Source organism: Taurulus bubalis, assembly GCF_910589615.1.
Source record: "Taurulus bubalis genome assembly, chromosome: 7".
In the NCBI taxonomy this organism is placed as follows: Eukaryota; Metazoa; Chordata; class Actinopteri; order Perciformes; family Cottidae; genus Taurulus; species Taurulus bubalis.
Genome location: NC_136595.1, coordinates 23,121,097 through 23,193,185, shown reverse-complemented (window position 1 = coordinate 23,193,185; position 72,089 = coordinate 23,121,097). Strand labels below are relative to the sequence as shown.

Genomic DNA, 72,089 nt, shown 5'->3' with positions numbered 1-72,089 from the left:
ATACTACATATAATTACACAAGATAAAAGTGTTAGAGAAGCAAAACCACAAAAATAACTACAATTGTGTGTTGTATTCTCACCTTTTGTTCAGTGAGGCAGAAGTGTGGTGACTGTAGGGGCAAAGCGGTGCACGGCAGCTCTACTTGCTGCTCCTCATGGTCTTCAAACAGACTTGGCTTCATGTTTGGGCTCATCGTCCTGCTGGGAGACGAATCCTCTTCCACACAAGTCAAAGCCGGAGGGGATGGCGGGCCTTTGCTGAGTAGAAGTATAGCTTCTCCTCGGTCAGTGGGGAGCTCACGCAGTACAAGTCCCTACATGTGTGGAAGGAGCAGAGCATCCTCGCGCGTGGGCTTTTCCTAAAAAAAAAATCATGCTAGCCTGCGTAAGCAATATCAATTTTGATATAATTTGGCAAAAGATGAATGCTAAGATGTGCTTTGTAGTTGAAGAAATGGTTTGAAAGCTGCACGTTTGCAACCAGCGTGAGACTTGTTCCAATAACTGAAGCATGCGCTTGTTGCTGGGCTGGTTTTGTTTCTTGGATGCAGATATTCTGTTCTTGTCAGCTTCATATATTGGTCTCCAGTTCAATCTGTAGTGCGTATTCCTTTTTTTTTGTGTTAGAATACATCGTTATAAATGTTCAGCTAAACTGCAGGCTGCTGCTGCGGATTTTCACCCCTTTGGAAAAATCATTTGGTGATTTAACACCCATGTCTATAATGCATTCTAAACATATATATAATTAACTGCAGAACTGTATAATTATGTTTATAAGAAGTCATACATGTTCATAATGCTCAATAATAATAACAACATATAAAGCATTATATAAAGACGTATAAGATCAAGTAATACTTCATAATTGCTGGACAATCTTTTTTTTGCAAGGTTCATATAGTGTACTAAAATTCCTATAGTTTTAATACATTATGGTCTTTAAGTAATGCATCATTATCACTGTTATAATGTGTTGTAATGTGTGTATAACTCTAAGTTGTCATTGTTTGCTTTCAGTAAAGTAAAAAATAATTACATCTATTCAAGAACATGCAAATCATACATTATATCCCACATCACTTAAAGCTTTTGATCACATTATAATGCACTATAAACTTGATTATGATGCATTATAAAACGACGATAGTATATTTAAACTACACTACGATTCCTGCAAAAGAAAACAAAAATGTGTGACCAGCAATTATGAAGTATTATGACTGTATGTCATTCTAAAATGCTGAATAATGTGTGATGATTATTGTTTTAAAGTATTATGGATATTTATGAGGGCATATAACTACAATTATACAGTGCTATATGAGCAAAACATAAACATAAAACATGTGTTTATAATGCATTATATGCATGGTGTCAGTGTCAGAATGAGACCTCAGATGCTTTAATTTCTGGATTAATTGAATCTCTTCTTGCAGGGTTATGATTGTGTTGTAATAAAACACAATGAAGTATCAACGGCTGCATAAATAATTTAGTCAGTGTCTGGTTCATAAATTGTTAGATGATCAAAACAGTTCACACTAATTATGTGAGGAATATACATGCAAGAAGACTAAGTGATGTATGGAAAAACAAAGTTAAGCTTTTCTCAAAAGTTGGATGTCTATCAGCCACAATGCTTGAATGGGAATATGAACCCAGTGAACTGATGAATATATTTTCTAATAAATCCATCACATCAATCAGCCTGTACACGTTTCCTCCTGGAAATGCTGGACGTTATTTTGGGTTAGTGCCACTCAAAGACGCATTTTTATATTAAAAGTGTTATGTCATCATATTTAGAGCATCTTTGTATGAAAAGATAAATAATTAAACTTTACGCGGTGCCTCGCTACTATAATGCTCCGTCCTGTGCGTCCTTGATCATCTGACCTACTGAGACTGAACTCAGTAGGTCAATTAAACGACATCCTCCTCCTCCTCATCATCATCATCATCATCACCGTCGTCATGACTACCCTTAATCCCACAATAAATCAGCGATGTACGATGATGTACATACTGTACATACAAGCATGGATTAAACATTTGATGTGGCATACTGGCATGTGTGTGATAAATATAGCTGCGGCGTTGATGTGAAATATGAATATGATGGATGGGCCTGTGTGCAGGTTAGACATCTGTAGTAAACAGATTGGACTGCAATGGCTGATCAATGGGCTCTGTTCCACTGTAATTAGACACACAGCGCCACTGCTTGGCTCCAGCCACTTCAGCATAATCACAACCTCCCCTCCACACACACACACACACACACACACACACACACGCTGCAAAAAGAGGGAGGGTGGAAAAAAAGAATACAAAATTCTGTCCTTAAATGCATCAGGACACACACACACACACACACACACACACACACACACACTCGCGCACACACGCAGCGTGAGAGTGAGACATTATTGAAGGCGAGTATGGAAGTATCAGACAATACCAACAGGCAGCGGGTGGAGACCCCACAGGGATGGTTACTTTCTCTCCCTTTCTCTCTCCAATTTGCTCTCGTTTTATTGAGACAGTAGGGAAGCTGAGAGGAACACACAGTCCATTCTGGCAGGATTCGATCCTCGGCCAGCAGGGGAACATGTGTCTGCAGAGGTGGTGCCTTAACCTTCCACACACACTTTCCACACACAACTTCCACACACACACACAACTCCTCCTACATCATATCTGGATGCCGTTTTTTTTTATACCGTGCACCTGTCTGCTGCTTTCCACCGGTCTCCTACGAATACTTTGGGTTACAACACACTTACCCACAATACAGCACTCTATTAACTATTAATTTCTGTGTTCGCTACAACCTCCCCCCCACCCCCACCCCCAAACGTAGAAGAGTACACTCGGCGTGTTTTCTTTTGAAAATTGCTCCGTGTATGGGAAGGGGCTCATAGCAGCACCTCTCGAGTGTTTGTGTTTGGGGAAGGTAGGGGGGTGGGTTATAAATACCCTCTCAGAGCTCAATAGAGTGGGCTCCAGTGGGCTCCGTTTGAAGTAGCAGACTGTAGACCTGCTGGGGGGAGATTCTGACCTCAGTCCCTACAGAGAACCCCCCAATTCCTACAGCAAAGTCGGTCAATATCTCTCTTTCTCCTTCACTCGCCGCCCCTCCCTCCTCTTCTCAGCTCCTCTCTTTCGCCTCTTGCACACACACACACACACACACACACACACACACACACACACACACACACACACACACACACACACACACACACACACAGAAAAGCACATTTTGTCTTACTCCTCCACCTTTTCTGTTCTTTTCTCTCCAAACCTTTTCTTTCCCTCAGTCTGCCCCTCCTCTATCTCTCATTTCCACACACTCACACTTACACTTACACTTACACTCACACACACACACACACACACACTCACACAAAATGCTTACTTTTGTGCAACAGTCGCTCAGTCCCCCATTGCGACTCAAACTGCATTAATATTGAATCAAACAGCAGTGTCTCCAGCTAGCAGGCAACAGCCAGTCTCCCCCCACCCTCCTCCTCCTCACCCCATCTTTCTCTCACCGCAGGCTGGCTCCCTGTCTGCACTCTGCAGGATGGAAGGAATATTCCCACTGGGCAGGAGGCATGGATTAGCTTTAAATCAACTTTAATATGGCAATAGAGATGGAGCTGTAGAATCTCTGCTGGTGTATAAAGGAGTTTTTATGTGTTTAAGTATTGGCTAATGATACATTTAGTTACTTTACTTCCCTCCACCTTCTGTCTTTGCCATCTAATCAGGAAAATAATCACTTTTGTATATTTACCTTGCTTTGTGTTCTCTTTCCCCTCTTTGCCTCCCACTCTCATCCCCATCCCTCCCACCGCTGCCATCCACACCAAGCCTGCAAGCGCAAAGAACAGGAGCAACACAAGGACCGCAACACGGCGCCCAAGAAACAGCGTCTGGTCTTCACCGACCTGCAGCGCCGCACTCTCATCGCCATCTTCAAGGAGAACAAGCGTCCATCCAAGGAAATGCAGATCACCATCTCCCAGCAGCTCGGCCTGGAGCTCAGCACCGTCAGCAACTTCTTTATGAACGCGCGCCGCCGCTGCGTGGACCGCTGGCACGACGACCACAGCGGCAGCCCCGGGCAGCCGGGCACATCCGCCACCACTTTCTCCAAGGCCTGAGAGGAGGAGAGGAGCCTTCAGAGGGCCGGGGGAACCAGGTTGGGAAGACCAGGCGACATGGAAAATTGGCTGTTAAACCTTGTCTAGAACAACCCCACCTGGCCTGGACTGTCTGACTGCGTCCTCTGCCCCCCAAAAAAATCCTTTGTGCCATGCAATCATCTTTTTTGTCGGTCGGAATTTCGAGCTTTCACCTGAAACAAGCATATTCGAGAAAAAAAGGTGAATTGTGAAGTCAGGTCCACTCTGCATTACTCACAAAAGGACAATCATTGATTCTGTCTTTTTTTTTGAAAGAAAATCATTTTTATGGCATCTGACAAAAGTATAGAGACACCAAAGATTTGATGTTTTTTCGTTGGGCGGCGTCAAGACACATTTGCCGGCCTCCTTCACCAAACCAAAGTAGCCACAGGTTCTGCTTCTCCTTCCGACTCACCTCCTTTGTGTCTGCTGCCTCTCTAGTCCCTCTCTCATCCCCTCCAATGCCGGCACACGGAAGCAACAAGGGCGAAAGAACGGCAATAAATCTGACAACAGAACAGCACATAGCCTTATTATCCATGCCCCATCCTGCACACACAAGGCCATCATAAAGAAAACAACGCCGCCGATGAAAAAAACAACACGGCTTTTCAATTCTCCGCCTCTACCCTCCCCTCCTCCTCCCTCCCCTTCCTCCCGTAGTCTCCTTCATTCCTCGGCCAAAGGTATTCCCTGATGGCCAGCCATTTCAGAGAGCAGCTCAGCCCGATCATACGGCAAACTAATGAATTGAAAAATGAATCGATGCAGACGGAGAGAACGGGGCCTCGACCCCTCCTGAAGGTGAAACTCAAGACGCTCGGCAGGAGATACTCAGGTCTTCCAGGCCCAGGTCTATATTTTTTTGCACAGATGTTGGCGGCCTGTAGGGAGACATGTCAGTGTTACTCGCTGCCTGAGCCTAGAGTCTGTGTTTCTCTGACCAACAGGAGAGGCGGGCGAGATGTCTGGGCATGCTCTTTGTTCTGCTGGGAGCTTTTCCTCTGATCAATAACTGAGAACCAAGCGACAACAACACGTTCGGGCATCCAGCCAACTACATTACAGCTGCATATGAAAAGCAGAATGTAAGAGGAGCACATGGAACCCACTGGAGATGGGGACACAAAGGCCTCATAACAGCAGCAGCAGCAGCACAGCTCTCCCTCCAAAGTCCTGCCTGCGCTGGCAGAGCACCAGTGCCCCCTGCTGTCGATAGCAGAGACCTGGATCCAGCAGAGCAATGGGGGCTCAGAGCGGAGGAGAGGGAGGAAAGAGCCACTAGATGCTGAGGAGAAGTCACGGCACAACACATTCAGGCCCTCGCAGCTCTTTGAAGGCAGATCAATAGCTAACCATTATCCTATTGTTGTTCCTCATCCAACCAGCACTGGTGAAGCCGGAGGAGGGGGGATGGTTAAACTGAATGCTGAAAACGCGAGGATTTAGCAAAGGCAGGGATTTGTTTAGCCGATCCAAATCTTCAAGAATCCACAAAATGGAGTGCAGAAATCACACAAAGATGGGATAGAGAAGTACAACAGAGTAAAAAGTGAGACAGACACATTGGAGGTGTACTGAAGGTTTAATTTATATTATTTTGGGAGGCTCCATATTTTGTCAAATCATTGTTCCATCCCATCTGTTTGCAAAAAAAAAAGAAAAAGAAGAAGCTTTTAACAGATGTGATTCAAACCAAATCTCCTGGTTATTCCCACACAAGGGTTATCAGTAGCTAACCCAAAGCTAACCACCACACTCAGCTGTCAAAATGCTACAATAATTAGTGCCAATGCTTACTGCCTTAATGCGAATCAGAGAATATGGTACTAGGGTTCACACACAGCTACAGTGCGCCCCACTGATGACGGGCGGTGTGTGCCATAGCAACCAACAATCAGCTTTTATCTGAATTAAAATATACTTTTTTAGTAAAAAAATGGAAAAAAAAGAATCAGATTTTAAGGCATACAATAACCAAACCTCAAATGACAAAGACACACACACACACACACACACACACACACACACACACACACACACACACACACACACACACACATACACACACAAACACACACACAGTATGTGTTACAAGAAAATGTCTCCAACACATAACTGGACACATTTTGAAGCAGAAGAAAGATCTCTCATTCTATCTTTGGTTCTCTACCTCCTCCGTCCCTCTAACCCCATTGCCCCCCCCTCCCCCCCTCTCTTTCTCTCTTCCTCTCTATATTGATGCGGGTATTTAATTAGTACCATAGACACAAAGTTTCTATTTCTTGTTACTATTGTGCTCTGTTGTGCATAAGTAAGGCACCTTGTTGATGAAACAAAAACAAAAAAAGGAAGGACTTTTTAAAAGAAAAGAAAAAAGAGGGATGCAAGGACCGAGGCCAATGAAGGATTTTTTTTTTGGTTTTGTTTTTGCATTCTATGTGAATAAAGACTCGGAGGAGACATTTACCGTGGGAAAGAAGAGGAAAAGAAAAACAGGGAGCTGCTGAAGAGACAAATAAACGACGGACGCTCTCTCTCTTTTGGCATTTCATGTCAGAACTGTGGTACCCTCAGCCCCCTTTACGCTGAGCCCCCAAGAACAGGGGCAAACATGGAGAGGGACAAAACATGACCTCCAAATGTCCTGGCTGATTCGGTGCATTTTTAACGCTCGGGACTCAATTGTTATCTGTGTGTTCTTAAGATGCAACTGTAGCATTTCCAACAATGTAGTCAGATTAGCGGTGCAGATTAGATAAGAGATGGTCATTGTGGAGGAGTTGATTGAGAGGTACTGACAAACTTCACGTTGCTGTAAGCAGTGAGTTAGCGTCGCCAAAGGATGATGAGCGAAAATCGATTTGTGGTATACAGTTCAGTGAGCATAGGTAAATAGCTAGATTCAGCTCTAGGTATTGGACTGACAAAATGACATTTGTTTGTAGTGAGAACCAATGTGGCTACCTCACTAAGCTGAGTGGTTTGTGAAACCGCCACTGATACCAAAGATACTGCAGCCTACCGGTCCCAAACTGCCTAGGGGGACACAAACCCAAAAAGAAAAAAAAAGAAAAAAAAAAAAAGCCCCCCTTCCCCACTCTTTGCTCAAAACTGTTATAGACAGACTGATATCACACACACACACACGCACACATACACACAGGAACACACACACACACTCATACAAACAGCGCAGTCGGACTGCATCGTGCCACACAGGAGGAGGTGGCTGCCTTGCAGACAGAGTTGAGTGCCTTTTCCCTTCAACCACGGGTGGGACTGCACTGGACACACACACACACACAGACACACACAGAAATGCGGGTGCATGCACATAGCTGCACACCCATTTACAAACATGCACTCACATTCAGACAACGCACCCATAATTGGATGGACGGAAGGCGAAGGGAGGAGGGGGGGCGAAGAGAGGGACACAGAGTGGGGGCTGTGTCAGCATTTTCTCCCATATTGACTTTCCATCTTGATACACTAGAATACAAGCACTTTATCACGTAGAAAGTCTATAAAACATTTTCTATACACTATTTATTTTAAACAAAATGATATGTTACTCTTTAATCTGTCAGAGTCTTTGTTACTATATCGTTGATCTTCTAGTAGCTCAGAGCCTTTACGGTTTTTTTTCCCTCCTGTTTTTTATTTCCCCTCTCCGCCCGGTGTGCTCAGACTCTCGGCCACTTTACCTCTCTCGCATCAGAGATATTTTTGTGTAACAGAGAAAGAGGGGGGTAGAAAGGCCGAGGCTCTAGGCGCTCGCAGGGCGTTAGTTTTACACCTTAACACTTCATGTCTCTCTCTCTCTCCACTACGTGTAAGCACAGAGGCTTCACTAGAACAGTGAGGACGAATCACTGACAGTTTATAGACACACATCCTCTCCTCCCTCCACCGCGTCCAGTTATTACCCTCTCCCCCTGGCTAGTGCTAAGACCCGGTAGGCATGTGTTGACAATTAATTCTGAAATACCTCAAAAACATTTCATGTAAACTTTATGTAATTTAAACTGAAAATAATACTGCTAATGATAACAATGATTATGAAACTATGATACTATGATAGTTAGTTTTGGAACTTGTGACTTGAAGCTTTATACTGTTAAATTCCTTTTATTTGTTTGCTCATTTTTCTCGTACGTTCTCTTGTTTGTTTTTGCTACGGCATGTACTTACTGTTTTCATAAAGGAAAAGACATTGTGAATGTTTCTGTGAAGGGTTACGTGAGAAAAGAAGAGACAGAAGAGAAGGCTAGAATCGAGAGAGAGAGAGAGAGAAAGAGAGAAGGGGGCAAGAGCTGTCTCACTTCAGATGTTTAGTTCAAAGCTCTATCCAAGTCGGGTACAGTAAAAGGAAAATAACACCAAAAAAAAGAGAAAAGAAATGACAAAAATATGATTTGGGCTGAATGCTTTACCAAAAATGTGATGTTAAACCAAAGAAGGAATAACCTTTTACTTATTGTTAGCTTTCTTCTGCCTTTAATTTTGTCTTTTCTCTGAAAAAAAAAAAGATTTCACAGTTACGTTTGAAGGTTCCTGGGTGTGTTCAAGTGCTCCTGATGTTCTTAGAATATTAAAGACCAGCACCTCCTATTGAAAAGAAGGTGCGCTTTTTTCTTTTGTGCATGGATATTGTATAACTGTATAGAAACCAACAGGAATGACCTGTGTTTTTGTGGGGAGAGGAGGCGGATGGAAAGACTTGGGAGTGGGTGGAGAAGGGGTGGGGGATATTTTGGTTATCAAAACAAACAAAAAAAAAAGGGTGGGAGGATTTGGGTTTTAGGCATTGGAGGGGTCCTTGTTTTTAGAATTTCTGTCACTGTTGGATTCACTGGTTGTGTGCATGTGTTGTTGCAACCCTTCCCCTATCCCCCTGTTTCTTTGATGTATATAAATCCAGACAGTAGGGGGCAGTGTGTGCTGGGGGAGGTCAAACTCCTCTCCTCCCAATCAATAGCATTCAATCTTCATTCCTCAGCTTGTGGTCCTCACTCGGGTCCTGAAATGTGTGTCTTGCTTTTCCAAAGACGGGCTGTTTACTTGGAGTTAATCAGAGGGACACACACAGGCCCGAGCGGCCTTGAATATACCTGTATGTCTGTCTACATGCTTTTCTTCAATCTGTGTATGTGTGTTCATTTGTACCTACGTGGAAGACAAAGTGTTTCTTTTTTTTTTAATGTTCCTTTGCCATGGGTTGCAATATTTGTCATGCGAAAAATTTGAAAACCATTTCTTACTGACTGACCGACCAACCAACCGCAGTACCATTTGGCAACTGATGATCCGGCCCGAAATGTCGCCAGCATTGACTGTCAAACAGCGTATGTGCGTGTCATTTCACCGTGGGATCGAATGTCGCCAATGGGACTGGTGTAGACACCCCCAGTCACACTGTGCTCTCCCTCTTCTGTTACCTGTTAATCAATCAGAACCAAGTGTCTTTGTGATGGTAGAAGACAATCAGTTTCAAAACAAGAAAAAAAGGTAGAGAGAGGGCAGGCCAGTGGGGAGGAGGAAGGGGAGGACGGAAGAACAAAACCAAGGGAAAAGAGGCTCTCTGAATTGTGGCGAGCTGTTGTGCCCGACTGCCAAACGACTGCCCCATCGCCCCTCCGCTCTACCAAAGCGCCCCATCCCATCGAGCTTGACTCGGTTACGCGACGCTCCAAACCGAAACATTTCAAATTCACTCCCTCCTCATCCGCTGTCACGTTTCACCCTCCTGCGTCCCCCTACTGCCAAAATGTAGTGCACTGCAGGAGTAGAGAACAAGAGCTGTGGTGCAAAGACCATACTTCCCCATCACCCACCACGACTTCCTGCTAATCTAATGATGATGTAACCAGCCGCGAGGAATAAAAAATGGCTCCGGTTGGTGGCTTTTGCACAGAGAACTATGCAAACACCTGACCCCCCCAATCTTAATCGTTGCTGCTGGGTCAGAGTGTACAACCCTCTACCCCATCCCCTCCCCTCGACATTACTCCCGCTCACACTTTGACCTCCATGACCTTTTCCCCGCCCCCCTGAGCCCCGAGTGGCCGGAGAAACCCCAGTCACTCAGGGTACAGTAGCGAGTGTCTGGGGGAGAGGAGAGCACTACAGCGCCCCATGTTTCACCACACTGATGTCATACAGCTTTACATGAATGCCCCAAACTGCCATTGACATCAAAATGGAGTCCATGTTGATGTTCGCAAGCTGTTCCTCCCCCGCTTACGGCTCCATTGTTCTACAATGTTCGACTGTCTTTGTCCCCAGCGCCAAGGAAGGGCCACAATCAATGCAAAGACGCTTACATTGTACTTACCTAAGTTTACAAAGTCGTCTGGAGACGGTGGCTTATATTGCACTCGGACCGACAGACACACACACACACACACACACACAGAGACAGACACACACACAGGCACATGCCGGAGAGGGTGAGTCTGCCTTTTGAGAGTGTTCGCTGAAACCAAAGATGAAATCAGAGGTACGACAATCTGGCTACCAAACCTAGGAGATAAGGTTGAGCTCTCTGGGCTGCTCTACGGGTCCTGTGATTTACCGGCTATGTGGACATTCCACCTCTTGCACTTAAAACACACATACACATACATACCCTGGTGTAGTCTCCTCCCCCCCCACACACACACACACACACACACACACAAACACACACCTCCAACTACACAGAAACAAGGGATAAACCCACTCACTCCGTCTGGTCAGAAAGCCTCTTTTCCCTCTTCCCACTGCAGAAGCCGGAGAGCCTGTGGAGGACTTTTAGTTTCACTCTAGTTGAGACTTTTGTGAAGGAAAAAAATCTGAGTAATAACTGTTACAGAAAAATAAAAACTTAAAAGGATAATATGGGTAAAATTGCGTGTTTTGAAATAAATTAACAAATAAAAACAATTGTAAAACAAAGATGTGCTGTCGGTTTATTGTGTTTGGTTTGATCTTCAAAAGGAAATTCCCCCATGACCCCAGCAGATGGAAATTAGATTTGTACCTCAAACAATAAAGATCAGAGATGTTCATGTAGAGGTACACCATCAATGTAAAGACAATAAACAAGATTTATAGTACACACTGTATATTGTATATTATATAATTGACTTTATTGTAAAAAGTAGCAATACAAAAGATGCAGGCTCAGATAGGTATTAAACATGTTTTCAATTCTATGTTGCAGCAACAATCTATATTATCAAATATCGTCCCCTTAATTAATCACAAGTCACGTGCCATTGGTCACATGATTATTGGTCTTTATGTGAATTTGGCCACGTGAGTCAGTGGGGTAATTACTTGAAGCCACCTTCTCATCCAGCGTCGGCACGGTGCTGTGGATGCAGGTCCCTGAAGTGATGAGGCGTCCGGGCCCGGCGCCCTGAGAGAGGGCGTACGAGGAACGGCGAAGAGACGTCCCCCTTTTCAACTTTGACCTCAGTTCCACCGGCTGACGGGACACACTGTGGACCTACATCACAGACGGGTGAGAGGGACCATTTACCATTACAGCTGCATGTTCTTGTTTTAAATTAAACCACAACAACTCAGATGAAGTACGCAGCGCCGCCCTCTTACAACTCCAAAATTACATGAAATGGCAACTAAATTCAGTATCATATTGGGGTGGTCCTCAAGTCAAACAGTTATGTGTTTAGACTCATCGACTAAGTATAGGATGCACACAACTGGACAATAATTACGGAGAAATATACTGACAATATTCCATTACTGTGTTCAATAGTTTGAGAAAAAGGCAGAGATTGATGTACAGGAGCTTTCTGCTGTTTGCTTAATCATCCCACCAATTTGGATGGATATCTGTTTTTACATCCAGGTGACTGCTAAATGTTTTCATTTCCAGTTTTAGTTTTAAAATATACATGTTTGTCCATACTGTCTTAAGGGGAAACACTACATGTGAATAGGTAACACGTGATAATAGATATCACTATGAAACCTAGTTGATTACTTACACTAAGACAATTATTTTTTTTGTATCACAAGTTTTCTGAAATTTTAACTACATTTTCCCAAACCAAAATCTGAACATTGTATAAAGGCAGGTTCACCATTCTTGTTTATTTTTGTTGAAATATTAGAGTCAAAGGTTCCAGATGGAATTTTAAATATTTCTTTTCATCACTCTTTTTTCAGCCTCTATAAAAAAAAACATTTTTAACCATGTTTTTAGGACTAAAATGTTCTATGAATGATATATGAACAAACCCTTCAGAATATAGATAGGAATGAAACTGGAAAGTTTGCTGTATGTACTGTATGCTACTGAAGTGGAGATTTCTGACTCACAGTCTGGGGAAAAAACTCTTTTTGAGAAAACGGCCTTTAAAGATATCTTCTGAAAAAATTACATGCATTTTGAAAGACACTCAAGTGAATATCGTAATACATATCCCAAAATGTCAGAAATGATCAGTGCATGAAAAAGCGTCTCGCCGTCTTGCAGATCACTCACCTTGTGTTTGTCATGCACGGTGAGGATGACATTGAGAGCCAGAGCGGTCACTGAGGGCAGGACAGCCGTCCAAGTCGCGAGCAGAGCTGCGAGCCATACAAGCGGATCGATGAAGGCCTTATCAGACACACCTGATGAAAAGCACACACAGAGCAATCAAACACGTTCACAGGGACGATGGAAGATCAACGGATCAACACTAAAAAAATCATTAAAATTGACATTTCTTCTTGCGTGTTTAGATTTTTTTTCTTTTTCTTTTTTCAACAATTGTTTTGATATGAATGAATGAATATATACTTTTTTAATCCCCAAGGGGAAATTTGGTGTTGAGTAGCAGCAATTTACAGACAAAAAATAAGATTTAAAAACAGCAGGGATGAAAGATATATACAATAATAATACTAAGAAAAAATGAAATTAAAATAGCTGGGATGAAAGAAAAAAGAACAGTATTAATGTAGGAATTAAATTAAACTTAAACAGTAGAAGTGCAAAAGTGCAAGTATGTATGTGTATATTAAGTGTGTGAGGTGTAAATAAACAAACAATAACAAACAATAGGAGAGATAAACATAATTTGCTTCCAAGGGAAATCATGTCCAGCAGTTCCTGCAGTAATGGATGTTAAAATGACCACAGACGGGAGCAACGCCCCTCAAATGGCAGAAGTGAATAGAGTCGGCGTGCGCCGAGAGGAGCAGAAATGTACCGATAAAGAAATAGTCTACGGGTGATTTCTGAAACAGGAAGGTGCTTTGGCTGATCCTGGTACTGATGAAGAAAAGCACCACAGAGACACACACAGCTGCCACATTAAACTTCGTCCAGTATCTGGTCAGCAGCGCAATCTGAAAGACAAACAGAAACACTGTAAAAGGAGGAAATCTGGATAAACAGCCTTCCTCCTCACCCTCTGTTCCCAACCTGATTATATCTGGTCACATTAGCAAGTATCACCACTCGCTCCTGTGGGCTCTTATCCAATACCTCTTCAACACAGACTCATTTTCAATTCATTTTAATTGTCATCATAATTTGCCTTTTGCTTGGCTTCTCCAGCTGCAGTTAGTGAAATTAGAATCCATAACTTCAAAATGAACACATTATTGAATAAAAGATCTTTTTACTGTAATAACATTCCATTATTATATCAATAGTTAAATTAATTGAGGGTGTATCGCAGGTTAATTATGTACTAATATTAATAATATCTAATCTCGCAATAGATTTTGATAGAATTTGAGTTTCCGTGGTTTGCTTGCATCTATGAAAAGTGGGATCCTGACCTCAACGGTGGCAGTGAACGTGGCTGCCATGGCGACAGTGACTGCCATGGTCTGGTAGTCGTAGGCTGTGTCGTAATAGACTCCTAGCGGGATGAAGAAGAGTACGAGTGATGTGTAGACGGCGTACAGGAGTGATGAGCACAGCACGAGAGGGCTGGAGAGCTCCTGCCTCTGTCCAGACTTGTATAGCTCCGGCCACCTCAGGCTGCTGTCTGCATTCACGTCCTAAAAAAACACAAAGACACAGGACGAAGCATTAATAACATCAATAATGAAATATCAAAATAGGATTATTGAGTTCGTAAAAACGGCCTCACCTGTTCAAAGAAGGCCACACACATAATCGGGGCAGCTGTGTAGAAGACGGTGTAGAAAGCGATGAACCAGTTCTCATACAGAGACTGCAGGAGAGAAATACACAACGGAGTGAATGCAGAATATTTCCTCCATGTTTAACTTCAGTTTATTATGTGACTCTAAAAGGATGGGTCACATTTTTGGAAGCGGGGTTGACTGAGGCGTATCACCGACAGCAGATGGCGGTCGTCACGCCCCGAGTCGGGAGAGGCAGGAGAGAAGCAATGTGCGGCCATGGGCAGCGACAGCAGCAAAACCTCACTGCTTTACCTGAACTGAAGATCCATTTAAACGACAACAGTCCTTTGACAAAAGCAGTAATTTTATGTCGCAGGACCCGGGAGTTGCTGGTCTACTGCTGCCTCGATCATTGTGTGACTTTGGTGTGTTAACGGGTTAGTTTAGATTCACCAAAGACGCACAATGGCACAAACAAACTGACCGATTGGGCGACTGTGGCGTAGTGGTGAATATTTTACTTTATTTTAATTTTATTTGTATATATCTTTCATCCCTGTTGCTTCTTTATATATTTTATCTTTTATCTTGTGCGTTTATTTGTATCTTCAATCAGAGGATCGGTGGTTCGATACCCGGCCCCGCTAGTCCATGTCGATGTTTCCTTGAGCAAGACACTTAACCCTAAATTGCTCCGGTAGCTGTGCCTACGGTGTATGAATGGTGGATAATCCTGATGTGGCACCTTGCATAGGTAGCTCCTCTCATCAGTGGGTGAATGGGTGAATGATGTCATGTAGCGTTAAAGCGCTTTGAGTGGTCGGAAGACTAGAAAAGCGCTATACAAGTACGGATCGAGGCTGCGGTTGACCAGCAAATCCTCTGTTCTGTGAGGTAAAAGTACTGCTTTTGTTCTTGTGGTTTTGAAGAGAACATACTGGTCGGAAAGGTGGTAGAAATTATCTAAATGTAGCAACTAAAAACACATTTTCCCACCTGAAAAGGTGTTTGTTTTGCTGCTGCCATCCAGAGCAGAACATTGCTTCGCTCACGTGCCAACACTCCTGCCTGTTTCTCCAAACTACGAATGTGTCGACCGTCATCCACTTGACTACCAGCTTAAAAAAATCCTCACTATCCCTTTAAGTCTCATCCATGTATGTCTAACCTGAGCACTGAAGCCATTGAAGAAACCGAACCATATGTGCACAAGAGCAAAGCCACAGGTCTTAAACAGGAAGTAGAGCAAGAAGAAGGAAATGCGTCGGTAGGACCAGCGTCCATGGACTAGTAGCAGCCTCTGCAGGAATCTGAACTGGGACAATGCAAAGTCGGCGTTCTGCACTGCTTGACCTCCCTCCACTCCTTCTAGTCCCACGCCAACGTGAGCCGCTGGTGTCGGGGAACAGTAGGAAAAGACACGGATGGAAAAAGAGGAAGAAAATGTAAAAACATATTAGCAGAAAGCACAATGGACACAAAGTTATTTAGTACACCGATTAGTAAGATTTGGCAAAAATACAAAAAATGAACAACTAAAAACACACATCTCTGTCGTCTTTTCATTCTACCTGACTTACTCTTGATCATATTTACATCATTGGCACCGTCCCCGATGGACATGGTGACAGCGCGGGTGTGTTTCCTGACCAACGTGATGATGTCAGCCTTCTGTCCAGGTGTGACACGACAGCACAGCACCGACTGACACTGCTCTGCCAGGCTCATGAACGAGGCCCCCCACTCTGGTCTCTGCTCAAACTCTGCCTGGAGCACAACACCGTCAAACCGCTCAGTTTTGGTTATATTATAATGTACATATATATATATATATATATATATATATAAAGGCCCTTCTGCAGGACCTTTGGAGACTCCACCGTTACTTTTGGGTTTCAGACAGACAGCTTTGACATCTCATAGGGCGGGAAAACTTATTTTACGGAGTTAATTGTTTGGTTTCCATGAAGATATGGCAGATCATTTTCTCAGAAGTTGATAGAGAAAAATAGAGCTATAAGAAGAGTGAATATTGGACAATTATTAGGTAGGCACAAATATGACTAAAATAATGCTCATGTAGCTCCTCATCTAGTATCTATCTATCTATCAAAAAAAATCAAAAATCAAGTCCAGTGGAAACCGCTCATGGTGATCAAAATGCTAAGGACATAATCACTCCGATACAACTACATTTGCTTATAGTTGTCAAGTAGTCAGCCTAAAGCGTACTTTACTCCCATGAACATTTACCTCGCTCGAACCCGCCTTCTTCCGGCTGGCTAGCTGAGGTTGGTACTGCATTTACATTGAAATCATGACGGGAGAAAAATAAAGTAATTTTCTTTCCATGAGAAGCGTAGTCTCCTCGAAGCTTATGACAAAACTGTCAAAAAACAAGTCGTGAAAGTTGTTCTTCGGCCTACCTTGTGAAGATTACTAAAACAACGAGAAACCGCCAGGCTGCTAGTGTTGAAGACGGAAAACAAATGCACACTGGGAAAAGCAACTGTAGTTGAAGCTTTGTTTGAAACAGCTGTACAGCGTAGTGAACCAGTAAATACAATTCATCAAGTGGCAAAGCTGTCCTTTTAAAATGATATATTTATGCAACAAATAAATAAATGGTAATCTGCATGAGAAATAAAGCAAAACAAAAATGAATTGGTTATAATAATCATCCGCTTATAAAGATCAATTTGACCCAAACAGACGAGGTCATTAAGTATTGCAGGATTAAGAAAAATATATTTTGTGACCAATGCCTAAAGCCTTGAATTTCCACTGTCCCTTTCCCATTGTCAGACATTAGCAACACAGTGTTTCATCATACAGTCTTTTGTAAACTATTGGACGACAGCTAATTGGCCATTTGGATGGAGTAACCCGTTGCCTGTATGCCCAGTGTTTACCAGCTCGGGTCCAGTGAGGACCACGGCGGTCTTTGCTCCAGCCGACTGCTTGTCTACAGCCCACAGCTCTGTCTGTCTGGCCTTGAAGAAAATGACCTCTGGGTCTGGGGACTGGAGTATCTGTCTGCAAGGGCAAACATACAAAGATCAATGATCTGGCGTGAGTGTGCGCATGCGTGTGTTTGTGTATTTATTTCTATTTGTATCATTGCTAACCTCAGCTCCTGCCATTCCACTAATCTGGTCTCAGCATCCAGTAGCTTGCAAGAATATCCAATATTCACTGCAGTCTCTGCAAAGATGGAGAAAGACGGAAACCACAGTGAGACGTGTCACTGCATCACAGCAGTCAAAAAGGCGCCTTTTCCATCTCCTGCCTCAGTATGTCACAATACCTTTTTTGTCCCCAGTGAGTACCCATACTTTAAGGCCAGCCTGTTGAAGCAGTGCAATAGTCTCAGGAACGCCCTCTTGAAGCCGATCCTCGATCGCCGTCACCCCTATAAGCTACGAAAAAAGGAAAGTTCAAGTGAGTTACTCTGTGCTCCACACATGCAGAACTTCATTTGGGGAAGGGCAGAAACCATGAGGCTGGATTTAAAGACGTACCCGTGTCGACTTTACCACTTTAATAGGGGTACTGAAAGTAAACATGTGAGAATCACATTGAGGCCGAGCCCACCTGCAGCTCTCTCTCCATCTGATCGTGTAGCTTTTCCAGCAGTGTGTCGCGGTCAACGGTCGCCATGGCAGCAGCCTGGGCCTGAGTTTTACTCCACAGCTCCCATGATTCCTCGGGAACCGATCGAACCGCAATGCACAAAGTCCTAAGACATGCCTGGGCAAACAACTGGCAGAAGATAAGTTAACACATTATTATAGGCAGAATTGAAGAATTGACGAAGGAAACACGAGATAAACACGAGATAAACACTGCGGTTTATGCCTCAACTAGATTGCTTGAACATTCTATTGATCAAGAAGGTTGTGTACATGCTTTGATAATCAGCCAAAAAAGTGTGAACAGCTGTGGAAAATATTGTTAGTTGAGTACAGAAGTATACATCACTGTATACGTGTATGCTATTACAAATAACATACATACTTTGCATTTTGCACTATCTATTGTTTACATTTAATTTGCTTAATTAATGAATACACTCTGCGGCTGTAAATATATTCATTCCAGTTAGTTCTATTATTTTGTGTATATATATATATATGTTTATATTTTACTTTATTTTTATTTTATTTGTATATATCTTTCATCCCTGTTGCTTCTTTATATATTTTATCTTTTATCTTGTGCGTTTATTTACATCTTCAAGTTGTACGGCGCTACTATGACAAGAAATTTCCCCTTGGGGATTAATAAAGTATATATCTATCTATCTATCTATCTAAGATCACGACGAAGAGACAATAAACTGTTTAATTTGACGAATTATTATTATTAATGGAGAAATACCTTTACTGCACAAAGGTGGTCTTTAAGTACATGTGCTTTTGGACTTGAAATAGCAATGTTGGTACTTCGGCCAGACCACCAACAACATTTGGATAAATTGCCATGAAATTGTATTCATAGATTCATTGTCCCCAGAGGATGAACTCTATAGTTTTGGGCGTTCCTCCTTCTAGCTTCACCATGTTGGGCTTTCAAGGATGATCTTCACAACTATTGGATGGATTTCATTTGGTCAAGATATTCCCAAAGCAAAGTGTTTTTTTTTTTCTTCTAAAATTACACAGTAGTGTAAAACAAGTGAAACATTTTTTTTTTTCTCACTAAAAATACTATTGTACTTTGTATTCCCTATGTACTTTGTATTGGTGGCAACAAGCCCAGTGCATTCTGGTTGTTGTAGGTGTTCTACTTTTGAGAAAAAGAGAAAACCACAAAACTATTTCTCTGTGTTCTCTGGTCATGTTGCCCCGATTAAAAAAATATTTTTGCATATCATTTGAAAGCCTAGTTTTATGAAAAGCCTATCTTTCCAGTGGTGAAATACTTCTTTCATACTGAAATGGAAACCAAAAGACACTAAGAGTGTCTTATAAAAAGTAGACTCTAACCCCACACTAATGGTTCAGTAGAAACTCCAGTTCACCTCCAGGGCTCTTTCTATCTCTTCCTGATATGGAGAGTCCTTCTGCAGTCTCTCCAGGATCACAATGTCTGCCCCTTTACAGTACAGCTTTAACCCACCCTCCGGCTCCCGCACTGAAAAAAAACGAAAAAAAACAGTATGGATCCTTTTTGCAGAAAAGAAATTGACATGGGAGAACTTATCATAAGTACAATTATAAAAGATAAGAAGAGATTGTATATTGGTTGTTTGTGTGTATTTAGATGGCTCCTCTCACCCAGTACAGACATGCGTCTTCTCTTGCTGGTAAAGTCCAGCAGCGCCAACAGCTGATATTGGCGAGTGACACCCAGCTCGGAGACAACGATAAAGTCTCTTGTCCTGGAGAGAAAGACCCAGCCCAGCTCCCTGGCTGCACCGACAAGAGCCTCCTCATCTGGGGATGCAGCCTGGTAAACCGGAGCCTCTGGAGGGATGAAGCCGAACACGTGAGGTGGATGTAAACAACTTTTCTCAGATGGAGGATGAGAGTTGACACTAACAGAAGTGGATACTCTCACACAAACACAACCTTCTTTCCACTCGGCCGTGACGGTGTGGCACAGACACAGCGCTCTGAGGAACTGCCGGCTGAGTGGACACTGCTGTCCTCGGAGCTTCTCCAGCAGGCCGGGAGCCGACATGAACAGCCCACCGCGGGAGAACGGATTCCAGCTCAAGTCCATAGGCTGCACACAGACAAGGGGGGAAAAAAGAGGGTCACTGATATTATACAGTGCTGCAACTAGGGAGGAGAGATATCTTGATTCCTATCTTCTATGATACTTAATCACTTCACAGCTTCCAAATGTCGTTTTTTTGTTTGTTTTTTATTTCAATATTCTTCCTCATTTTATTTATTTTTATTTTGTTCTGTATGTGCATGAACATCTGTGCAAAATGTTACTTTTATACTAAGTAATGTTCTATATAAGGAAAGAACAACATAAGTACAGGATGACTTGAACAGCGTTGTTCAGATTTTAGTGTCAGAGATCGTTGCAATGTTTCCGGTTCTTTCACTAAATGTTTCACCTTCATGTCGATATTTGTGATCCTCTCACTTAAAAACAAAGGTTTGAGAATACTTTTGAATTAAATTGCAAAGAAGAGGCAAAGAAAGAACAAATTACAGTTCAAAGATTGCAGATTTGAGAGTCGTTGTACCTCTGTGTCCTCTGCCCTGACTGATGGATCACCTGTGGAATTCGAGAAATTATCACATTCAATAACTTGCAAAAAGTATTTGAAATGGAGTTAAAGTACATGATTGGCATATAAACTAAAATTAAAACTTAAAAAAACGGCTCAACCGGGAAGAGGCTCAGACATCTGGTTGATGCGATTCTGACAAGGTATCAATTACAGTTAGTCTTCAGTGGGCAGAGATGGTGTTAAATATTTAGTAGATGGACTCGTGTCGGTTGGATATGAGCATGTTAAGTGTCTCCCGTTGTCTCTCTCGGGGAAGCCGGCTCCCCAGAGGGATCTTTGCCCCACTGTGAGCCAGTGGCAACACTTGGCTCTGTGGTCATTATCAAACTCTGTTATCCAAAGTATTATGTAAGAAAGTATATAAATATTAGTAAGTATCAAGTTTTTACAAAAAGGGAAGAGAATTAATTAAATTGTCTTCAATTCATAGTCAACACGAGTACATTTATTTATAAACCCCAGGTGCCCCCAAAACTGGGGGCAGAATTCTTCAGTCTGACGTCCACTGATGTGAAATAGCAAAAAAAACTGCAGAGCCTGGCCTTATAAGAGCATATACGTACATGTTTATAACACAATTCAACCATAAATATAAACATAAACCATAAATATGACTCGAAGGACTCGAAAGTGACTCGAGAGAGCTCCCCAAGTTATGAAAATATCAATTTGTATATCCCTAGCTTAATGCCACACATGATTGGCGCACCTTTCTGGAATCTACGGAATCCGCCAATTGCCCCAAATCCACTGTCAGACAAAGCCCCAAAAAAACTGAAATATGACTTACTTATGGATTAAACGATACTGCATTGGTATGTATTGGTGCATCTGCTTGAGCAGAGCCCCTCTGTTGTGGAACCAGAGGCGTCCAAGGTCCAGGAAGAAAGTTAGGGCATTTTTGCTTTCAGCGGACCTAAAACTACGGTGCACGAAATCTGCACTAAATTAATTACTAAAAATATTTAACTTCACTTAATTAAAGTCAAACTTGGCAGAGATGCTGCTAACACATAGTGCTATTTTATAGTAAAAAAGGGACGATATGCATAATTAAAAAGAGGAAATACATCATGCAAGCTTCTTTTTTAACGAGTTTAAACCAGTAAAGGAATAGTTTGGATTTTCTAAAGTAGGGTCTTATGGGCTAATTATCGGCTGCTGGTACTCCTATCGGTTTCTCCAAACTGGGGGTGTGCTGAAAGCCATCTGTAGGTAATACATTGACTTTGGATCAGTACCTCATAAAACCTCACTTCAAAAAAATCTGAAGAATCCCTTTAGGTCCAGTGAAGATGCATTGTGAAATGAAAAAGCTGATTTTAATTCCCGTACTTGTTGAAGTTGATCAAATGAGTGGTTGAAAATGTAATTTTGAACTAGCCATGGAGTTTGAGATCAGATTAAGATACTTCGTTTTCAAATAAGTAGAAGTGCTGGCATTGAGTCGTTGTTTTCTTATAAGAAGGACTATTCAAATATTAAAAGACGTAGAATAAAAATACAGGGAGATTTACGTATATATAATATAAAATGGTTTGGTTTCAGTTTATATTGTACCATAGATCTCCCCAGCTATGCAGCATTGTCTGAAGAGCAGATGGTTCTGTGTTAGGGTCCCAGTTTTGTCACTCAGCAGGTATCCCACTTGGCCGAGCTCCTCGTTCAGTGAGGTATTCCTGGCTTGGGCTGGTCTGTCTGCCGGCTGCCAATACATGTCCATGTCCCAGCCGATAAACAGGCTGTGGACCGAGTGGATCACCTCAAACCTGTGGACACACAGACATGGAAGACACATACACAGTAAGACATGTACACACACAAACACAGGTCTGTTTCCCTTTATTGAGTGCAGTGTTGTAGGTGGAACTAACGAGATGTAGAGAGCAATGGGCATGGCCGGGCTGAGCAGGATGATGTAGCTCCAGAAGATGAGGAACCCGGTGTAAGCGGGATTGTCGTCAACCACCAGAAGAGATGCATCCTCTGTGTGGCTCATGACCCAACTCGAAAACACGCCAGCGCCGATGGCAAGGAACAGAGCTGTGAGCAGCACACACAGGACGATCTACAGATCCAGACACACAGTTTAGAATAACTCCGCGAGTTGCCTCGTGCTCGTCGTCCACCTGCCCTTTACCCACTCACCCCGATCACCACTCTGTTGAAAACTCTTTCCGTTCGAGTCCTCTTCACTCTCAGTTTCCCGCAGTTCCTCATGATCTTGGTGTCCGCGCCTGGTACAGAGCAGACAACTGTTAGATGCTATTGCTCCGGCGGCCTGCCCGAGCGAGTCGTGAGGCCATCCTGCAGCCAGAGGGTGAAGGTTCAAGCCCCCGTGTCAGTGAGCCTCTTGAGCAAGATACCGCATCCCTAGCAGTTCCTGGGGGTGTTTGACCCCGTCTGCTGAGAGGTCAGAGAGAATTTCCCTTGCGGGGATTAACAAAGTATCACAGTTTGTGTTCTGGTGATGTCTCAATCTTTCATAGACATACCGAGAAAACACATTCTCACTCCCAACTCAACTCAAATGCAGACACTTGGTCAGTGGTCCAACACTTCAAACTATGAAGTCCTAAATACCCTTATAGAGTCAGTTTTGGACTTTTCAGGAACGACGTGTCAGTCTTGAAAAAATAGACCTCCATGTTCTCTTGAAATGTACAGTTTCTGCTCATTACATGCAAACTGTCCCTTTTCGAAATAAAGTGGCTAATAAAGTAGGTTTCCTTAGTTTTTAGGTTGATTTACGCAGAATAGGTTTAGAAAAATATCGTAGTTGGGGTTAAAAATAATACATCTGCGGCATTGGTTAAGTACTGAAGTTACGGAACAAAACTATGGTAAAATAACTCAACACTGACCTAGGTTTCATAAACACAACATAAACCGAGGTCTCCTGGGTGAAAGTCGTGTGTTTGTTTGACCAGTCCAGCTTTTGTCGCTCTTTACACTACGTCAGTTGCTCTGACCATCTAAGAATGATGCTGATGGATTTACATTGGAGTGAGTTGAAAGACGAGCGCCTCTACAGACGCTAACGGCAGCATTAGACGCTGAAGGCTACTGACCAAGCGTCCGTATTGGACGAGTTGGTAGTGAGAACTCAATTTGTCTGAGAATGTGTTCCATATCTTCAAACTGTTCAAGGACAGAAACTGACTCCAACTTCATCTTACTACAACAACATCAACCTTGATCATGCAAAATCTAAAGTAGGGTGTGTCAAGCGAGTGTGAGTGGGGTTAAGAGTTATAATCAGGCTGAACCGGGGGTCACACCAATAGGCAGTCCCTGATGAATGGTATAAAACCATCTCTGGAAGAATTTGATCTATTGATCTGCTTTACCAGAACTGAAAAGGGTCACAGCAGTGAGATCCATGACACCTCCGCCTGGTCCAGTAATCTCCGATCAATGATCACTTAAAAAGACAGGAAGAGCCTGTAATCTGCCAGACGTTAACAGACCCACATTTAAGACACAGCTGCAAGAGTTAAGTACTGTCCATAATTAGCAGTGTAATGTATTCCACATAATAAAATTTGTCATTGAAACAATCGGAGGCCACAGCAGAAGGTGAAATGAGGATCGGTGGCCTGGACACAAAAACATTGTTATCTCTGTTATCATACACCTCTATGGGGCATTGTGTCATGTAGCAGCGCTTTAACCCATTTTTTTTAACAAAAACTGTCCCATTTAAACCTCTCAGGCATAGAAATTCCCCAGATATCCCGTTCTCGACGCTGAATAAATCCTGCAACATGTACCGGTGTATATGGCCACGCCGTAGGCAAACTCTGTGTTGCGTAGGACGGTTCCCCTCAGGAGGACGTGCTCATTTTCCAGCAGAGAACTCTCTCCTCGCCAGTGCAGCTGGCCTCTGAAGACGTACAGCCGATTGTTGGGCTCCTCGCAAAAAACAACGCCTGTAAAGTGAGCGGTTACATTTGCTTTTACGTCGGTTTACTTTGTTTGTTTTTGCTTCGTTTTAGAAACACATCTGAATTTGCATTCTTAATAAGAAACACATAGCTTCACCATTAAAGGCAGCGAGCGTCTCCTCTGAGGGCTGAGAGGTCAGCTCGTCGTGTGTAGCGCTGAGCGCCTGCCGGAACTTCAGGTTCGTCTCTCTGTCGGAAGAAAAGACATTTTTTTTTTATGGATATCTTTATTGTTCGCTCGTATTGTCTCGGGCTTCACAAACGCTCCCTTTAAGATAGAAAAATAGAAAATCAGAATTGTTTATTAAAATGACAGAGGATGGAATAAATTAGATGTTATTCCAACTCATTACACAAAGGACGTAAAGGGTCCTGAACTTGTTGCTTTCGTCCTGGTTTGTGAAATGTGCAGCTCAACCAGCTGTCCGTTTAATCTTGCTGGCAGTGTCGACTATTTTTCTTTTAGCTTTCTTTTTGTCCATACTGGCAAGCGATGTAAGAAATGACACTTTCCTCTAGAATAATGTAAACCATCCTCAGGACTTCTTTGGCAACATCAGAGCTGTTTCATTTCCTAAAAGAAACAATCTCTGCATTGCCAGTTTAAGTTAAACTCATTCTTACATTTTTAAAACTACCCTTTGTCTTTACAGCTTGGTCCTCAATTGTAATTGGCCAACACTTCGGCTGCCCACCCCTATCGTTGACGAGCTCCTTAGTCATGTTTGCGTTTATAAGCAAAGCACCCTCTTGGCACCGTGGTAATAGATTGTTGATATGCTTAATGCAGGACACCTCCAACTCATCATTACCTTTAAACATTAAAACCACCACTGCCATATCATCTGCGTACTTAATGAGACTAAAGCTGCAGCCATAGATAAACAGTTGATCCAATCATCAGAAATATGCAGTTGGTACACACATAGAGGGGTATGTAATATTAATGTGTTTGATTGATCACATTTCCGTACTGTTTAGAGACGACATGTGGACTCGAGTCATTGTGACTCGAGTCAACTCGAGTCACTGTTTAGGGGACCGGACAGAAAACACACTACTAGAAAGTTGACTTGAACGTCTGTAATGTTCGTTTAATTATATTTTTTTCACTGAATATTAATAATTATACAAACTGTGTTCATTGTCATACTTTTTTTAACAGGTTATTTACATTTGCCAATAATATAATTATTAGGCAGGTACTGATACCATGTCTTTTCGCTTTATAATAGAGGAGGGGAGAGTTACTTGGGACTTACTCGAGACTTGGACCAAAATGACTTAAGTCACACATCTGCTGTTTAGAAGTCTGGAAGAAATTAATTTATTAAATATAGACTCATTAAAAAGTTTTTACAAAGCACTTTCACCTCTCACACTGGTTCTAGCTGGAAACAAAGAGACTCGTGTGTGTCTTTGACCTTTCACACTTCTCTGAGCCGCCATAAGCCTCTGATGTGACACACAGAGTGTAGAAATTATTTTAGACCTTTAGAAGTGACCAAGTTTCCGTTGTCCCCATGGCAACAGAACAGGAGCCTGAAGATCGTGGGCATCGAAAATCAATGTAAAGTATATATAAATTATATATTTTTACACTATACTGTATACTATACTTGTTTATGTTGCAGAACTTAATTGTTTTTACTTGTTTTAATATTATCCTACTACTGCTACTCCGACCACTATTACTAGTCATAAAGTAGATACATGATATATAAGGAACTAAATGTTGAATTTGCGGTAGATTGAGAGAACAGATTAGTTTCTTACCCGTCGATATCTGCGGTCTCCACATAGCACAGACTGTGAGGTTCTGAACTACACAGAAGGAGAAGGTCAGCCTGGGAGGAAATAGAGAAACCAGTCAAATAAAATAGAAGTTACTGGACACACAAATAGAGATGTGGAGCGTTTAGAGCGTTAGCAGCTGCAGGAAAAGACTCCGATGCTTTCAGGTTATAGAGGTTAACAAGTATTTTATACGATCATATGCAACAGTTATTACTCAGACACTTTGTTTTCTATATTGCTGGTAATTTCTGTCTTTTAGAAAAATTGAAAATCTCACAGGGATGACTTGGTCTTTGTGGATCCGCACCACATCTCCCACATGCAGATCCCTCCACTGGCCTTTGTTGAATCTGAGACAGATAGGGTGAGCAAATATTATCAACGGCTTTCATATGATAACATTTTACATAGTTTATTGGTCACAGATCTCTTAGATATGCAATGCTACCATATATATGTATATACAAACACAACAACGTTATGTTTCATAGAGCAGAAGTAATGTTTTACTAGATTTCATATTAAAAGACACAAATGTAAAGAAAATACACTATCAAATTTGAAAATACCCAAACCCAAAACGATTTACTTTAAATACATAAACTAACATGACACACCAACTATAACAGTATACGTCTACATTATTAATGTGTTTTCATCAAAAACAAGAGCAGAGCAGGTCTATGTATTAACACATTATACAGTTCAGGAACACAGAAATGTTTTCCTTCCTTCTATAAGTGAACTCTTTTTTTGGGATGCACAATGTTGGATTTTCTTTGATATAAACACTTTTGCAGAATAAAGTTTCTCCTGTAGTGGAGTTAATACATCACTGCAGACATAAAATACAATGCTTTTCAAAATGTACACATTCACTGGGCAAAATGGGAAAACGTCTTCAACTTTGGCAAATCAATTTTTTTAACAAAACTGAAAAAATGCATTTCACAAGTTGCAAACCAATGCACCTCCATACTACAGACATTTATTGTTGCACCTTTCAACTGTTTGCAGATCTAATTTTAAAGCCTTTTTCTGCCAATACCAAAAAGGTTCCGATAACATTGTGTATTCTTAATATGTGACTAAATTAGTACAGTGTCCTTAACTGAAATGATATCCGTTATAACTGCGTTATTCCAGTTCTCAAGCAGTTGTCGGTATAAGTCTGGTGAAGAAATTATCTTTTGACATTGTCTCTTAGTTCACAAGGTACAGCATATCACCGAAAGGAGAAGATGTCATCAAGAGGTTGGTCAAAGTTCATGTCCTCCAATGGGTGTGGAAAATGTTTCTGCCCTGCTCTAATGCACAAAGGGACCATCGAGGGATTCACTCATTCACACTTCATTAGAGCTTCATTACAGGGCCGTTTCAAACGGGAAGTCCTGGGAGAATAACAAACCATCTTTGTCCTCACCTCTGGGAGATGAGTACGTCACAGGGTCGGGAGTTAATCTTGGCGTCACTGCGTCTCCTTGCCTGAACCAGAGATGGAAGAGAGACAGCGAGAGACAAAAAGGAGAATGAGAAAAGAGACAGAGATAAGACGGAGGAGCGTGACGGATGGAGGAAAAAGAGTGATGGACAGAGAGCGTGTGAGAGGGAGTGAGGGTGGCCGTGAAAGGTTGAACAGGAGAAAGGAGAACCGCCATTACGGGACTCTACAGTGACACCAGCTGGGAGATTTACACCCTCCACTAAATGATTAGTCAATAGAGAGGGGTCAAGCAAGCGTTTCACCCAGAGCTGTTAACGACCGTAACTCAGTGATGCACTTAACCAGAGAATTCTCCATGCAAAACATCACGCCTGCATTTAAAAGGAAAAGCTTTAATGATGGGAGAGAAAATTAATGCTACTGGGATGACTGGTTTAGTCAATGAGGAGAGGACAAGGAGTCAATGCGGACAATGAAGGAGGGAGAAGAGTGCGCGCATTCTTAAGTGCCAGGTGCATATATGCATGCACCAGGCCGCTCGTATATTTGCGTTTAAGATCATGCATTTGTGTGTGTGTGTGTGTGTGTGTGTGTGTGTGTGAGCGGTGGATTCATCGATGAGGGGAGTAGTGTAGGGGACACTAGGGAGGAACTGGTGGTCTCACCATGTCGTTGGCAAGGTCTTTTACCCCTCTCACAGAGAGTACAATGGTCAGCGGGATGATGGTGATGTACCAAGGTATGGCTGAGATGGCAGGGACACACTGGAAACCACACGCAAGCAGGAATACACACACACACACACACACACACACACACACACACACACACACACACCCATGGAAACATGGAGTCACACATACTGTATAAACTATACACAAAAACACAAAGTCCTTGCACAAGTGATAATAAACAATTTGGAAGAAGATAGTAAGTGAACCTTGAGTTAAGAGAGTTTTGTCAAACTGAACTCTGGAACTCATGATGTCAGGATTAAGTGACTAAATAACTTTTTGGTTGAGGTGAATTTGCCCTCCCGCCCCTCATATCTATATGTGTAGTAGGTCATGGTCTTCATCCAGGAAGCGATGTAAGAAAAACAATTTCCTCTTGTTTTTGTTAGTATCCACTATTTGTTTTTTAACACTCATTGATTTCTGGGATTCTCCAATGCTTTTGTATCTTTGTGCTTCTCTTCGATAAGAAAAAAAAGTGGGTGAGCAAAGTCTTGTTTTCAAAGCAAGGAAACCTGCATTTTAAATTTGATTTTTTTTAAACACATTAATTATAAAATGTGTGGGTTAAAGACCCTTGGATGATATTTCACGCGCTCAGCTGCTCTTCCGATGCATTTTGATTTACTCGTACCACTAGTGCTGACTCTGGAAAAAAAAAAATCACATGTCTACTTTGTTTAAATTTGTTTAACAGTACCTTGTTTTTCTACTGCTGAAATTCTTCTTCTTTTTACAGATTTGTTAGGAATGTGTCAGAGTATCTGCACACGGCAACCGTATGTAGTGTTTAGGGGGCGTTGCATAAGCTTATAATAAACAATGGGCCACATGCCTCAAAATTGTCCATTCATAAGTCAGCACAAGAACATTTGGTGAAGACTTATTTTTTCTCTGAATGGAAAATATAAAAGGTAATGTTGCTGCATGAGCCTCGTCCCAAATCACTCATGACCGGCCATGATGTTGGGTACATTTCATCTAAAAGAACTGCATACGTAGATCAAAGTTCATATCAGTATCAATCCCATGACTTCAGACTGTCTGCACATAATTAAATAAAACAAACATACTGTGTCCCACAATCCTGATAATAATCTTGTAAACATGATACATTTAACACTGAAGCTGAGCCCATAAAAAGGGACTCACGTCAGATAGTCAAAGCATGAGGCTTGGTCTGACCTGCAACACCACCATGAGGAGGAAGTAGAGATTGGCCACTCGCTGAAACTGCTCAAACAGCGTCAGGGGCAGGAAGGTCAGGGGGGAGTACTTGTGGCTGCGGAGCACATTGTCCTGGCAACCGGCACGAAAAGCACCAGAGGGAGAAGCACGAGGGGAAACACACATTAGCACATTAACCTGTGCATCAGCATGCCAACAGGTGTTACGTTTACCGTGTGCAGGGGAAGAGGAGCGCGAGTGACTCACCGTGTATCTCCCCCAGCGACAGCACAGGAAGGATTTCTTCTGTTTGTGTTTGTGGTAGTGACGGCCGTTCGCCCTCACCTCCCATGTAAGGCCTGTCAGAACCCATTTACAAACCCATTTCATGCATTATTTACATCTGCAGACAACAGATGGACAGAAGTGTGTATGCGCGCTTCTGCGAGTGTGTGTAGTGGGCTGCTGTTGAGCTCAAAGGGAGTCTTGCGTTGCCCATTTAGGACCTCAAGAAGGCCTAAAACGACTCTATTAGCATCTGCTGAAGAAACATGATCCCCAATAGGAGAATATTTCCAGATTAAAGATCACATAACAGCTGCTGCCTTTATATGACACTGACAGTTTGTGTAAATGGATATGAATGTTACACAACGATTCACTTCAAAATCCTAGACGCTGAACGCCTCAGTGTCAGTAAACACAGTGAGGAAAAGAGACAGAGAGCAGCAGGTGGAGGAAAAAAAGGAAGATGGAGATCAAAAGAGACGTACCAGATTCAAGGCTTTCCTTGGCCATGATGCTGTGGAGACGTTTGGAGACGTGGGAGTGAAATGGCTGCTTGTGTCCCTCTTCAAGAAATGGTCTCGCTACTCATTACACTGCTTTACCATGAAGACGTAGCACAACAAAGAAAATCACTGATGCGGATCTAAGCAGGCACCCTCAGTGGAAGTTCTCCAAGCTGTACACACCCTCGATTGACTTCTTGACCGCATAAACAAAATGTTGAAATGTGAATTGAAGACAACTCTGGACGTGTTTGTTTTTCTTCCCCCGTATGGTGAAACACTCAGAAATGACCAACCCCTCTGACTGGATCTCTGCTGGAAGCTGGATGAGCAATGGTGGTGAGAGAGACCCGAGGCTGCTCAGCTCTCACCGTCTGAGTCAAACCTGCGAGGATTAACATGGAGAAGAATCAGCACGCTATATTGTACCGGTTGCCAAGTAATCAGAAAACATTTGTCAACAAATTAATAGACGGAGTAAAGCCTGAGGGGGGGGACAATGAAATGGTCTCTTTTATTATTAATGAATCCTGTTTGTACAAGTGTTAATAGCGGCGTTGTTGTTGTTGAAATAGAAAACAACGCACACAACTTACCTGCATCATTAGCCAGCTCTGTCTGTGGGCGTTGTGGAGCACTCGCAGCCAGGTGATGCAGGCGAGTCATCAATCACAAAGCTCTACCGACCACAGATGTAGATAAACACGGTTGCTTTCATAACCATTCTTCAGCTGCTTTTCATAACCACACAGCAGTGTCATCCCCCCTCCTCCTTTCTCTGAAGGCCCCGCCTTTCTCTCGCTCCCAGGTGAAGGATCCGGTATCACAGACTGTTCTCCCCGTGCACCTTACCTGAGGAGAGGAAGAGGAATGGAGGAGGGGCAGCAAGGCCAGAGGAGTACAAACATATGAAATCATTGTTTTGTTTATGTCATTTTCTGCAGCTATTCAAATGTGAAAACAGAAACATGTCTAGACTTTGGGAGCAAACTAACATTCGAGACGTGCTGTCTGGGTGAACTGTTCTCACTAACCTAGATAACTTCGGTGTCCCAGAACATCTTTGTATCGGCGGGGTGAGGTTGACACAGTGGGAGTATTGGTTTCCAGGAATGTGAAAGCAGTAAAACTTGGCAAACAGCAAACTCAAATTCTCTTTTACAGCTTTTTTTTTTCTCTTTCTCCTGCAATCTATCTCTACATACTATATTACAATATTTTGTGTAGAAATCTAATCAGACAAAAAAATGTGTACTATGCATAGGTAAAAAAAACTTTGCAACCAGTCGAGATAAAGGTTGATAAATGACTACAGTGGGAGGATGGGTGTGTGTGTGTGTGTGTGTGTGTGTGTGTGTGTGTGTGTGTGTGTGTGTGTGTGTGTGTGGGTGTGTGTGTGTGTGTGAGCAAATGCCTCTGACCTAATTAACAGTGTACTTAAAAATAAAGGTATTTCATACATACCGAAGGGCATATTCACAGTTTTATTTATACTGTATGTAAAAAAAGAAAACCCATAAAAATACACAGAAGAAGAAGAAACAAAGTTTGGCTTGACCTCTGGTATTAAATTAGTAAATTATATACGTTCAGATAAAAATGACCGCTTTTCATTCATATGTTCTCAGAGTTTAAGGTACTTGGAGTATATGCAGTTAGTCAGTGAGGACAACACTCATATGTACAAGTATTTTTCACGTGGCTCATTTTATTCAAACTAATCTTTGTCTGTATAGCAAAGTAAAGCCGTATATGATGTAGATTAGGGCCGGAGTTAAACTTTCTGCCTTCTTCATGAATCTAATGCCACCTGGTGGAGGTAAGCACCTACTGCAATGTACCCATCAGATAAAGGTCAAAAAGGGTGAATTTGACAACAATGGCTCCTCTGAACAAAAGGCAGCTTGCTGGATGTATACATGCGCTCTCAATGTCAGTTAAATGTACCATTTGTGGTTTCATATCTTTGTCTCATTTCTCTTTCCTATGTAAGTGAGGTCGCCCCCACAAATGCCACATATCAACACCTGAAGGTGTGCGTATTTTACGTCTTTCGTGTGTGTGCGTGTGTGTGTGTGTATGTGTGCGATTGTGCATATCTAGGGCGATCTTTCCTATCTATTTTTACAGCTGGGCTGTGCAGCAGAGTGGTTAGGGAGACGTGCCGATGGTGTGGCCGGTGCACTCCTACAGTAGGCCTCCACAAATAATGGCAGTCAATAGGCCGGGCTTTCCCACCACAGTGGAACCGTTCCCCATCACGGCTGCCAAACCTCACAAGCATTAACATGTAGGAGAATACTGGCTTTGGGCCTGAGGGTTCCTGTCTAATTTCTACTTTGCTAAGTAGATGAAAGATAGGATCAATTTAATAATAAACCAGTATTAAATCAGAATTTAAAAATATGATTGATTATATATATATATATATATATATATATATATATAAATAAATACACATATATAAATAATCCAAGTCATTATAAATCCCAAGCCAATATCAAAAACGTTATTCTATCTTTAAAATAGAGAAATAAAATATTCAATTACATCTGGAAATTGTAAGCAGAAATGAAGAGCATGAGACATTAAATATGTAATCATAAAGCAAAAATATAGAAGATGAACAAAACACTAAAAGAAGAGGTACACATTTGTTTAAGTCCGTCTTAAAGCACATGTGTCTAATCGTTCCTCCTGTCCATTCTGACCGAAAAGAGATCGAGATGATTGCAGAAATTAACATCCCATTGATGTATATATAAGTAATGTTTTGAGAAAGACTTGACAAAATGCGAATACACTTTAGATGAACATGTATGGTATGTTTGTCACTGCTTTGAGGTACAAACTAGTCAAAAACCGTCAGATAATCTTCCTCGTACCGGTTCTTAGGCTCCCAACATTAGCAGCACTTCTTTTTAATTTCTGTAACTTTTAAATTCTTAGAACAAATTGCAGACAACTTCACTTATCATATATTTATTTCCAGTTCACACCGAGCGAAGATTCACATTCTTACCGCAGCATCAGCAGCCAATGAGAAAAAAACAGAAGAGGAGGAGATGACAAGTTTAACTTCCTCATGTTTTGTTCATTAGAAAACAGCAATGTGAACAAACTGCTAAACCAGAAACAGCTTAGAAAGCCGCAATGCCCGTCAGAAATGTACAGTAATAGATTCATTGCTTGAAATCTTGAGGAAGTCACTGTGCTGTACTCTATTTTTACATATTATTGACTCATTTCTTTCACTTTTTCTTAAACTACTACACAGATAAATCATAATTACACTTTAAACAAACCTTACACACGACCATAAAAACCACAATCTGCAAAACCCAGACACACACATGCATTATCTCTCTGCATTTTGTCACACAGTTAAAAACAAAGGCAGAGTTTCCACTATACGCTTGTTCTCATCTCATATGACCTCAGCAGTGCGTGACCCTCAGACTACCTCTGACTTCACTACCGTGAGTGTGAGAAAGCTCTGGGCTGTGGGAAGCTTCTTAGTGCTGTTATTTCACAGTTGTAATGTAGGTCTACATTACAACTATAAAGATTTCTTAAGTGGCACTGTGCGAAAGTCACACTGCAGCTGACGAGGAGGAGGCGATACCCTCAACTCAACTTCCTGTAAAAAGTGGTTAACTGCTCAGTTGTGAGTTGAGGAGCAGGAATCAGGCCAGCAGACCCCAAAATATCACACACATAAACCCCTTGAAAGGGTTGTAAAAATATATAGGGTTTGAAATGACATACAAGCAGATGCGAAATAGGTTAAGATGAAGCAAAAGACAAAAGCAGCGGTATTTCTGTTGAAGTGGAGTTTCAGTGTACTGCAGTTTGTGGAAAGTAGAACATGGTGTGTGTGTGTGTGTGTGTGTGTGTGTGTGTGTGTGTGTGTGTGTGTGTGTGTGTGTGTGTGTGTGTGTGTGTGTGTGTGTGTGCGTGTGTGTGTGTGTGTGTGTGTGTGTGTGTCAGGAGTGGGGGGGTGACATAACAACGACAAAGTTTACAACAAACTGATTAGGCCTAACCCCCAGTGATGAGTAACCGAGCCATCGGTGACTTTACACCTGAGCCGAGTGTCCCGATGCGATCAGGACATCGCCGTTTATAAAAGGATAACATTTAGAAGTTCATTTGTTTACCGATTATTTTTGGGATGGAGGCAACAAAACAAAAAGGGATCTGTATCGGCTAATATGGATCATCAATGATCGCAATTATTATTGGCGGCAAAAAACGTAATCAGGGATCTCTAAAAGTTATACGTGCGCCCTTTTTTCTTTTGTGGTGATCCGATCCCTGACTTCGATCCCTGACTCCGATCTGAACTGTGAGTTATGATCCGTTGCACCACTACAAGTTACTGATGATAAAACTGTGGTCTAGAGAGCATTGGTGACACCGTGTGATCCCGAGGGCATATCTACCAGATAATGTTAAGACAGTTTCTAACCGGTACCGTCTACTGGTACCAACTCATACCTTATGCAACTCGACTGCGGTAAACCTAAAAGGGTGTCACCTTTTTGCATGACACTGCTTCTTCTACATAGCATCAGGACGCCAGCCGGAGAAGATGTCTGATTTAAAAAGGATATTTTTACCTCATCCTAGCAACAAGCATTGTTCATGTAACTAACACTTGAAATATCCTATTTTTGTGCCAGGGATCTCCATGGTAGTCCAAAACACAGCAATGAGGCGCAAACCTTGATAGGAGGAGCAGAGCAATGAACTGCTTCACCTCAAAGAAAGGTCCAACCTAACAAGTCAATATAAACGTAAGTGTATGCTATACCTCAATCGGTTAGTTAGTTAGTGTTTTCTTGTGACTTTTGTGATTTAAAGGGTTTGTTCTGATTACCAAAGTCACTAAATAAAACTAACTAACTAACCGATCATGGCAGCAGCAGACCAGCAACTCCTGTGTTCTGTCAGCTGAAGTTACTGATTTTGTCAATGGAGTCTGTGGCTTTGAAGAGACGGCTTCAGTTTTCTGTTGGAAAGGGCTGTCGGAGGGCAAATATACATACTATATATAAAAAACAAAACACAAACAAAACCGGAATAGTAAGTGCTTGCAAACTACTGCTCGAACAAACTTAGACAAGCAGGTTTAGAAATACATAAAAGTGTAAATGCTACAAATGGTCAGATCCCCTCCACTTTATCAAAAGCAGCACCAGACCTATATTAATCCAGTCGAGTGTAGTCCTGTTTAAGTTGTGTTTGCTAAAACTACAATGCCCACTGTGCAAGAAAAGTAGCTGGGAAGATATATAAACTAATTGTTAGGTTTCGGCCTTTGCTTTGTTGACAAGATAAGAAAAGCATCATAAAAAACCAGCCTTAACCTTTAACAAAGGAACACTGCATCGTTATTTTGGGGAACAAGCAAAGCTACAAGCAGCAAGGTGGTAACCGGACAATCACCCGTACGAGGGAAATGTCACGATACGGGTTTCAATGCTTTAATAAGCGGCGTGATTACCTTTCCGACACAAGTGTTGCCTAAACACTGGTCACTGTATTGTCATAAAAGCCCATCCTGCTCAAGATAAATCATCCACACAGAGAAATCATCTGCAACAGGATGCGGGTGTTGCCACACAATGAGAAAGTGGCAGTGGTAAAGCTTATGCAGGCATACCTTAATATACCACAATGCTTCCTGAGCGTGCTCATTGGAGCAGTGAGTCATCCTCAAAGGGAGCAGAGATAGTCAGTGCTGAAGCGTACAGTCAATCAAAGCTGAATAACTTAAAAACCTCAGTCCTGCATTAATTAATTAACCCGTATCATTTGACATTTGTACTGGATGGCATGACCTTCATAAATACACACCTTGCTTTTGCCACAAGGTTGTGTTCAGTCTTTGTCCCTCGTGTGTTTATGTGTGACCATGGTTGAGATCCGAATCACCTACTTTTTAATTTAACTTTTAGTACGTACTGCAGCTGCAGAGCATTGTGGGTCAGAATAGCCAGAAAAGGATGCTGGTTTGCATACTGAAAAATGCAACCAGATGCATTTTTGGCATACTGCATTTGACATACAATGTATTGGGGCATACTAGCATCTTAGTATGTTAGTATGGGTATTGGAACACATGTTTATATGTTTACTTCTCATCAAAGCCTTCAGACCAATCAACAAGAATCAATACATTCTGATATGTTACTACCTCTTTAAAAAAAAATCTGGAAACCAACTTTTACTGAGAGACTAACCTGAGTGTGAACACGGCTGACTTCGGCATTTGTGGTTGCAGTGAGTCAGAAAGAAAAATCTGCTGGAATTTTCTGAAAACGCAGAGCTGATGGCTCAGAGGACATCCCCCCTACTGTTTGGACAGCCCCCACACTCAGCAAGCCACAGAGACTTCTTCTGCACAAACTGCAGAAGAGTGATCGAGCACGAAAAGCAGTTTTCATGCCCTGTTTCTCCTCAAAATGACAGAGCTTGAAATAGGAGGAGGTCATGATGGATGACGTAGCGCGTCGTCTTCCAATGATGCTTCTTGAGTTGACTCGATCAGGCCATGGTCTATAGTGGTGGGGAGGGTTGCAGCCCATATTTCTGGTCTAACAACACGATTTGTTGTTGTTGGATGATTACTGAGGCGATGAGGACGGACTCGATTGAGGTCATACTTGTATGCGTTATAGGTTCCGGACTTTCGATTTAAGAAAATGCAGGGATTGAACACACAAGAAGATCCCAGCATCTGACCACCACAGGAGTGGATGGTACCTGGACCAGTGATGATGGACATTGCAAGAGCTAGATGTAAAAAATAATATACATTTGTGACTTTTTGTGTGTATCGTCGACCATACAGCTAGGGCCAATACGCATTTTAACAACACTACTTTCCTGTAGCACCACTGACTCTAATGTTTATTAAACAGCAGATCAAGTTGAGAAAATGGTGAGTTTAAGATGTTAACCATATTATCTTCTTATATTGCAATGCAAACTTTACATATTAGTAACAAACAAACTGCCAACATGTGTGTGACAGGCGTATGGTGCCATTCATCCATAATACATGCATCCATGTGGTCAGTGCACCGCCAAACAAATGTAAAACATCTCTCAATACTTAAACCGAGACTATAGTTCAAGACTATAGTGGATAAGATCCGAATATATTGTGATATCTATAAATTAGGGCGCATTATTTTTTAGTAGGTATTGCTAAGAATGCTGCAGAGACCAGGCTGCTCCACTATATCTTGGCAGAGCAAATAGTTGTTTGCTGCTATATCAATGATCATGTGGGGTTAGAGATGAAAAGTTTAGTTGAGCATTTAAATTCAGCAAAAATAATTTGATAAGTCCCTCTGAACAGAAACAGGAGCCACAAGTTATTATGCTGCAACAGAGTGGATTGAGAGCAACTTTGGAGGATGTTAATAATGTGTTACGGTGCAAACAGGTTAATTCATCAGTAAACTATACCTTATTGATTAAACAAACATTTATTTCAGATCTTATTTTCAATTCAGTTTAAAAATGCATGGTTTCTGATGAATCACATTTATATAAGCTATATCATTTACGGTTGTAATCACTCAGTCACCAATAAATTGTGTTTGTGTTAATGCAACTCCCCGTGCAATGTCTGCTCTCTGTGCAGCAACAGGAACGATGAGTAAGTAGGGCAAATGATCCAAAGTGACTCATTTCGCTCTCACCTGTTGGTTTGATCGCGACCACAAGTGTTGTCTTGGACTTCCGCTCTCCAGAGTGAACTTGCCGATCAGTTTCCACACATATTACAACAAACAGCACGAGGACACAACGTGATTGGCTGCACGCATTCAGTATACTGTGCGCGCGGGGCCAGCAGCTCCGCTCTCTCTTCAGCACCGCTGATGGTGATTGACAGGTGACAGGTAAGCGCAGCCTCTCTCTGACCACACACGCAACATCCACACACACACACACACACACACACGTTGATTATTTTGAGTAATATACGTCAAACTCTGTACGTTACTGTGTGTGTTGCAGAATTACAAGAAGCTCTCTCAAAGTCGATTCTGTCTGCCAAATCATCCCACAAGCGTCCTCTCTGTATTCAGGTCAGTGCGGCGAGTTGAGCACAGTAAGTCTAACCCCGGTTTGGGGACTTGGTTTGTGGGAGAGAGACATTAAGTCTATTAATCAACAGATTCCGTAACTTATGGTTACCTCACCTGCCTGTAATCATGTCTTTAAATAAACCTCACGATCCGATTCATTTCATTTTGTTGTTGTTTATTTTGTATATGGGACACAAACATAGATAATTACAATTATACAATGCAGTGTATCACAGTTCAGCGAAAATAAAGATTGTTCAGATTCTTTCCTGCCTCGATGGAAAATGCTCCATTATGTTAAAACCCTGCAGCAAAAGTTTACTCAAGTAGACTAAAAAAAGACTATCCATAATTAGCTATATTTCCCTATATGTAATTACCAATGCATGTAATTAACTGCTATTGGTTATTTATATCGGAATACGTAACCGAACAAGTGAAATATTTGAATGAAGTACATCAAACTTAAAAGCAGCCCTCAGTTAACATAACTTTCCATTGTAGGTCCATGTCCACCTCGAGGAGCCCCTGCGGTCCCGGGGCAGCCGCTCCGTGCCAGCCCTCCTCCTCCTCCTCAGTCGAGAGCTACTCGGAGCCCGATCCGGACTCGGGACTCTGCTTCCCGGTGTCCCGGCCCTCCCTGCTGACGCGCCGTCTCCTGCGTTTGCGGGCGAGCGGCCCCGTGGCGCGCCGCCGGAGGGAGATGACCCCCACGGAGCAGAAAGATCCCGCCTACTGGGATAAGCGACTCAAGAACAACGAGGCGGCCAAGCGGTCCCGGGACAAGAGGAGACTGAGCGACCTGATGATGGAGGGCCAGCTGCTGGCGCTGAGCGAGGAGAACGCGCTGCTGCGGGCGCAGGTGCTCACCCTGAGGGCGGAGAGGAGCTGCACGTGCGCCACTTCCACGGCACCGGGTTCTACTTTGCCCCGATCACCTCGACCGCTGCACCCCTCTGCCCTCTTCCAGCCACGGCTCTGGGGAAGCGGCAGCCCGGCTTCTGTCCTGGGCGCGAGGCCACAAGAGACAGCCCTCCACCCGTTGGAGGCCAAGATCTCATGCTCGGGCGCAACAAGAGGCGCTGGTGCTTTTACGCCACACGATTATCATCACAACGGCGCGCGGCGAGGCATCTCCCCCCTCTGCCTCTCTCCCACAGCCGCGGTGGAGGGCGGGAGGTCCGCGGAGACGGATGCGCAGCGACAGGTCTCCTCCAGCGATGACATCCGCAGCTCCGCAAAGGCATTCCCGCCCACGCCGGACGCGCTGCGCCACGGGTCCCTCCTGTCACATCGGAATTGGCTGCTGCCCCATCTGAATCACCCGGCACTGATGGGCAGTAACTTGCTGCTGCCTCGGCGGGCGTCCCATCTGGCCCCAGCAGTCTACTCCGAGCTGTCGCTCTACATGCGGGAGAGACACGGCCTGGGTCAGGGGGGTCCCCTCGGGATGCACCTCAGTCCGGATGGACGCTGACGCTGCGTTTATTACAAAAGCCTATACTGTGTGTATGTTGACGCTTGGTGTCTTTACATTTTGTTTTTATTAAAGTTGAGGATTATACAAATTGATAACAATTGGGTTTAAATAGTTCAATGTTGTTCAATCACTTGGTGATATTTGTCCCGTACAGAATATGTTGATGCGGAATGCACTTTGTGGATTTACTGTCTGACTTTCTGTGGTTTCAAACGTGTTTCTATTTTTTCTATCAGCGGTTTCATTGCGTGCACGAACCAGAACTCTGTCAACTTTGTTAACAACAGGGATAATAATGAAGCCAATCTCGAATCTTTGCTAAAAGGATACTTGGATTTATAAAAGTAAGCTTAATTTGTGATTTTTTGTTCTCTCTCTCTCTCTTTTTTTTCTTCACCGTTTATCTGCGGTGAATGACATGGCCAGTGAAACTAGGTGCTTGGTATTTCCCTTTGTCCGCACTGCGTGACTTCCCAGCAGTGATTCAATGGGAAAGCAAACGTTGAACCGTTGGTTTGGAGGCTTGCAGCTCTGAGACATCGTCTTCTTTTCATCTGCCTATCTTTTGTGCTTCATTTTATTTTTTCGTGTTGAAGTCTGGATATCAACACAATGACTACATGCTTGCAACCATGTGGTTCCTGAGGCGGACTGGTGCACGTCTGTATGGCCACATAACCTTTCATGAAAATGTCAATAGCTTATGTCATATTATAGATCTCTGCAAAATGTTTCTTTAGCAAAAGGTTGGGGAAATAAAAGACTATATTTGTTAAGTTCAGTAGGTCCGAAATGGTGTGTTAACACCACAATGATCCAAAATAAAGTCATCTCATGTTTGTTCATTTCTGGTCATTCATTAATATGCATGTAGGAGGCTACAGCAAGCTAGTGCAAATAACGGCAACACTGTGGTGGAAGCATCTAAGCTTTTATTCCATTGCATGCAGTGCAGGGGAAATCCAGACGGAGAGTTTTCATATAATTAGTAGGCTAAAGCTCTACGCTTAAAATACGGCGCTTTGGCTATACATTTAGTTTTGAATGTTTATAAAGAGATGTCAAAAACGTATTCATTCCTCCTGGTTGTCATGTCACCTCTGAACCAGATTCTGTAATGGCTTCGTAACAGGTGGTCACGATGTTCTAGAGGCCGCCGGCAGAGGGCGCTGCAACACAGCATTGGTGGAGAGGGAACTAAAAACCAGAGGGCTATTGTTTCCTAAAAATGGAGTTGCTTGATTTCTGGCTCTCTGTATCCGTTTTTCTCTCTCTTGAGGGGAAAGAGGCAAACTGTTATTAAAGGGTGAACTACATTTACAAAAAAAGTGAAGAGGTGGCACATTCTGCAATGGGCAGTTAACACACAGCTGGGAGTTGGATCCAATAATCTTTAGATTTAAAAAAAAAAATAATATCTGTTGCACTGATGAGACCCGATTAACCCCTGTATATTTCTGACCCTGTTAGGTTTTGTGCATACGCGTTTGTAAAATAACAGATCTTGAACTTGTTTTTTCAAACTAAACTAACTTTACTAACGTAGGAACTTTGCAACAGGACAAAAGGAATGTGAGGAATAGTTAGTCGGACTTCATGGTACATCTCAATTTGGAAACCAATATCAACACAAACAAAATTGTTTTATTTTGTTATTTTAGAATTGCAGTCCACATACGTCTTTTTTAAATGTATTTTTATGTCAAATTATGTTGAATCTAAACAGTTATGTAATGTACTTTCTGCTTTTGATAAGAGGACTTTCATCTACCCCACAGAGACGACTGACATTTACACTAAGAATAAGTCTACACACACACACACACACACACACACACACACACACACACACACACACACACACACACACACACACACACACCTTTGTAGACATGCAGGTTAGACTGCAACCTCTTTGCCGTATGACAACAATAAAAGGCTCACATGGACCTGCATTTCTTTCTAACATCAACGGGTTAAGCGCATCACAACAGGAAGCAAACCTCGTACTGGTCGACATGTGACGGTGTCTATACATAGAAACGGAGCTTGAGGTAAAAGTATCCTTTAATGCCGATTACAAAGTCAATTTGCTTTAATATATAACAAGTGGTTCTATGGTGAGTTTCAAAAAGCAGATCAGGGAGAAGATATTAACTGTGACATCTAGGCTGATAAGTGGCACTTCTCTTTTCTTGCTGTGAATCTGAGGTGTCAAAGATTTATTTAGCACATACTGAAAAAAATTGTCAGTCACTTCACTTTACCCGTCTCTTGCTGCAAATATCTGAAAGACACATAACTCTAAACGATACCTTTCCCCCCAGGGTGTTGAAGCTTCGTCTCTTGTCTTGCTGCTACAGGTTTAAGTTGTTTCTGGAGAGAAGCATCAAGTAAGCACCCGACACGCAAATGTGTGCGTTGCAATTGAAAACACAATACGTCATAATGCAACGACGGTACAGAAACATGCCACAAAGACGAAACGAGTGCATGGATTTACTTCACTAAATAATGGTGGATTACTATACTCTGGGGGGGATACATGCACATGCACATCACTTAGCAGACCAAACCATGTCCGCTTGAAAGCAACAGCATCGAACTTGGTGAGAACCCTGTGTGGGCAAGAGTGTGACACCACAACACTATTAAGATCAAGGGGGCCAGTCAGATACTTTGCATGTGACAACAGAGAAGGAGATTAGACTGAGAGCAACGAGACACTATGAGCCCCCTCTGCTCGTGTGTGCATCAATCTCACAACACCGTCTCAAAGGAGAGTCGACTGCTCTGAGTTGTGCGTTATCACCAGATACTGCTGAATTAGGTCGTGGACTTTCTGCACACTGCAGTTGAAGGTAAGGCCTCCAGTTCCATTTCCATTTTCAAGCGGTGTGGACCGAGTTAACGGACAGTAGATTAAAGGGAGGAAATGGTTTAGTGACTAAAGAGTAGGCGTTTTTTACACATTTACTAACATGCTCTTGTGCACAACAACTCAATGTCATGTGATGTGAAATCGGTGGTCAACTCGCTAAACCCTCAAACACGTTTTGTGGTGCCGAAATAGAGGAATAAGTGAGCCGGGCCTTTTTTAAAATATATTTTCAATGTACACGTTATCAAAACAAAGTCATTCAATTTCAAAAAAGATTACCAGAAGGTGTTACTCGATATTATCTGTCAAGATTTGTTTGAGGAAGAGGAAGTGTTATTACATGGTAAATATCAAGATGATTTAGGACAGTTTTGGACATGGCAAGTTTCTATTGCAAAAGTTCTCACAGTCAGATGTTGATAATGTTTATAAATTGGCCAAAGCTGTGATGAAGTAACTCAATTTGAGAAACCAATCGGAATCAGTGTGATTCTAGTGGTTCTCATTGTTTTTTTTATTATTAAATCCCTCTATATTTTGATGGTACCACAAGAGCAAACTGTTATTTTAATATATAATCTTTGGGGCATTTTTACACTAGAAAAGTGAATGATGTTATCTAGTAGAACAAGTCTGTAATACATTCTTTAGAAAGATACAGTGTCAACTTTTTAATTGTACATGAGGTTCCTTAAACAAGGACAGCATTTAACACAAACAGCATACAAATCACAATAAAATTATACAAAAATTATAATTCGCCACATCACTAACAATAACTAATCACAATTTTAAATATGTTTTTAAAAATGATAATAATAAAAAAGTATAAAACATTCTTGCATGCTATGCAAAACATCTGCAGGTCTTCTTACAGTCCATCAAAGTGATTATGATCTTTTCTTTCTATGAGAGCTATATCTCAAATTAATCAACCATTTTATTGATGGAGGCTGAAGGTAGAACCATTACAGTCTTAGCAAATATTGTCCAAGTCAAGTTCAAGGCTCTGCTCCTCAAGGTCATTCCAAGAGAGTTGTGTGTGTGTATATATATATATATATATATATATATATATATATATATATATATATATATATATATATATATATATATATATATATATATATATATATATTTGGGGTAGAATAAATATAAAAAAATACCTTACCATATATCAAGGTCCAACACAACAAAATACTCTAAGTTTTAGGTGGTTAGGTAGTTTACGTTTAAGGTGGTATTTATTGCAGTGCTATTGCACTGTTTCTCCTGTTTTGGTTATTCCGTATGAATTATTATAAGAGAGTCCTGGTTGCACAATACACATGTAAGAAAATTGAGATGGGCTGCAAACACCTCATGAGAAGCAGATATTCTGCTCATAGGCTGCAGCAGACACATGTTTTCAAACTGAGGTCCTCGTTCTTAGCTATGAAAAGTTATTTCAGTTATTTCGGCCTACTTAAAATTCCACAACCGGCCTTAAGCGCAAGCTTTCAATACATAACATTTATGGTTTTAAGTGCAATTCCAGAGTTACCAAAAAACAAAGTAAACATGTAACTATATTGATTATTGGGCAATATCACTATAAAGCATCACACTGTATAGTATGAGGGTAAAGCATTAACTTTAGAAGACTCAAATAAACCACTGTACATCCAATAATACATGATAACATCAATAGCGTGGGACATTACTCCCCCTTTCTATGGCGCCAATGCCTTTAATGTGTTATAAAACATAGTTATAGTTAGTTATTATTTAATTAAAGCACTGTACAATCATAGTTTAAAGTACTCATATATAGTCATAATGCTTTATAACAATAACCATAACACATGATACCGCATTTTCTTTTATTTCACTTGTGAAGTTGGTCAAGTCAAGGTTATCAGAGATGAGACGATAACCAAAGATTCTTGGAAATAAGTCATCAAAGAAAAGGATAAAACAATGATTAATCAACTAAAGTCATCTTAGTTGACTCAGACGAAACTAACCGATTAGTCAACTAATCCAAGTAAGAGAGGGACGCCTTACTACTGAGAGCAACTTATGATACCATTCTAACAGTTATTATAATGTATAATACAGAAATTATAATGTAGTACAACTATTGGAATTACAACACTATGATCGAGAAAAAAAAATATTATGAATATTTATGAGCTCTAGAACTTTAAGCCGTTTAAAATGTATTATAGACATGGCGCCATAGAGTGTGACCAGCATTTCATATATTTGTTTCCTCTTTTCTTGATGCCATAAATACTTAGATCTCAATTGACTTTCCATAGTAGTCAGTTAAAAAAAGTCAACGCTGTGGTTTTATGGGGCATTCCATTTAAAACATACACAACGGTGCTATGAGGTATACGCGCTGCTCATCAAGGAATTTATCCGTTAACGGACAATTCAAGCCAAGAACTGTGGCAAATTCTTATATTCCCCCAAGAGAGCATTCATTCACTCTAAATTCCACAGTGGCAGTTTACAAAAAAAAACATGTGAGGTGGAAAGCCACACAATACGGACTGATCAGTTTCTCCTGCATATGGAGGAGGTGTAGTTATTTTAACAATAGCTGCAACACAACAGCAGATGGTAGAGTATGAGAAAACGAATAGACTAAAAAAAAAGAAGAAGTTCGAGAGTTCCTTACTAAAAAGCAGGCCGGCTATAATTAGCCAATAAAAAGCAGGTGCAAATGTGCAGCAGAGTCGTGAGCACAGAGGGCCTCAAGAGAGAGTTCACTCAGGAACACTCCCTTTTTGTATTTGCTCTCTCTCTCTCTCTCTCTCTCTCTCTCTCTCTCTCTCTCTCTCTCTCTCCCTGTATGATTATTGTTTTCTCTCTTCCTGCGGTTGCCTTTTTTGAGTTTGCTGCACAGAGTATACTACGTTTAGTAGTCTTTGTGTCACACACACACACACACACACGCCAGTATGCAGGTGTGCGTGTTCTCACACAACAAACAAACACACCAGGGCTTCGGGTCTATGGCACAGGCTTGAATATTTTTAACCTGGTGTGCGCTCTTCACCACCGCACACAGAGCGCACACCTCTTTGAAAGTTTTGTTTTGATGCCTCTGGCTTAGCCTGACTGGCACAAGAAAACATGACTACATTGGTCAGTGATTATGCTAAGAAGTTCCTCATAGTGTCAACGACAGAAATAAAAATGAGAACTTACTCACTGGACGGGACACTGCATGATCATTTTTGACGTAATAGACTGTGAAGTTATGGTCTCTGCTTCGGTTCCTCTTGTGTAAAATCTCGAGTGAACTTGTATTAAAAAAAAGGTGTCGCACGTAGCTGCATGCGCGTGTGATCCGATTAGAAATGGACTTGTCTGCCATAGTTTCTGGTTGCAACAGTAAGGTGTGAGGGAAACATCAATGAGTTGAAAGGCGTGCGTGTCAGCGCAATGTGTGAGTATGATTGCACGCACAGGGGTGGGTGGCTGTGGTTTCAACACAATGCTCATCTTTCTCGCACAGCTTCCCATTAATATACCCACAAACCCACGCGACTGAAAGAGACATTCCTCTCAGGCTGGTTATTCAAAATATCTCCCTGCTTGATTTTTACCGTCGGTCTTAATACGCAAACAAATGGACAAGCCCTTTACCCGCTGCCTCTTCTTCGTGGCAATGAAGAAGAGTTATGTGATGCAAGTAGACAAAAGAGATGAAGAAGATGCTGACTGGGTGGACCATCAAGTCCATCAGAGGGGAAGACGGGGCAGATAAAGTGAGAATGGGCTTGATGATGAATAGCTACAGTAAATCATGTCCACTCTAATTACAAATACTGTTTGATATACTTTGCAAAAACAGGGACAGAGAAGTCTCTGTGTAATTGAAAGTGAGCTCTCAGCAACCGGTGGTGCAGATCAGTACAGTAGCGAATACATACACTCCTGAAGGATTATTAGGAACACCTGTTCAATTTCTCATTAATGCAATTATCTAATCAACCAATCACATGGCAGTTGCTTCAATGAATTAAGGGGTGTGGTCCTGGTCAAGAGAATCTCCTGAACTCCAAACTGAATGTCAGAATGGGAAAGAAAGGTGATTAAATTAATTTTGAGCGTGGCATGGTTGTTGGTGCCAGACGGGCCGGTTTGAGTATTTCACAATCTGCTCAGTTACTGGGATTTTCACACACAACCATTTCTAGGGTTTACAAAGAATGGTGTGAAAAGGGAAAAACATCCAGTATGCGGCAGTCCTGTGGGCGAAAATGCCTTGTTGATGCTAGCGGTCAGAGGAGCATGGGCCGACTGATTCAAGCTGATATAAGAGCAACTTTGACTGAAATAACCACTCGTTACAACCAAGGTGTGCAGCAAAGCATTTGTGAAGCCACAACACGCACAACCTTGAGGCGGATGGGCTACAACAGCAGAAGACCCCACCGGGTACCACTCATCTCCACTACTAATAGGAACAAGAGGCTACAATTTGCAAGAGCTCACCAAAATTGGACAGTTGAAGACTGGAAAAATGTTGCCTGGTCTGATGAGTCACGATTTCTGTTGAGACATTCAGATGGTAGAGTCAGAATTTGGCGTAAACAGAATGAGAACATGGATCCATCATGCCTTGTTACCACTGTGCAGGCTGGTGGTGGTGGTGTAGTGGTGTGGGGGATGTTTTCTTGGCACACTTTAGGCCCCTTAGTGCCAATTGGGCATGGTTTAAATGCCACGGCCTACCTGAGCATTATTTCTGACCATGTCCATCCCTTTATGGCCACCATGTACCCATCCTCTGATGGCTACTTCCAGCAGGATAATGCACCATGTCACAAAGCTTGAATCATTTCTAATTGGTTTCTTGAACATGACAATGAGTTCACTGTACTAAAATGGCCCCCACAGTCACCAGATCTCAACCCAATAGAGCATCTTTGGGATGTGGTGGAACGGGAGCTTCGTGCCCTGGACGTGCATCCCACAAATCTCCATCAACTGCAAGATGCTATCCTATCAATATGGGCCAACATTTCTAAAGAATGCTTTCAGCACCTTGTTGAATCAATGCCACGTAGAATTAAGGCAGTTCTGAAGGCGAAAGGGGGTCAAACACAGTATTAGTATGGTGTTCCTAATAATCCTTTAGGTGAGTGTATATGATTATTGCTGCATGGATTCACTGTTGTAAACAACTGTGTATTGATTATCAAACACATTCGTCTATGTCACATTTTCCCTTGTGGTCTAGACAGGCAGGTGAGCTGAGGTCAGGAGGCGCCAGACAGAGTTAGGTGCTGGTTTTGTGCTTGACTGGCAAAATAAACTTCAACGTGACATATCGTAGACAGATGTGGATATCGTATATTAAAACTCTCCACTATTCCTCTTGATTTCAGGTCTCGGTTACTCATTATTCCTCTACCGTGGAATCCATGTCGTCACCTTTTCATGGAGGCCAAGAAGGCCACGCTTTTCAAGCGGAAGAGGAACCGGTGCGTAAGGGACCCCGTCGCAAACGGGAGTTCATACCCGAGGAGAAGAAGGACGCCCTCTACTGGGAGAAACGCCATAAGAACAACGAGGCGGCCAAGCGGTCACGGGAGAAGAGGAGGATGAGCGACTACGTGCTGGAGACTCATCTCACAGCCCTGAGGGAAGAAAATACCAGGCTTAGCGCTGAATTAATGGCCATCAAGCTGCGCTGCGGCCTGGTCCACCCGGCCTACGCTGCTCACCAGAGTAACCAGCTGCAGCACCATGTCCACAGCAGCACCCAGCCCATCACGCCCACTGGCCCATACCACCAGTCCCTGCAGAGGGACTACTTCTGGGGTGGCAGAGACTCTTCTGTCATGCCAAGACACCAACCTCCTCACCCTGTCTTCATCCCTGCATATGCCCTCCACCCCATGAGAGGCTATTCATATCTGAACACGAGCGGTACTGCCGGGACTGGTTTCCTCACTCCCCTTCTCCTCCCTCGAAATCTGCCCACCTATTCATCCCTTCCTGGAGCTCCCCTGCTGAAGCCCATTCCTACCAGAGCTGCCTCAGATGAGGAAGAGGAGGAGCAGCAGGTCCCGGGGGTGTTGATCCCGTCCTGCCCTGCCCCACACAGAAACTGCTCTTCACCAAGATAATACATGTCCGACTGACTGAAGGGTGTATCAACTGGACAGATTGATTGACTAAGAAACAAAGTCTTCATTTATTTTTTACGTACTGTCAAATACCCCTGCTGAACCCATAACTTTAAGAGCTCTATTTTTATGAATTAATGGTGCTTGCATGTTGCTTTTTTAAACTTAACAGTCGGTCACCAGGGGGGCGATCGAGATGTTTTGACTTCCCTTTTTTGGGGTTGCTATGTCGCTACAGTCAACCTACAGTCAACATACAGCGGCAGCCTGTCAAACCCTTTTCTGAATGTTAGGGCTGCAGTCCAGAGTAGAAGAGTAAGATCATTTTGCAGACGGGCACACTGAATAATGCACAACCCGTAAAAAAAGAAAAAAGTGAATTGGCATTTCCATACATTCCTTCATGTACAAGTTAAAAGCACGCTCAGCTCTGCACGCTCTCCTCTGTGTGTGCTTTTATGTCTAAAGACTTGGTGCTAATGTACATCTGTTAACCATGTGTTACAGTCTGGACTAGATTGATATAGAATCATTATCCTCCTTTTTTCATACATGAAATGCAGTTGAAAACATGCATTGCTCCAGATTAAAAGAGATAAAGCCGTGGACAAAAAATGTAATAAAAAGTAAACACAGGGTTTCACCCCTGACTGGCTAAGCTTCCTCCAAATGGAAACCGAGAGGTAGGAGGGTTTGGTTTTCCTCTGTAGGCAGATGTAGTAGCCTTCTCCATACTGTGGCCACAGTGTGTTTGAATCATCTAATATTCCAATAAGCTTGAGAACAACATTGTGTTGAATACATATATCACATTAAAAAAATATTAAAACAATTACATTTTAAAGTGTATTATTCTTTAGTTACATACCTGAAAAAGCAAGTCCAAAAAGTACTCCTCTTCATCCAGAATCCAGAAACAAATATTTAAAATCACCCTGTTGCTTGCTTTCCCAACAGAGGAGGAGACGAAGGGTGTGTCTCAATACAAACACTAACTCTTCATTAAGATTGAGGGCTTATGCTAAAAAAATGTAAAGTACAAATATTGTATTTGGTACAGAGGCAGTAGCCGAATGCTCTCTTCTCCAATCTGTGGTTTCTTCCCGTGTATTTGTTGCAGGCTACGTCAGGTTGCTGGCTCTTTGCCCCAACAGCCCTGATGGAACATTGTCTTGTTGCTGGACAAGCAGTCGACCTCATCCTGCTGGCTCAAAGACAAGCTAGAACATTGTTGTTTATGGTCAATAATGCAATGACTAATTAGCTGCTGTGGTCATGACGAGCAAACTTGGCTATTGAAGGCGTAAATAGCAATAATGCCCTTGGCAGATCCTTGATACACTGGAAACCGGACAAACTTGAGAAACAAGTGTGCATATTTACCTCTAAATGACTCATGAGTCATTACATACAAGTACATGTACAAAGATACATGTAAGTACTATGCAGGAAGTGTAGCTTACCGCTGGTCTCTGCCACCAAACACTTCTCGGTCATAAATGATATACATTATTTTTTTTTAAGGAAAATCATACATAGTTTACCTTCCAATTTTCTTTTTGGATAGGATATATACTTTATTCATCCCCAAGGGGAAATGTGGTTGTGGCAGCAGCATTTAGTTACATACAAGACATTTAAGAAAATGAAATAATACAAATGCAAAAATGTAACAACAAAAAAGTATATGAAGTGTGTGAATAAATATAGAATATACAGTATATTTTGTTTATTTAGCATAATCCCTTGACAAATCCAAATCCAAAACATCTAAAAAGAATTTGACTGCTTACAATGGAAACACAGTATTTTCATCTAAGCTAAAACAAAAAAAACATTGCAAAAAGAAATAGTTAATTGAGTCCATAAATGAATAATTGATTCCTTATTGATTCCTTAGAAATATTACATTGTGTGCTTAAATTATCTAATTCATTTTCATAGACATAGGCATATTTAGTTTTAATGGCAGTAGAAACTGTCCAGGTTGTTGATTTCTGAGCAGTTAAGTATAGCAGTCAATGAACTATATCAACACTATGAGTGTTAACCTCTGGCCAGCAGTTATGTTGTGTAATACAGTTGCCCTCAAATTATTTGTATTTAACGCTATTAGTCTGTTTGTCTTTTCCTCATTCGACCCACTTCACACACACAGTTTTCAGTGAATTCATTTTCTTTTGGTCTTCCTTTGCCGGTTACACCGCTGGCGTAAAGGACTTCGCAATAGCTAGCTCGGAACAAACATCCGCCATCTTCTTTGTACGACATGTTTACTCTCAATGTTTAAAAAACAAAGCAAAACAAAGTAGTGAAGACATTTTTTTGTCTGTTTTTTTGCCTGTCAAACTGCTGTGTGTAGGGAGCATTACCACCTATTACTGGATGGAAAATAGGACTGAAGAGAGTCACCGACTCCGGTAGTGACCTGACAATCACAAGGTAGCCCGCCCTTAAACAAACCCTGCTTTATCGTCTATCGCTCTCAAAATGGGACCATAATTTACTAAATGGACATGTTGTATTGAAGAAGACTGGAAACTAGCGATTGAGACTATAAACTCATGACCACAATGTTTAATGAGGAAATAAATCAAGTGAGAAGTAGAGTAATTTTCTCATAGACTTCGAAACAATCTGACTTCTTTTGGAAACCAAAGGAATCGCCACCTGAGCCCCTTCTTCTTCTTCTTCTTTGGTTTAATGGCGCTTGGCATCCCAAATGTTGTATTTACGGCAACTACTGAATTTAAACTACATTTCCTTTTTACAAATTAACCCTTGAAATGATGAAGGCACTTGCAAATGACACAATAGTGCAAATTGTTACCATACTTTGGTGTTTTAACCTCATTAATTCAAGATTTCAGCATACATTGCGGATAGATAATAGAGACGAGATAAAATGTATAATATCTCCTTCTTACCCACTCTGCTATAAATTTGCTATTTTTTTTGTTTGAGGAAGCCTTAAAGCTTCTCTCAACTGCTGCTGCACACCTTCCCCAGAGACCCAGAAATCTTCCTCCTGCATTTTTAATTGGGTCATTTTTCTCAGATTCCTTTTTACTTTCGCAGTGCGGTTAATTACTGTCACCAAAAAGGTCAAAGATGTCCAACTGATCCTTACAAACCTTCCTGACTGATCTATCCACCTTAACTCTGTGTCGTATCTTAGATCTAATAATGATTGTTTGGCCATATTGCCCAGCAATACTTCAAAGCTGCATGATTTGCAAAAAAAATTAAAATCACACTCCTTCTGGCAACTTACAAACAAACCTCTTTTTCACTCCTAAAATTTCTGCATTCACTCTGGGTGAGACTCCATCAATTACACCTTTTTTTTGGAGCTGAAAACATGCCACTGGCTGCGTATCTATCAATCAAGATTTTCTCTCGACTCTTTAACAAACTCACCACGACTATCAAGCCGGATCGTTTTATATCGATCAGTCAAACTTCGACCACTTCCTTTTTAATCCATCTTGCCAGTTGCCATTGTGGGCTCTTCTTGACAAAGCTGCACATCCAGCCATCTCTCACACCACAAATCTTCTAATCAACCATGTATGCTTCTCTCTCATGTTCACTCTGACTCAAGTAATCCACTTTCTATTTTGAGATTCCCCCGTTTCAAAATTCAAGAGTATCAACATCCATTTTCCCGGCTCCTTCCTCCTCTACTGTGCCAGTGTCTCGGTGATAACCCACAATTTTGCAAAAAAAAGAGTTCAAGAGGTCATGGATTCCAGCATTTTGTGGCTTTGAAGAGCGAAAATGTACCCAGTTTAGTCCAGTACTTGATTCACATATTGATACAGACCTTTTCACTCTTTTGCAACCTCACCACCATCAACACGCTGCCGTGGCAGTGATGAATCACCACTGAACCCTCTCAGTTGAAACTTGTGACTCACAAAGTTCAGAAACACAAACTAAACTTTGGTTCATGGTCCTGGCTTCCAAGTTCAAGAGATGATTTACAACACACAGAGTTAGAGGGTTTGAATGAATGATCACCAACTAAAAACAAACAAACAGACACTGCCTTTGAATGATCACATTAATAAATCCTGATAAAAAGATGTACGCGCACAGAGATGTGTTCTTTGCTGGTGAGCTGTTTGTTTGGCCTCTGCTAAACCACTACGGTCCCACGTTTCAAAACCATGGTAACATAAAATGTGTGATTACCACACACACACACACACACACAGTTACATCATTTCAATCACCCATCAATGTTCCCATTGCATAGCTGGAAATAGTTGTGGTGCAGCAGAGCGTCTCCTCTCTCAGCCAAATGAAGGAGATGCTTGAGGGGAGATGTTTCAGAGCTGTGTGCACTTTACCGCTGCCGTCTGCTCCAAGTACACAAGGTAAATTATTAAACAAATTAAAAGCAGCCAGGACTCGTCCGGGTGCTAAATGCGACCTCACAGCGTGATGTTGGTGTCTGATGCTCGGCAGATGACACATCCCTCAGTGGCTCGTCTGAGGTGTGGGTGACACATGTTGATTCCTCTTCAGACAGCCCTCCTCCTCTCCTCCACAGTCATCTCTGAACTGAGAGCGAGTTTGAGGTGTGTCACCTTTGAAGAGTGCTTACAAACTGGAAGGCTAAATCATTCACAGTGATTTCTAGTCAAAAAAGATATCATGTCTCGATCAAATTCAATTTCCACAGAGTTTTGCTGAAGGTTTTAACTGGGAGGTGGAACCATGGTGTCCATTTCAGTCTTCACAGGGAAGTAACATGTAAGAGCAGCAACAGCATAACGCACGTTACTCGATGCAGAATATTTATGTACATCATTTACTAAAGTGAATCATGGCAAGAAGGGTTTCTAAGCTGTGAGCAAAACAAAGCTGTGGGCACCAGCTCCCCCTCTCAGCCTCATAGGTTTATATCTACATCAAAGCAGCTTTCAGGAGATTCTTGCTCATAAGAGACACACATTTCTCAAATATTGACTTTCATGATTTTGAATTTGTATCAAGTCAATTAGAAGTTCAATCAATCAATTAAATGTATTTGTATATATATATATATATATATATATATATATATATATATATATATGATTAGTTTTAAAGGTGCTGTATATATATATATATATATATATGATTAGTTTTAAAGGTGCTGTATATATATATATATATATATATATATATATATATATATATATATATATATATATATACAGCACCTTTAAAACTAATCAATTGCGATTCAAAGTGCTTTGCAAATGATTGACAAGACAAAAACACAAAAACAAGATGAGAATGGACAAAAGACTAATGCACACCAAATTATTTTAAATAAAAAATACAACACTGAATACATTGATCTTGATAAAACAGTGAAATGTTAATAAAGTTAAATTATTGCAAAATAAATTAAGAAATCAAATATGTATAAATACTAAAAACACATAAGACATTGTATAACATCTGAGTCCATAATAAACAATAATATATATATAAAAAAAGAAGTTAAGTACTAGATAAAAGTCAGATTGCTCTCAGAGCCTCTGAAAGGTAAAGATCGAAGTGAGTCATCGTCAAGTCAAATGCTAATCTGAGAGATCAGAGGTGTAAAAACCATGCTGGTCTACAAAGGTGTTGGATTTTAAAAAAATTAGCGACGATCAGATGAGTCATTCTCGGGTGTGGGCGGGGTGTGGGTGGGGTGTGGGTGGGGTGCAAGTGTGACAAACACCCAGAGAGGAGAGAGGGGTTCAGACGTGAATGTTGAGGGACCCACCCGTCACTGCAGATCAATACACAGAGATCTGATCCAAGATGGCATGATGAGTGAATCACAAGCTGTGGTCTTCATGGCGAATAACTCAAGCCTTACTGGACAATTTGTGTTGGGCTGTTTTTTTTTTAAATTATAAATGAAGGGAAATCTTTTGGAAGAATGATTTCCTGAGCATTTTGCACAAATTTTCACACATCTGTGACATTTTAATTTTCTCATGTACCAAACCATATATTTCACTTGTATATTACTTATGGTGTTCAATACATTCAAATACAGCAGCTCGTTCTGCACAGTGAAGGTGAAACAATGAGGTAACAATGAGCAAAACACATTTGAGTGGAGGGGGACTTTTCAAAGTATGTAATTGGATTCATATTTAAGTGCAGTGGGCGCCTTCCTGTCACTCTCTACTTCCTCCTGAAGTGCATGCCAGTTTATATTTGTTTTTTCACCTGATCGGCTACCAGTTAGATTACTGTATGAATTCACTTCACCCACTGAATGACAACGGGGAGTTCAGTTATATATGTTACACTGATCATATTAATTCAGTCACTAAGGCGCAAAGATTCGAGAGCCAGGATCAAGAAACACATCAAAGCGTGAAGGCAACGCTATTTTTAATCTGCTCACGGATCTCATTTATTAAACGTGTGATGTGATTGATGCATAGAAAATGAACAATAATCACACTCCTTATACAGTATAAGCAGTACCCACGTACATCATTAAGTTGAGTGAATCATGACAACGTGTCGTGTCGATGGGACATCCACTAAAAAGGTTAATATGACAAAACTGTGGAAAAAAACCCAGATCCAAAATTTAAAAAAAACTTGCAACACAAAATGTCACAGTGACGGGGTCAAAGGTGTAATGTCGCCGCTCAATCAGCTTCTCAGTCTTGCACCGTAACGGTGGAGTGACCGGATGAAAGAAGAAGAAAAAAATAGGACAGGGCAAAGACATCATCATAGCAGATAACATAGCATGCTTTATAAACAGTGTGCTTCATTTTTTTTTAATAAAGAAATACAATACAAAAACGTCTAGCACAATTCCCCAGACACAATGGTTTCCATATTTACAGGATGAATTCAGTTAAGGACAATTAAAAGTATCTCCAGTTGTTTACATTTTCCAAAAATGCAGACAGAAACTGATGTCAAATCAGTCGCGGAACATATTCACTGTTCATTATTAATAATTCTTGTGAGTTAAAATCTGTAAAATGTGTTGTGCTGTATAGATGTGGATGAACACAAACACTAGATGAAGTAATATGGGACTCCTCTTTATCTCCCCCCTCCCCATATCGTGCCATTTGAGTCATACTTTAAAATTAATTTTTCCCCTCAAACACAACTGGATCCAGGTCAGCCCTTCAACACACCTTCACAGTCGCCTTTGGGGAAACTGAACAACTCGCTTGCTATTAAGTCTAAAGGTCGGGGAGGTCAAATCGTGTTGTGCTCTAATTAATAGTGAAGAAGTCAGTACCATCTCCAGCCAGCAGGGGGCAGCAGAGCAACACTGTCAGACCTGCAGCAGTTGAGTGGACAGGACGAGTGCATTGGTTCCCAAGTCTTAACCCGCAGATCAAGAGATACGGTTTGAATAATATCAGCAGGTCACATCACTCTCTCCAAATTCCGTTTGAAGTTATACTATTGAACCGATCACAGATTGCTTTACAAGGCCCAACGATGACACATTTGCATTTGCTGTACGTGCCGTGACTAAGGAACCAAAACATTAAATTACATTTTACTCTATTAATTCTCTGACTCAGTTTCGTCTCGACCTTTGTTCCAGTCTGCAAGTGTTTTTTTTATTTTTTTTATTGCATTTGCATTTTTTCCCCCCTGCGTGTCTCAAACACGCCGAGGTCCTGCGGTGAACCTGCTTAACTCCTCCCACCCGCCGGTCAGCCAAGCCTCACACTGACACTTACAGACAAAAATAGGCAAGCGAGCTGACCCCTGGTTTAAACGCCCTTCACGGTTTGTCTTGTGAGCTCAGGGATCCGACGGCATGAGAAGGTGGACTGCATCTCGATGATTTAAAAAAGAGACTTTAAACCGGAGAACAACAGCAGAGAACAGAAAAACTGGATTGATCACTCAACAGTACTATAAACAACCACAAGGTTAAGATTACAAAATATATAATACATCTTATACAGCATATATCCTACCTATACAGTATGAGCTATTCGCACCCCAACACGTTCACAAATGATGCACGTTATTCAAAGCAAGAAGCCAACTCTGTACATGCGTTCCTCTTTTACACACAGTCCTTTTCAGTCGAGAGTCTATCTGGAGCCTTTTACAGTTTGTACTGAATAAACAATGGAAAACCTAACAGCAAGTGTGCATCTCCATATACTGATTTGTCACCACACGAATGTGCATTTGAGTCCTTTTAATTGTAGCTTAACCTTTAGTCCTGTTTTGTTTTTTTTACCCTCTTTTGGTGGAGTCCAATGAGAAGAAACTTCTCTCCTCCACATTGCATGGTACTTTACGGTCAAATTGGCAGTGTTGCAGAGTCTCTTGGTGTGTTATTGTACTCTGTAAAAAACCAGCATTAGCAAAAAAAGTAGAGCCTCTATATTTATGTCACAATAGTGCCCTCAGTGTCACAAAAGTCCTGACTGTAAATAAGTCTAAATATGCAGTATATAGCTGGAACTATTCAAATACATATTGGCAAGTCCTTGGCATTCATTGAGCACCACCGGGTTATAATATATTCCTGGGTTTGGGGATAGAGAGCGAAAACAACCTCAGATGGAGCGGAGAAGTGAAGTCCTTTAATAAAGAGTTCCTCGTGGAGAAGAAGAACGGAATTGGCGAGACATTTGTCGAGGTTAAAGACTGCTTGGTCTTTTAACAGTCTATTCGAGATTTGGAGACATCTTTATATATTTTCAAAATCCAGGTTTGCTCTGCATGACAACGTGAACACACAACAAAAGCAATATAAATATATCAAATGCATGCAGATGTTTCCCTTTTCTCATATATACAACAGCTTTAATAACAAAACCTTGTCTCAATAAAACTCCCATGAATAACTGCATTTCGTGTTTTGCTAGAACAAAGGTCCTTGTCAGCGTCTTGTCCATTGAGCTTGTAAACAGTATCAGGGTAAGAACACCAATGAGAGAAACAGATCCCCAAAAGATCAAATCATTTTCATGTTGAACTTGCGTGCCCCACCCTGTCCTCCACTGGCAGCGGGTCCATCCACCTTCCTGAAGGAATACTCCACTGAGAAATTGTTCTTGTGCTGCCCTCTGCCTCGACTCCACACAAACAGCAGAATGAAACAGAAGAGAACCACCCCCAGGAACATGATACAGCCCATAGCGGTGGATATGAGGATGGTCTTGAGGTCCAGGGTGAACTTCAAGAAGACTCTGGTGTCATTCAGATTTGTGTCGTTCAGGTCCCCAGCGTAGTACGTGCGGTTGGCCATGAGGGCGGCGTCGAGAGGCAGCCCGCTAACCGTAAGCGTGGCAAAGTAGGTGTCATTTCCGCCGGCATTGCTGGCTATGCAGATGTAGGTTCCGCTGTCTGTTACCTGGGCGTACCGTATTTCTAACGTGCCCTCTGGTAACACAGTTAGGCGGCCGCTGCTCTTTGTGTTGATGCGGCGGCGCTGAGGCGAGATCCAGAATATCATTGGTGCCGGCTCGCCTTCTGCTCTGCAAATGAATGACACAACCTGCCCCTCGCGGGCAGTAACCTGCTGCAGTTTCCTGTTGCGGATTTTGGGCTTCTGGCAAGTGAAGTGATCAAACAGAGCCGAGTCAGAGAAAGCGTTGAGGGCCCGTCCCTGCACCTCCACCGGCGTCATGCACACTGGGGAGGCGCCGTCGAAATTGAGGGTCTTCCGGCGCTGGAGGATCCAAAGCAAGCGGCAGTCACAGGCCAGAGGGTTCCCGTCCAAACGCAGCGTCTCCAGGGTGTTGACGGACTGAAAGGCTCCCTCTTCCAGGGACACCAGGCCGTTCGTGGAGAGGTTAAGAAGGCTGATTTGCCTGAGACCACCCAGCGCATACGGCTGCACGACCACCAGATTTGTGTTGACCAGATGCAGCTCCTTCAGCCTGACGAGGTCCCGCAGGGCCCAGGACTCCAACACGGAGATAGGGTTGTAGGAGAGGTTGAGGCTGGTGAGGTGGGCCAGACTGCGGAGGGCAGAGGTGGGCACAGAGGTGATGTTAGTGTGAGTTATCGACAGCCAAGATAAGTTAAGCCCCTGCAGGCTGTGAGGGGAAATGTGCTCCAAAAAGGGCCAGTGATCGATCTCGAGGCCCTTCAGGTTTCCCAGCTTACGGAAGTTCTGGTCCTCTAAGCTGGAGATACTGAGGTAGCGGAGCCGCAGAGCCACCAGGTTGTGCAGGTAGGACAAAGACTGTCCGGACACAGAAGTCAGGTTGCACCGCTCAATGGTCAGCTCTCTCAGACCCACCAGACCCAGAAAGGCCTTGTTGGAAATATAAACTAAATCATTGTCTCCAACTTCCAGGTTATTCAGACTTTTCAGGTCTTGGAAAGTAAAGTCCAAAAGAATGACAATCTTATTCCCACTGAGGTCCAGCGACGTTAGGTTGGAGAGACGGGAGAACGCCCCCATGGGGACCAGTTTCAATTGGTTGCCCCTAAGCGAAAGCGACTGGAGGTTCTGGAGACTGGAAAAAGCATTCGGCTCCAGGATGCTGACCATGTTCTCACTCAGGTCCAGCTTTTCAAGACGGGAATATGGAAGCAGGTCACCGTGCTCCACCCAGCGAAGTTTATTCCCGCTTAGGTCCAGGATCTTGGTGTCGAGTGGGATGCCATCTGGCAGCGCGGACAGGCGTTTACCATAACAGGACACAGTCTTGAGTTTTGCAATGCAGTCACAACGCTGGGGACAGCCTTGACTCTGAGTGAGTGACACTGTGATCATCAGTAGCAAGAACAGGAAAGGCAGGAGCCAGCCGACATCCTGGCCCAGGGTCGCCCCCATGGCCCTCCTTTCCACTGCGTCCTCCTGCTCCCGAATCACTGGGCCAGACACCTGAGGAAAGAGAAAGAATGGGAAGAAGAAAAGGGGAATGGGGGAGCGCGAACAGGAGGACAGAAAGAATGAGAGGGAGAGACAAAAAGAGATTGTGAAACAAATTCATTGAACTCAATTCCCCTCCAACAGCAGCTATCAAACACTCTAAATGAGTGGAATTACTATTATAAACTCTAATTGACCCGACACAGTGGCAAAATTAAAGCTAGAGCTCCAAGATAATCCTCAAAGGAGTCTGTATTCACTTGAAACTATTTCATTTACACTGGGCAACTGTGCCTTTGCAAGCACTCAGGTTTTAAAATCATATGCCAGTAAGAAATCCCCAAATAGCTGTGTGTCAATATTATATCGGATGGTTGTTTTGCTCTCTAGTTTCTTCATGCAGGGAAACAGGGAAATTGAAAATCTATTGTATTTATAAGACCTCATGTGAGACATCTTAAAATGCATGAAAAAGGGAAACAATTGCCGCCTCTCAAAAGCATTAGGCAGCACTGCAAAATCCACTCAAATGGTCCAGTGAGGAAGGAGAATATGAACAAATAAACTCTGTAGGGGAACGTACCAGGATGTAAACAGGCTGAATAAAATATGAAAGTGACACAGAACAATTGAAAACAGATTGGGGATCATATAGCACAGTATACGTATGCCTGACAAGGTCAGTCGCCGGAGCAGAAGGCTACGACTCAGTGCATCACAATAGCTCAGTCCATCACATCATCTGCATAAGTCTCTGAAGCATGAGGCTTATCATGAGAGGAGCCTGACCTGCCTATGGGTTTCATGTGACACATACGGACACACACACACACACAATTCCACCCCTCCGTCTGCTGGTGGATGTTGGCAGCAGTTGGTAGTCCCTTTCTAAACCCATTGTGAAATACCAACGAGCGGGATGGAAAGTAACTCCAGAGAACATATTCCATAACATCGCCATTGTGAGGCAATATACCGGTGAGGGATTAAAACATATCGAAAGGCCGCTGTGCACTGTGACTTTAACTGGTTTACACATCAGGAGGTCGCCGACCTACAGTGTGTGCAGGCTATGGCTCTTAAAATGACATGAAAAATGAGCTCAGTGGTTCATTTGGCCCTAAAGAACGTAGAAACACTGGACACACACATCACAAGAACTGTTTCCCTTATTCTATACATATATATCCCCTTTTAAAATAAGGAGAAAGTATTTTTACAATTTTATAATTCCCACCTTCTACGGTAAGAGCTGACTTCATAACTCATTGAATGTCCCTAACCTCTCTACAGTTTCTATTTTACAATTCCCCCTGGCTCAGAGACGGATATTCCCATTAGCCAATCTGTCACTGAATGAAATTAGCTGTCTGGAATGCGAGCAGAACTGTCTGATAGCGGACTTAAAATGAGCAGAGCTTTGAGATATGAACATTTCAGAGTTCTACCATTAGTCGTATCAAATAAAAAGATGGGTGCTGTCAGCACCCCACACATGCATACAACTGTCAGACATCACAGACTGACACGGAACCCTTCACACACATTTAGTGTCACTCACTATGGTCTTATAAGGCCCAATAAGAGAAAAAAAACAACTCTTTCTGCATCCAAAGGCAGTCTTTGGGGTTTGGCTCATGCTTTATGAATGAAAAAACATGGCAGCTCCGACATGGCTAAAGTTTGTACTTTGACAATATATAATATATAATTGCACTTCTATAACCCACAAAGTGGCAGCTCCACACAGACATAACGCTTTTTTAAAGAATCTAAATTGCTACAGCCAGAATCAGAGACATTGTCTTTTTTTATTTCACACATTCTTCCTTGTAAAAGCCAGGCGCCCACAATACCCAGCGTCTGTCGATAGCTCAGTAATACAACATTGAGTTGCCAGCTCCAACCAGAGATGAGGGGCGGGCAACAGAGACCTGGAAAGCTTCGTTGTTTCTTTTTTTTGTGTGACATCACTTGAGGCAATTTAACAAACTTGGCCCATTTCCCTCTGGAGCCAACCGAGGCTTCATACAACAATTAAATATGTGAAAAAAGTATGTTTACAAGACCTGGAAACTGACTTTGATGTGTAAGATAATTTGCGTTACACTTAAACTAATGCTGAAATCAGTATCTGAGTAATTATGTGGCATTAAATTAGCCTTAAAGTATCTTAATCATGTTCAGTTGGGTTTTCCAAAATTGTTTACGTGTTCTATCATTGGTGAAAGAAGCACGACTCACATCTTGCATGGAGGAAAGGAGCTCTCAGGAAGTAACGTGGTAGTTACAGTTGTGTGTTAAAATAGAAACATATTACTGCTTATTCGCACAAAAGCATGTTGAACCATAGTACACATATTGAGTATGAAGTACATATTTTGCAATTTCTAACGCATCGTGTGTGTGTGTGTGTATTCTCTCATTAGGAAATAACTAATAATTACAATTTGTACTGTAAATATTCAACAGCATTTACCTCTATGATGTCATAAAACTGCACGTGCACTCTAGGATGCAGTGAAGTTTAAAACCTTTTTTCCCCATAAACAGCAGGTGGGCAGCAACTGAAAGAGTAACAACAAACCTCCCCCTCCTCCGACCTCCAACCAGCCCACATTTTTAAAATGTCAGTCACATGGGCCTCTTTTCGGAACCCATATCTGGTAGCAGTCGCTCACTAATGAACCCGGAGGCCCCCGGCCAGCTGAGGCACCGCAGGTCAACAGCAGGTGGATAGAGCGGTGTGCACAATGCAGTGAGTACAATGACACAAACACACACACAGCTGCTGCCGTCCAAGAGACTACTTTTACCTGGTGGTGCGCTGCAGTCAAAAATTCCCAGTTGTGATCTTTGATTACGCAGCAGGAGAACAACCTTCAGCGGCTGCAGGTGACCGAGAGCAGAGGTCCCACTGACGCAAAGGAGCCGCGAAGAGAGTGACTGAATAACCCCTTTGCTTCGTCCTCCTGCTGCAGTTCTACCTAACTGAACATCGGTGATGTGCAGCACACTGAACACTGTGGTTGTTATGCAAAAGCTCGCCGGGTCGGCATGTCTTCCAGGCAGAATCAATCTGTAGCTCTGACATAAACTGCAACGCTCGGATTGGCTTCAAAAGGACAATACTGTAGGTGTCTAATGTTGTCATGGAGACGCCTGCACCGTCTCCCCGAACACCCCCCAAAAAACCCTTTTCCTGCTTCATACTCTCTTCACAGTCTCTCATTTCCCATGCCAGGCTGAAACACACGTGGCCACGAGACTTTCCCGAATGTGTCAGTCATCAGCCACCTGGCCACACAGCTGCTGCTCATTTGTTTATCAGCTCTTCAGGAAATAGAGGTTGCTATTTTCCCGCACATCACAGATAGCTAATATTGCCGTGTTTAGTCCCCGTGTTTTCTGCCTTAACTCAACCAGCTGGGTCTCCGTGTTGAAATTCTCTTTAATGCTGGAAACAATCAATGAATCAAATGCAAAACAAAAATGCTGTATCTTTGGCTTCCAGAAGACTGATAAGACAGATGACTATTTTCTAATAATCAAACAGATGCATCATATATGGAATCATTTTTGTCAGTATACTCTGCACACATCCAGTAGTAGTCGTTTATTTTTATTTTTTTTATCTTATCATTTGGTTTCCAGGCATTATTTACGCATCCAGTACTTTCTAATTGCCTGAACTTATGTTCTATTCTGGAAATGACTCAATATTTACACACAGTTATTGATTTTTGTTAATGAAAATTGCATATGTTATGACTTGGTAAGTTTGGAGCATCATCAGGTAGTCAAGTGCATGAAAGTTTAACCGATTGTTTTACTTAAAAAAAAACGTATAGAACCAGATGGTAATGAGCCAAGAGGCCGATCGACCGTTTTCACAGCAAACACTTTGACTTGTAAGACAAACATTAACGAAGGCGCCGCTCTAGTCACGTGTCCAAGTGAGCCACGCCATTTTGACAGTGAGCTGACATGCACAACCCCAGCACCCTGATGCTCAATCAGCTAAATGGACTCCATGATTCAATTCATAATTCAAACCTGCGCTGCAATAACATGACAAAATAGAAACAAAAAAAACACTTTAAATGTAACAGTTAGTATTTCTCAGATGGATATCTTCCCTCCCAAAAGAGAGGCCTCATATAAATGTGATCTGTTAGTTGTGAGAGCCAGAAACAACTTCCTGCTGACACATCGCCAACTCACGGGACGTTCTCCAGAAAGAGACGCTCGCTGGGCCGCCTTCACGGGGAACGACAGAACGGAGCGCAGATCAAAGCAGACGGCTTCGCGCGGTTGTTGTCGGCTCCTGAGACGCTTGAAACTGCAACTCACACTTGCATTGTGTTACAAATTTTAAGGCTGACACTTTTGCAACAAGGAACAAATTCATGTAGCCCGAAGCATTCAAATACGTAAAAGGAGATGTGTCTGGCTTAAAAAGGTGCAGCGTCTAAGATCTGTTTTTTTTTACTGACATCAACAGAATGTCAAGAGGTTACAGTGCTTTTCGTCAAATATCTTTATGTATAGTGTTGCAGAGATATCTGCTGCGACGCTCACGCTCACCGTCCTGTCTAGTAATACCACTTGTGAGGCGATAGTGAGTCACCTGTCTGTCCTTAGTCCAACATGAGCGGACGCAGAAGTAGAGCCATCTGAGTGTCAGCAGTTAGGTCGAATTTTGGGTACTCTTGTCCTGCTTCAAGTTTTTTTATTTTTAATATAACTGATGACTGTAAATTTAGATTTTATGGACCCAGAGGTGAACTGTTGACCCCTATTTGTTAAAGCCAGATATTCTAGATAGTGAGCCATAGCACCGGAAACGTCTGCTGTCCTTATGTCTTCAGTCAAAGCTATGATGTCCATTTAACACGAACAAACACTTAAGTAACATTCAGAATTAAAACGTAATTGAAGAACAGCTTAACTGTTTTTTTTTCAATCACTCATGCACACATAAATAAACAACAGTGTCATAAATCAGTCGGATTACAATCTTCAGTCCACGTCTAACGGCAGTGGTGTGCAGTGATTACCGTGGTACAGTGATCAGTCTTCAGTCATGAGCTGATGGAGACAACTTGGAATATGAGGTTATTACAACTTCATTAAAGAGAGGAGCTGTTGTTGATTGTCCATTTTTTCATGATGTCACACAGGAAATCGCTGCTGATGAAAGCACAAGGGATGATTAGTTGGTCATGCCGCTATCTCACTTCCTGAATGACCAGTTTCTTCTAGATTGAACTTTAGCAGAGCCAAAAATAAATGCCTGACCCCATCTTTAAACTAAGCCATGTATTTAATAGTTATTATCATACACTTATTTCAGAAGTGATCGATGGCCACTTTTACAGCCCAAACCAAGATGGTGGATTACTTTAGGGGTTCACCACTTTGGTTCGCCACTTTTCATAGCGCCATCATCATGTCAAAATCTAAATGAGTTGTTTATGACCAAAGTAATGTAAGTAAGCAATGACAGTGTGTGTTAAACGCTAAATGACATGCTCACACGCTAAACTAAGATGGTGAACATAGTTATATTAGCATGCTGTTGACGCTCACATTTAGCTGAGAGCGATGCTGATCCTAAACCTTTGTTTATACTCTGCAGATGGTGCGCAAGCCTGTAGAGAACCCACATAACCCATAAACCAACCTCCACAATGCACAGGGGAGATTTTAATTATCTATAAACTCATATTTCACATTCATAGTTTACTTTATTGCCTTTGAACAAGCCCTGTAAAGAAACAAGTCAAGTAGTGCATGCATTATGAAGAAACCAAGGTTGGATAGCTGTAAACTTTTTGATTTTGCTGGCGAAATACATCCTTTAAATGAAGATTTTAAAGACAACATGTTTCTAAAGCATCTAGAAATTAATTGGCCTTCTTTGTAAAATCTCTTGACATGTGAGCAGTGCTTTTATCAGCAAACTATTTGTGACGTGATCATCCGCGCAAGTCGTTAAAAAAAAGTGGTATGTAACCATGTAGAAATGTCCTCCATTTCTCCCAGGTTGCCCAGTGTTTCCTCTCTGCAGCTGTACAGCATGGGTCGCTCTGAGCTCAGAGTAAAGTACAGACAGCAAAGAGGACGACCTGGTAATCACATGCTATCTGACTGCAGCTCAATAACCATCCAAAACCCTGTGGATACCCAGTGAGTTAGAGAGAGAGCCAGAGAAGTGTGAAAAAAAAGTGCAGGTTAGACAGCGCCAGATTTAGACAGTAAGGTGGGCTGTGAAGCTGGAGGGGCAAAGGGCCCAGTGAAAGGTTCTGCCATTTCTCTACCTCCCTCACCACCTCTCCCTGCACACACCGCTACGTCATTAATCCGCAAGACTACCCTCACTCCAGACTTAACCTCCCTCTGCACTCTTTTTGTTTAAAATTAGAGGCTTGAAAAGACAGAAAATTGCACTAATGGCCCTTATGCAAACGCTGTCCTTCTCGCCTATTCAAAGCAGTAGATAGTGAAGCCACCTCATGTTTCAACATGGGGACATTAGGATGGGATCAGACAGAGGGCACTGCTGATGCTCGGCCGAAATTGTACACATTAAACACGCACACTTCCCATTAACGTATGCATAACGCTTCTCTAATAAGCTGAAAAATGCTTGTGTGTGTGTGAGTGGAGAGAAGAGAGATTTAAATGCAGCCCAGAAGCTAGTACTCTGGGCATGTATCTGTGTGCAAATGCAGATTCACATATTAAATAGGTTTAGAAGGTGATATTCTATACTTTTGATGAAAAAAAAAAAGAAGAAAAAAATAAAAATAAAAATCGGCTGCTCAAAAAGGAGGAAGTAGTGCATTTTAGGGGGGAATATTTTCAGCCACGGATTAATACCCATTTGGTGCTTTAGTCAGTGTTTCGTGTAACAGGACTGTGAATGTTTGAAGGACTCAAAATAAAACATACAGTATAGTGCACTACTAAAAAAAAAAAAAAAAAATCAATATCTGGCTTTGGATACGCAGAAAACTCTTGATTGGTGGATTTTGTTCATTCATGGGGTTTGTTGAAAATAAGAAAAGTATAGAAGAGATATTGAAAGAGACATCTTCAAAAAATTCAGCACCTTCATTCCTGGACAGTTCTATTTAAGAGCCTCCAAATACACGCGTATATATAGCCCTCCACTGTACATGTCTACGTGTTACCTATAGCAAGAAAGGACCGAGGAGAATCAACAGCAGCAGAACAGAGGGTGAGACAGCCTGACCCATAATCATGCTGCAGGTGTAGGAAACGGCTGACAAATGAGCAGCAGGCGTGTTTGAGAGTGTGTAGGTGTAGCCGAGCGCTCTCCAGAAAAGGCACACAGGCTGAGGCATAACATCCACTGAAGCTCCTCAAATGGCTGCTCATTCTGATTTCAACCATGCCCACTCATCGCGCTTTACGTAAGCACACACTGAGAGTGTGCGTGTGTGTGTGTGTGTGTGTGTGTGTGTTCCCACCAGAAAAAAACACATTGCTCATGTACACCGAGGGAAGCCATTGTCAGTGTCCATCAATCCGTGCAGGGAGACCCTGCAGCCCCTGGCAGTGCACGGTCCAGGGAACACACACACATCCTCACACAGGCCATTACACACACTCACCTGATGAAAGAGAAAGGCACAGAGAGAGAAACCACTGAGTTGCTTGTTCCCTTTCATGTCTGTGTAACTTCCACCTTGCATTCTGGTGATGGATTGTTGGTGCTGGCACCACGGCCAAGGACACCCAGACCAGACAGCCGGGGTGGCTGGCAGGAAGGATGAGCATATGTGTGCATTTACATGCCAATATGTGCATCAGCAAACAGGCGAAGTTATAAAAAAAACAATATGCGGACACTGAGGTGACACGAGACGTCAGAAGAAGATGGATGAGGGGCATCTTGTGCAAACAGTCCACTTATTTAAAGTGTCCTCCGGCTCTGCAGTCAACTGATATGTCGTAATTTCCCTGACACCACAGTCCCGCAGATTCATAAACACTATTTTAAAAAGGTGCTAAATGGGATTTTAATTATAATAATGGGTTGCAATGAGATTCTTAAAATGCACTTCTGTCCTGTGCAAAGCGTGAGCGGTGAAGCCAAAGGACACAAAGAGGTGATTAAGAACGTGGGCTACCATGTGCCAAGAATCTTTAATGAGAGAGAACTGTTTCAGGGATTATGAACATAAAGGTGTCTATGAAAAGGAGCTAAATATTGAAAGATGCAGGGCTGCATGGTCGAGTCCCGCTGACGTGGAGACTTGAACCTTACCTGGAGCAGCAACAGCCACATGCCCCAAAACATAGAGCGTAAAACACATGCTACTCCAACGACTGATGGCAGATAAAAACTCAGTCTTATGACACAGTTACTCAAAACTTTTGTGCTACATTTTAGTTTCAACCAAGGTCTAAAAAATAAAGATTCATGTGACACAGGATGACTCTCTCAGTCTAATTATTCAAGCGACTCCACCGAAATGTGCATTACACGTCCTCCATCTTTTCAGACAGGATAATATGCATGACTACGGCAAACGTGCCGAATGCTGCGTTTCCACGGCAGAGCGGCTGTATGGTATGAGAGCACTGCAGGGCGGCGGCCGTGAGCTCACCATGTAATGTCATTTAAATGAAATGGAACCAGTGGAGCTCGCTCAGATGCACCAAAAGCATGAGAGGCTCGATAACAACACACGGGAGGGAGCGTGCCTTCACTCTCTGCTCAGGGAGACAGGACTCCACTATATATTTACAAAGAAAATAATCGTTTGCTGCAATATTAATGATCACAATGTTACGGCTCCTTTCTTAAGAGCCATAACATTTTTTTTTTTTAATGCAGCAAGGTGCTTCAAAATCTTATCAGATCATCTGGTCGTCAAAAGGAACTCAGGGATGAATTGTTCTCGTGTTCGCAATTAAATTATTATGCAAACATGCCAGAAGAGGTCGTGGATTTCTTTGTTTCTTTCTTTCAAATAAAGTGTAAAATAGTGCAACCTTCATGAAAATGTATGCTATTTCTCCAAACACAGTCTTTAGATGTGGACCTAATTTATTGTACTGAATGCGTGTTTGATTCACCATGATTAAGTAGTTAAAAAGTGTTCAGATCTGAATCAGTATCAAGCTGATGTTAAATGAAAGTATACCAGTTCAAATTGCATGTCCACAGATCAATAATACACCTAATTCCTTTTGAATAGTTCTTAATTGAATTGCAGTGGTAGATTTCAGGTTAATAACAGAACAAGGTGTTTGACCCACATTCCAGTATTGATCATATAGAGGCTAATGCATTACAGAGGATACCAGTGTTGTCAATAACTGTAACCACAATAGACCAGAATGCTGAGAAGCACGAGCGATCAATAAAAGAAAATAAAAAAACACCAACATCTGGCTTTGTTCTTTAGTGAGAAACAATCAGCATTCATTCTGGAGAGAAATGACTCGTCACAGGTGTTCAAGGGTTCTAGCTCCAATCAGCAGAGATGGAAACACGACACCCGGGTGGACATGCTGGTATACGTATGAGACCCTCGTATTCAAGCAGTGCTTGAACATCGTTCCACATTAGTCTGCACCGGGTTTAACATATATATCAAAAGAGGTAACCACGGTAACATTTTTACTGGTCTCTGTGCTGCTTTATACTGTTTACTTGCCCCGCACGTGACAAACCAAGAAACCCTGAAAGGCATTCTCGTCTACTGGAAAAGAGACTATCGCTTATTTTTCAGCTGGTTTTTGGGCACAAGAACACATTTTGGAGGAAGGGATGAGGAAAAAATGGGAGCAATCAAAAGCAAATTATAAAACCTCAACACAAAAGAGAATAAAATAAATCTCGTCTCCTTGTGGTGGAAATATTCTGTTGCTTGAACTTCAATAAACTACTGTTCAGATTGTATTACATCTGTCCACATATGCTGAATAAAAAAACTTCACAATAAAATGTGAGAGGACAGGTAATGCCACTCACTCACTATAATAACAGGGTCTGACCTTGTTTCTTTTTTTTGTTTTTCCTATTTGCACTGAGGCATGTTCATAGCAGAAGGTTAAAATAAATGTTTGGGTTCCGACACAAAGCACACCCACAAAACCCTAACCCCCCACCCACCCCACCCTAGCGCAGTCAGCTTGAGTTAACACAACGGGAGCCGAGGCTCAAAACAACATTAAGTTTGATGCCACGGCCCGTCACTGTAATGCAGGGTGACACATCTTCCTCCGGTCGCACACACACTCTCAGTGCTGCCAGTCGAGCCTTAAGAAGCCTGAGCAGTGAGATCGTATCGACACACAACCTAACACACTTTCATTAGCGACGTTCTGTAACAGGAATGCATTACTGCGCTCCATCAACTTAGGCCTATTACATGGGTGGCAGACTTATTTATCCCGTGCTTGTTTATTTCGAGGCCTCATGGGAGTTGAGAGCTCACAGTGAAGCAACTAATGATGATTAAAAAATTACAATTACAGTAATTAATGACTCAGATTAAATATTTGATATTTTGGCACTGAATGCTTTCCATTAAGTCAACAGTCCGGTTTCTGTCAATACGTGTCCAAAAGTAATGTTGAGTATTTAATCATTCTGAATGGATCCAGTACATACAAACAAATAGCTTATAGTGAACGCCTGTACAGCAGGGGCTGTTTGGTCACATTCACACAAATGACCCTGCAGAGTAAAGATGTTCTTTCATTCTGTCTCAACACACCTGACATGATAGTCTAGAATTTAAAACCACACTATTAATAACAAAGATTGGTTTGCTGTTGATGGATGTTTCCAGTCTTTATTCTAAGCTGTAGCGTCTCCTGGTTCTAGCTTCATATTTACCAGACAGACATAAGAGTGGCATCAATCTTCTCATCCAACTCGCACCAAGTAAGCAAATACCATAAAACTGTAATTAATAGCCTTTTATTTACTTTAACCACTGAACTCAACGGGTTCAGGCTTTTAATTGCTTTCGCACTTAACTCTTGGGAAGATGGGAAATCACATCAAATTGAATATTTAAATGAATGAATATTACTTGTATAAAAATGATCGTATAACATATTACTTACGAATCATTAATTTGATCTAGCGCCGCGACAGTTAGCGAAACTCCTATTACGGCACCAAGGATTCACGTCCCCCAACACGACACCTCTCTTCATCTGTAACCCTGCTCGTCAACGACAAGCTGGTAAACTAAACAGAGACATGTGGGCACGCTTTTATTTTGAAGCCAGCAAGGTAACGAAAACCAGCATACCCAACCACATGGTGCAGGAATAAAAATGGTACAGGAATACAAATAACTTTGATTCTTTTGATTGGTGGACCCGTACAGACTAAAATAATATAAATAGAGGAATGGACACATACTCAGACTTTGCGACTTTAGGGACTCTCCCATGCCGGTAAATCTGAATGCTTTGTACTTTGATGCTCCTGGTTCCCGTAAAAGGAACTGAGCGTTTTAATCGTAGACAATCTACTGAAACCAATCTAACGATGTGTAGCATGTACACACTGACGGAAGTTACCGGATGTCTAATTGATTTATTTGTCAAAACCTGTCGCCACATCTGGCGACTAACAGCTGCGCTGCATCTAATTGGGGGTGAAGCGTATTTCCCGTGTCCCCAAAATGTCCAAAACTATTCTTTGAAGTTGCCTATGGTTCTTTTTTTAGCCATTTTGTTTCCATTTTACACCATCACTCGTTTAAACAAATCTCTGTGTCACTTCTTTTAAATGGCCGCCGTGTCATTTTGTCTCCCTCCCAAATAAAAGAATGCCACCGTGGAGTCATCTGGAGCGCTTGCTCTCGGACAGGGTGATATGGGGTGTCACGGTGGAGCGACGACACCGGTCAGCCACCCGTTTGACAGCCAGCGTGCCATATGGACGCGCTGCCAGTGGCATGTAGCGCATTAAATGTCCATCCTGTCTTTAAGCCCCCGTGATCAGAGAGTGTCAGTCAGCCAGCAGTCTGCCCCTCTCACTAACCCGACTGCAGCCGGGATGAGCAGTGACAGACCACCAGGACGGAGAGGGCGTAATTGGGGGAATGGACGGACAGATAAAAATGTTCATTTGTCCTTGTTTTTTTAAAGACAGGAAATGAAACAGAATTTGTTATTAGGGCGTTTGCCTGATTGCGTC

The 72,089-nt window shown here is 42.1% G+C and overlaps 3 protein-coding genes across 3 annotated transcripts in view; 1 reads left to right on the top strand and 2 right to left on the bottom strand.

Annotated features, from left to right (window-relative positions):
• Positions 1-4,177, top strand: part of onecut3a (one cut homeobox 3a) — a gene marked incomplete at both ends in the record, with an annotated part of 16,905 nt that extends 12,728 nt beyond the window's left edge. The window contains one exon of the mRNA XM_079221406.1: positions 3,885-4,177. Within this exon, the coding sequence (XP_079077532.1) occupies positions 3,885-4,177 (293 nt within the window). The remainder of the gene's footprint in view (positions 1-3,884) is intronic.
• Positions 4,178-11,384: 7,207 nt separating this feature from the next.
• On the bottom strand, positions 11,385-31,110 carry atp8b3 (ATPase phospholipid transporting 8B3; the record flags this gene model as incomplete). Its single annotated transcript, XM_079220818.1, has 27 exons — positions 11,385-11,699; positions 12,705-12,835; positions 13,417-13,555; positions 13,994-14,218; positions 14,311-14,394; positions 15,477-15,700; positions 15,889-16,075; positions 17,221-17,344; positions 17,437-17,512; positions 17,616-17,727; positions 17,903-18,070; positions 19,332-19,444; positions 19,588-19,776; positions 19,882-20,038; positions 20,517-20,548; positions 22,125-22,333; positions 22,439-22,632; positions 22,713-22,801; positions 24,338-24,496; positions 24,609-24,700; positions 26,288-26,358; positions 26,586-26,658; positions 27,732-27,793; positions 28,418-28,516; positions 29,672-29,785; positions 30,816-30,829; positions 31,041-31,110. 27 exons carry the CDS (start codon positions 31,108-31,110, stop codon positions 11,457-11,459), a joined length of 3,450 nt encoding a protein of 1,149 aa, XP_079076944.1. The 3' UTR covers positions 11,385-11,456.
• A 26,902-nt stretch (positions 31,111-58,012) lies between these two features.
• On the bottom strand, positions 58,013-59,845 carry lingo3a (leucine rich repeat and Ig domain containing 3a; the record flags this gene model as incomplete). Its single annotated transcript, XM_079221095.1, has 1 exon — positions 58,013-59,845. One exon carries the CDS (start codon positions 59,843-59,845, stop codon positions 58,013-58,015), a length of 1,833 nt encoding a protein of 610 aa, XP_079077221.1.
• Positions 59,846-72,089: the final 12,244 nt, after the last annotated feature.